Genomic DNA, 72,089 nt, shown 5'->3' with positions numbered 1-72,089 from the left:
TTTGTATCAATCCCGACCCTATTCCTCTCTCCGGATTACAGAAAAGCTTTCAAATACAGAGCTGGATAAAGCATAACATCCTCTGTAACCCTGGCAACCCAGAGGTGGAGGGCATTGTATCCCTGGGAAGGTAACTGCTGGCTGGGTGCTTAGAATTCAGATCGGCCCTGTCTGGATCCTAACCCTGAAGTCGAAACTAGTTAGAGTAGAGGTGCTCCTCCAAGCTTCTTTTAGGTCTCCCTGAGTGGGTCCAGGGGTGGGAGGAATGTGCCTGGGGTTGGTGTGGGACGTGGGGTGTTGTGCCTGCTACTAAAACGAGAATCATGGAGGAAATGTGGCAAAGAGTGACCAAGTCAAGTACTGGCAGTGGGAGGCTGTAGGGGTTTTGCACTTACTGAGTTAGCTCAGTAACACTGAAGCAGGCACTTTCACTGCAAACTCTGACCTGGGCAAAACTTGTTGGTAAAATTCCTCTTTCCTGCTTATTCTCAATGATAGTCCTGTCCTCAACGTGATTTCTGGTTCTCTCGTTGTTTGGGGTTGCCTTGGTCTGGATGTACCATAGGCTGGCAATGGTCTTTCTAAAATGTATAACCCAGAATTGGACATAATACTCTAGACGTCTGATATATGTGTGTTTGCTTATACATACACAAACATACATAATGCATTACATACTTATGTAAAGATGTGCACACACACTGAGAAAGGTATAATATATGATCTTTGACTAAGTGCTATAAAATACTTATTCCCTTCCCCTACATAAATACTATTATACTAATAATTACATAATTAGTGGTCCTCACTTTGGAGATCACTACTCTATACAGACTGGATCTAAGAGCAGAATGAAAAAATGGACAAATAAGGGGAAAATCTTCAAATAAGTTGCTATATTACTACATATAAAGTGCCCTATATAGAATAGGCCTTGCACTAGCCTACTAAGTGTCTGGGAAATTTGTTTGTTTGTTTGTTTTTCCTCTAGGCAATGGTGTTAAGTGACTTGCCCAGGGTCACACAGTTAGTAAGTGTTATGTGTCCGAGGCCGGATTTGAACTCAGGTCCTCCTGATTCCAGGGCTGTTGCTCTATCCACTGCGCCACCTGGCCCCACCTGGGAAATTTTACTCAAATAACTTAAAGACAATTTTATCTACATAAGACTGAAAAGTTTTATATAAACAAAACCCAATGTGGCTAAAATTTGAAGGGAAGCAGGTAACCAAGAAAAAAATATTCTTGAAGAAACTTTTCTTTTTGATAAAGATTTCATTTCTGATTGACTTCTGAGAGACAAGATGTTAGAGTAAGAAGTAAGTTGCTCCTACTGTTCCTTACTAACCTCTAAAAACCCAGAAAATATTGCCTCAGGAAGAACACTGGAATAGATGAGCTGGCAGAAAGACAGGGTGCACAGTCTTGTAGGCCAGGAAGCTTGGGGGACTAGTGGGAAAGGTCCTTCTTGCTCTGGTGGAAGGAAAGTAGTACAGGATGGGAAACATCCCACAAGCCAGCAGCAAGGCCCACCTTAGCAAATCAGGGGAAGAACCTGACCCCAGGGTGGTGGAGCAGTCAAGCACCAATACCAGGACTACACTCCCACTACCACAAGTGCCTTGCCAGTGCTTCAAAGTAGCCTGAGTGAGCTGGTATCCTCCAGGGGCCAGACTCCCTCAACCCCTCCCTGAAAGCTTCAGTGTTACTGAGCTAACTCAGTAAGTTCAAAACCCCTACAGCCTCCCACTGCCAGTACTTGAGGCCCCAGCACACAAAGCCAGTGACCGGGTCCCTGGCCCCCAGCATGAGAAGCTTGTGTCAGTGCCCCTTGTGCTCCAGCAGGAGAGCTCAACTTAAAAAGCCAGGAAATAGGCAAACACCATGAGCAAAAAGCAGAAACAGACAATGACCCTGGTTTCTTACTAAGGGGACAGGGAAGATCAAAATACAAATTCAGAAGATGGTAACATTGTCAATATACCCACATCTGAAACCTCAAAGAGGAATATGAACTGGTTTCAAGCCCAAAAAACCTTCTTGGAAAAGTTCAAGATGGATTTTAAAAGTCAAATAAGAGAGGTAGAACAAAATTTGGAAAAGAAATGAGAGGTATGCAAGAGAGTCAATAGCTTGGGAAAAGAAGGACAAAAATTGACTGTAGAAAACAAGTCCTTAAAAAATACAATTGGCCAAATGGGAAAAAAAAGTACAATGAAGAAAACAACTCCTTAAGACGTAAAATGGGCCAAATGAAAAAGGACAAAATCTAACTGAAGAAAACAATTTGTTAAAAATTAGAACTGGGCAAGTGGAAGTTACTGACTCTGAGACAGCAAGACTCAGTCAAACCAAACCAAAAGAATGGAAAAATAAAAAGAAACATAAAATAACTCACTGGAAACACAAGAGACCTGGAAAACATGTCTAGCAGAGATAATTTAAAAACCATTGGTCTACCTGAAAGCCATGATGAAAAAGAGCCTGGATAGCATCTTTCAAGAAGTCATCAAGAAAAACTGCCCTGAGGTCCTAGAACCAGAGGATAAAATAATCATTGAAAGAATCTACCAATCACCTCCTGAAAGAGATCCCAAATTGAAAACACCAAGGAATATTATAACCAAATTCCAAAATTATCAGGTCAAAGAGAAAATACTGTAAGCAGCTAGAAAGAAACAATTTAAACATGGAACCACAATCAGGATTATGCAGGACCTTGCAGCTCTACATTAAAGATCAGAGGGCCTGGAATGTGATATTCCATAATGCAAAGGAGCTTGAACTGCAAGAAAGGATCTATTACCCAGTGAAATTGAGAATAATCTTTCAGGGGAGGAGATGGACATTCAGTGAAATAGGGGACTTCCAAACCTTCCTGATGAAAAGAACAGAGCTCAACAGAAAATTTGATCATCAAATACAAGACCCAAGAGAGTCATAAAAAGGTAAATAGGAAAGAAAAAAAATGTTATTCAATAAGGTCAAACTGTTTACCTCCCTACATGGGAAGATGATACTTGTAACTCTTGAGAACTGTATCTTTATTATGACATTTAAAAGAGGTATACATAGATAGATGGCATGGGTATAAGTTGACTTTGATGTGATGATAAAAAATTTAATCAAGCAGTAGAAAGGGATTATATTGGGAGAAGAGGAAAGGAGGACACAGAAAAGGGTAAATTACATCACAAGAAGAGGTACAAAGACCTATTACAGTAGAGGGAAGGAAGAGGTGAAGATGAGCATTGTTTAAGCCTTACTCTCATCAGATTTGCCTCAAAGAGGAAATAACATAATCAGTTAGGTATAGAAATCTAACATGCCTTATAGGAAGTAGGAGAGGAAAGAAAAGGGAGGGAAGAATTAGTAAGGGTAAAGGGGAAGAAAAGGCAGGGGGCTGATAGAAGGGACAGCAGACAGAGGGAGGCGGAGGTTGAAAGCAAAACATTAGTCAGGTGGGAAGGGGAGAAAGGAGAGAGAAAAGCATAAACAGAGGGGGAAATGGGATGGAGAGAAAGACAAATAGTAATCATAACTGTGAATGTGAATGGGATGAACTCTCCCATAAAATGTAAGCAAATAGTAGAATGGATTAGAAACCATAAATCTTACAATATGTTGTTTACAAGAAACACATTTGAAGGAGAGGAACACACACAGAGCAAATGTAAAAGACCGGAGCAGAATATATTATTAATATATTATATTAGCTGAAGTAAAAATAAAAAAGCAATACTAATCTCAGGCAAGGCAAAAGCAAAAATAGATCTAATTAAAAGAAATAAGGAAGGAAACTACATCCTGTTAAAAGATACCATAGACAATGAAGTAATATCATTACTAAACATATATGCACCAGGTAGTACAGCACCCAAATTCTTAGAGGAGAAATTAAGGGAGTTACTGGAAGAAACAGACAACAAAACTATACTAGTGGAGGATCTCAACTTCCCCCTCTCAGAACAAAATAAATCTAACCACAAAATAAGCAAGAAAGAAGTTAAGGAGGTGAATAAAATTTTAGAAAAGTTAGATATGGCAGACCTCTAGAGACAATTGAATGGGGATAGGGAAGAATATACTTTTTTTTCTTGGTGGTACGTGGTACCTACACAAAAACTGACCATGTAGGAGAGCATTAAAAACCTTACAATCCAATGCAGAAAGGCTGAAATATCAAAAGCATTCTTTTCAGATCATGATGCAATAAAAAATTATGTGTAATAAAGGGACATGGAAAGACAGTTTAAAAACTAATTGGAAACTAAATATTCTAATCCTAAAGAATGAGTGAGTCAGACAACAAATCAGAGAAATAATCAATAACTTCTTCCAAGAAAATGACAATAATGAAACAACATACCAAAACTTATGGGATTCAGTGAAAATATTTCTTAGGGGAAGTTTTATATCTCTCAGTGCTTACATGAATAAAATGCAGAAAAAGCTAGAAAAAGAACAAACTAAAAGTCCCCAATTAAATACCAAATTAGAAATTCTAAAAATCAAAGGATAGATTAATAACATTCAAAGTAAGATAACTATTGAACTAATGAATAAAACCAAGAGCTGGTTTTATGGAAAAAAAACAACAACAACAACAACCAATAAATCTTTGGTTAATTTGATTAAAAAAAAGAAAGAAGAAAGTGAAATTACCAGTATCAAAAAGGAAAAGGGTGAATTCACCACCAATGAAGAGGAAATTAAAACAATGATTAGGAGCTATTTTGCCCAACTGCATGCCAATAAACTTTACAATCTTAGTGAAACAGATGAATATTTACAAAAAATATAAATTGCCCAGATTAATGGAAGAGGAAATAAAATAACCTCATTTCAGAAAAAGAAATTGAACAAGCCATCATTGAACTCCCTAAGGAAAAAAAAATCTCCAGGGTCAGATGGAGTGAATTATACAAGTGAATTATACCAAACATTTAAAGAACAATTAATTCTAATACTATATATATTATCTGGGAAAATAGGCAAAGAAGGAGTCCTACCAAATTCTTTCTATGATACAAATATAGTGCTGATACCTAAAATGGAAAGAGCCAAAAGAGAGAAAGAAAATTATAGAACAATTTCCCTAATGAATATAGATGCAAAAATTTTAAATAAAATATTAGTAAAGAGATTGCAGCAAATTATCAAAGGGATAATACACTATGAACATGTAGGATTTATACCAGGAATGCAGGGCTGATTCAATATTAGGAAAACTATCAGCATAATTGACCATAACAACAAAACTCAATAGGTGCAGATAAAGCTTTTTGACAAAATACAACATCCATCCTTATTAAAAGCAGTAGAGAACATAGAAATAAATGAAGTCTTCCTTAAAATGATAAGTATTATCTATCTAAAACCATCAGCAAGCATTACATGTAATGGGGATAAACTAGAAGTATTTCCAGTAAGATCAGGGGTGAAATAAGGATGTCCACTAGTTATTCAAAATTGTACTAGAAATATTAGCTTTAGCAATGAGAAGAAAAAGAAATTGAAGGAATTAGAATAGGCAAAGAAGAAACAAAGCTATCATCCTTTGCAGATGATATGATGGTATACTTAGAGCATCCTAAAGAATCAAGTAAAAATTACTTGAAATAATAACTTTAGCAAAATTTCAAGTTATAAAAGAAACCCACAGAAATCATCAGCATTTCTATATATTACTAGCAAAGCCCAACAGCAAAAGACAGAATGAAAAATTGCATTTAAAGTTACTGTAGATGATTATAAAATATTTGGGAGTCTATCTGCCAAAAGAAACCCAGGAACTACATGAAGACAATTATAAAACACTTCTCACAATCTAAATACTTGGAAAAATATCAGTTGCTCATGGGTAGGATGAGTTAATATAATAAAAATGAGAACTCTACCTAAATTAATTTACTTCTTCAGTCATACCAATCAAATTGCCAAAAAATATTTTACAAAGCTAGAAAAATAATAATAAAATTCATCTAGAAGAACAGAAGGTCCAGAATATCAAGGGAATTAATAAAAAGAAATGCAAAGGAAGGTGCCCTAGCTGGACAAGATCTTAAATTGTATTATAAATCAGCAAACATCAAAACTACTTGGTATTGGCTAAGAAATAGATTGGTGGATCAGTGGAATAGGTTAGTTACACAAGACACAATAGTTAACGACTATAGTAATCTACTGTTTGATAAATCCAAAGACTCCAGCTTCCAGGACAAGAACTCACTATTTAACAAAAACTGCTGGGAAAACTGGAAAAGAGCATGGCAGAAACTAGGCATGGACCAACATCTTACACTGTACTCCAAGATAAAGTCAAAATGGGTTTTGCACAAACAAAGCTAATGCAACCAAGATTAGAAGGAAGGCAGAAAGTTTGGAAAAATTTTTTTTACAACCAGTGTGTCCCATAAAGGCCTCATTTCTAAAATATATAGAGAACTGAGTCAAATTTATAAGAAAACAAATCATTCTCCAATTGATAAATGGTCAAAGGATATGAATAGGCAGTTTTTAGATGAAGAAATTAAAATACTCTAAATCACTATGAATTAGAGAAACGCAAATCAAAATAACTCTGAGGTATCCTATCACAACTATCAGATTGGCTAACATGACAAAACAGGAAAATGATAAGTATTGGAGAAGATGTGGGAAAAATTGGAACATTAAGGCATTGTTGGTGGAGCTGTGAACTGATCCAACCATTCTGGAGAGCAATTCAGAACTATACCCAAAGTGCTATAAAACTGCATATCCTTTGACTCAGCATTATCATTTCTAGGTCTGCATTCCAAAGAGATCATAGAAATGGGGATAGGACCCACATGTACAAAAACATATAGAGTAGTTCTTTTGGGGGTAGCCAAGAATTGTAAATTGAGGGGATGCTCATCAATTGGGGAATGGCTGAACAAATTGTGGTATATGAATGTAATAGAATACTATTGTTCCTTAAGAAATGATAAACAGGCAGACTTCAGAAAAACCGGGAAAAACTGGCAGGCTGAAGGATGTGAGAAGAACCAGTACAACTTTTTACATAGCAACAATAACATTCTTTGATGACCAGCTTTTCTAGACTTACCTCTTCTCAGCAATGCAAGGATCTAAGAAAATTTCAAAGACTCATGATGGAAAATGCTCTCCATATCCAAAAAAGAACTATGGAGTCTGTATGCAGATCAAAGCATACTATTTACTCTCTTTTTTCCCTCTGTTTCTTTCTTCTGTTGCCTCCCATTGGCTCTAATTCTTCTTTACAACATGACTAATGTGGAAATATGTATATGAAAGTATATGTAGTACTTACATCAGATTGCAAGCTGTCATTTTTATTAATAAATTTATTTATTTTTAGTTTTCAACATTTACTTCCACAAGATTTTGAGTTCCAAATTTTCACCCCATCTCACCCCTCCCCCCACCCCAAGATGGCATGCATTTTGAATACCCCATCCCCTAGTCTGCCTTCCATTCTATCTCTCCCCCACTTCTCTTATCCCCTTCCCCTTCTATTTTCCTGTAGGGCAGGATAGATTTCTATACCCCATTTCCTGTATTTCTTATTTCCCAGTTGCATGTGGAAATATTTTTTTAAACATGTGTTTTTAAAACTTTGGGTTCCAAATTTTCTCCCTTACTGCCTCCCCACCCATCCTCATTGAAAAGGCAAGCAACTCAATATAGGTTATACATGTGCAGTTATGCAAAATACTTCCATAGTAGACATGCTGTGAAAAACTAACTCTATTTCCCCTAATCCTATCCCCCCCCCATTTATTCTATTCTTTCTTTTGGCCCTGTCCCTCCTCAGAAGTATTTGCTTCTGATTACCCCCTTTCCCAATCTGCCCTCCTCTCTATCATCTGCCTATTCTCTTGTCCTCTTCCCCCCTATCTTCCTGTAGGGTAAGACAGATTTCCATACCCAACTGAGTGTATATGTTATTCCTGCCTTAAGTCAAATCCAATGAGAATAAGATTCACTTATTCTCTCTCACCTTCCCCTGTTTCCCCTCCACTGTAAGAGCCTTTTCATCTGTTGTTTCTTTTGGGGGGGATAATTTACCCCATTCTACCTCTCCCTTTCTCCTTCTCCTAGTATAATCCTCTCTCACCCCTTAATTTTATTCTCCATATATGACCCCTTCATATTCAACTCACCCTGTGCCCTCTATCTATCTATCTATCTATCTATCTATCTATCTATCTATCTATCTATCTATCTATCTATCTATCTATCTATCTGTCTGTCTGTCTATCTATCTACTCATATATAATTTTTTCCCTCTAACTACCCTAATACTGACAAAGGTCTCATGAGTTACAAATATCATCTTTCCATGCAGGAATGTAAACAGTTCAACCTCAATAAGTCTCTTATGATTTCTCTTTCCTGTTTACCTCTTCATGTTCCACTTGAATCTTGTATTTGAAAGTCGATTTTCTACTCAGCTCTGGTCTTTTCATCAAGAATGCTTGAAAGTCCTCTATTTCACTGAATGACCATTTTTTCCCCTGAAGGATTATAGTCAGCTTTGCTGGGTAGGTGATTCTTGGTTGTAATCCTATCTCCTTTTTCTTCTGGAATATTATATTCCATGCCCTGCCATCTCTTAATGTAGAAGTTGCTAAATCTTGTGTTATCCTAATTGTGTTTCTACAATACTTGAATTGTTTCTTTCTGGCTGCTTATAATATTTTCTCCTTGACCTGGGAATGCTGGAATTTAGCTACAATATTTCTAGGAGTTTTTCTTTGGGGATCTCTTTCAGGAGGTGATTGGTGGATTCTTTCCATTTCTATTTTGCCCTCTGGTTCTAAAATATCAGGGCAGTTTTCCTTGATCATTTCTTGAAAGATGATGTCTAGGCTCTTTTTCTGATCATGGCTTTCAGATAGTCCAGTAATTTTTGAATTCTCTCTCCTGGATCTATTTTCCAGGTCAGTTGTTTTTCCAGTCAGATATTTCACATTGTTTTCTAATTTCCCATTCTTTTGGATTTGTTTTACAGTGTCTTGACTTCTCATAAAGTCGCTAGCTTCCAATTGCTCTATTCTAATTTTTAAGGAAGTATTTTCTTCAGTAATCTTCTGGACTTCCTTTTCCATTTGGCCAATTTTGCTTTTTAGGGCATTCTTCTCCTCATTGGCTTTTTGAACCTCTTTTGCCATTTGGGTTAGGCTATTTTTTAAGGGGTTATTTTCTTCACTATTTTTGGGGTCTCCTTTAGCAAGCTGTTGACTTGTTTTTCATGATTTTCTTGCATCACTCTCATTTCTCTTCCCAGTTTTTCCTCTACTTCTATTACTTGCTTCTCAAAATCCCTTTTGAGCTCTTCCAAGGCCTGGGACTGATTCATATTTCTCTTGGAGGCTTTAGATGTGGGAGCTTTGACCTTGTTGTCTTCTTCTGGTTGTATGTTTTGATCTTCTTTGTCACCAAAGTAAGACAATACAGTCTGACTCTTTTTGCACTGCTTACTCATGATCCCAGCCAATTACTTGAATTTTAAACTCCTTGTTAAGGTAAGAGTCTGCTTCTAATGTAGAGAATGTATTGTCCCAAGCTTCAGGGATTTGTACAGCTGTTTCCAGAGATACTTCTAGGGACCTGTAAATTTTCAGTTCTTCCAAGGTGGTATGATAAGGGGCAAGGTGTTTCCTCTCCACCACCACAATAAGCTCTACCATGCCAGCACTCCTCCTCGACCCAGAACTGCCCCTCAGAACTGTGACCCAGATCCAAGAACAGGCAAAGCAAGAGATTCCTGCCTTAGCACTGGCAAAGAGGTCCCTGCAATCCCTTTCTGATCAGCCACTTGATTCCCACTCAGTCTGTGGACCTGAAGCTAAAGAGGCAGCCGCTGCTCCGGGGGGCATGCTCCAAACTTGCGGCTGAGACCTAACCCCTCTCTCTCACTGCAGAAACAGATTTTTCTCATTGACCTTCTAAGTTGTCTTTGGCGTTCATGGATTGAGGAGTCTGGAAACCACCACAGCTGCCTGTGATTCAGTCCTCTGAGGCCTGCTCCAGGTTTGCTCCAGCCTGCACACCCATGGTGAACTGTGCTCCTCTCCCAACCTAGTGTGATATACCTGTCTGATTAACCATCCAGGTTATCTTGGGCCGTAAATTTGTTTCACTCTGTCTTTTTTGTGGGTTCTGCTGCTTTAGAATTTGTTTAGAGTCATTTTTTTACAGGTATTTGGAGGGGTTTGGGGGAGAGCTCAAGCAAGTCACTACTTTCACTCCACCATCTTGGCTCTACCCCTCTGCATGCTGTCTTGAGGTGGGAAGAAGAGAGGGAAGAGGAAGACATCTGAAACTCCAAATCTCGTGAAAGTGAAAGTTGAAAACTAAAAATAAAGAAATTTTTAAAAAATATAATAATAAAATAAAAATTTTAATAAAAAATATTTTTTTAAAAAGTAGGTAAAAAATGGGGTAGGAGCTTTACAACACCAAGGCAAGGACCTTGTGTTCTTAAACATCCCCAGAACTACAAAACCTGCTCCATCTCTCTCTCTGTCTCTCTGTTTCTGTCTGTCTGTCTCTGTTTCTGTCTCTCTTCTCCCCATCAAAATGATTTCCCTTGGCCCCAGTTCACTTCTTCTGCTGTAATTATAATCACTGTAGCATAAGCTCTTGCTTCTATTACCTCTAGGATCTTACAATATTCTCAAGGCCAGTGCTAAAGGAAAGAAATACACAAAAGAGTCAAAGGAAATCTAGAGGCCCCAGCAGAAATCTAGCTAGTTCAATCCATGCTAGACTCTTCATATGGGAAGCCCCCCACCAACTTTCAAGAGTCCTCTTGGGAGAATCCTTCTAATAATTATAATGATTAAAATAAGAATAACAAATAATAAAATTATAAAATAACATTTCTATAGTGCTTACTATATGCCAGGCACTGTACTAAGCACTTTACAAATATTATCTCATTTGATCCTCACAACAACCCCGGGAAGTGGGTACTATTATTATCCCCATTTTACAGATGAGGAAACTGAGGCAAACAAAAGTTAAGTGATTTGTCCAGGGTAACACAGCTAGTAAGTATCTGAGGCTGACTTGAATTAAGGTCTTCCTGACTCCTGGTCCTGCACTCAATCCACTGTGCCCCTTAGTTACCCTGCAAATACAAAGGGTCCCAAAATTATACCAAAGTCCCCATATCAAATACAATGGCTAGCTAGATCACTCTTGGCTGAAGACACAAATACTATAAACATGCACAAATTTTTGTTCTTTACCTGCCATCACCCTTTTCCCAGGGTTCAATTCTGGTAGAAGCCTGACTTTTAAATAGCAGAAGAAAGCTATGGAATTGGAAGCTATCAGAACATCCATTGGCTCCTCACCCCACCTCCGCTTCACAGGGAAAGTTGCTATTTACAGTAATGTTGCTTTTGGCTTTAATCTAGGGTTTCCCAAAACAAGGAGAGAACATAAAAATGCTCTCCCATGCATCAAATGATACGACAGGTTGCTATCTTCCCATACAGAAAGCAATGATGAGCATAAGGCAATTACAGTGTGCATTAAAAGAATAACTTCAATAGGATTTGGAAACCCAACTTCTGTCCAACTTGTAACTTGCACTTATCTTCCAGAGGCAGAGAGCAAGTCTGGACACATAATCCAGTTTGACAATTCTTCTATTTCACATTTTTCATGAACAGGTTCAATCAAGCACTGTGTGTGAGTGTGTGTGTGTGTGTGTGTGTGTGTGTGTGCTTACATACATATACACATACATACATACATACATACATACATAAATACACATAAATATACATACAGATCTCCAAGACAGATTTTTTTTCTAGTAGCCTCTCTTTCTCAAATGCCAACTCTTCCTTTTGTTCCAGCCCACTCTCGCTGCTGCCGCCACCACAACTGACCACTTCAGTAGATATTACAGCCACAGCTTTAATGGCCTCCCAGGAACTCATGATCTTCTGGAACTTACAAGGTTGCCTGGGTTCATCCATCTTGAGGTTGCTGCTCAGTCACCTAATGACTCTGGAAGATATACAACTTCCACTCTTCCCTTACTCTATTCTCCCTTTAAACTCAGAAGTGATTATGATTTGGAGCCATAAAAGGAAAAGGTACATTTTGGGGGTGGGGTGAGGTCATGGTTTGAGCCTCTCCATTGGTTTATTTTTGTTTGCTTATTTTGGCTAGGCAACGGGGTTAAGTGACTTGCCCAAGGTCACACAGCTAGTAAATGTCAAGTGTCCAAGGCCAGATTTGAAATCAGGTCCTAATGACTCCAGGGCCACTGCTACCTGGTTACCCCCAGAACTGTGGTTATACAGATAAGTCTTGATTAGTACAAATGATGAATTCCCTGAGGTTGTCCCATGTATTCTCACTATTTGAAGTTATAACTATATACAATATGGCAGTTGGTTCCACCCTGATTCAAACATGTAGTGCATATCCAGATAATGTGACTAATTCATAAGATTCATTATTTGCATTAATTGGAACCTAGAACCTAGCTAAGTTCTGGCTTGAGAACTAACAGGAAGACTTCACATATGTAGACTCAATTCTATAAAGACAGGCTCTATATAATCTCAAAAATAGATGGGGAAAAGGGCACATATTACACACATGTGCCCTATAAAAGTGAAAACCAATGAGAAACTTCCTAACACATGGCTTTATTAGATTGGGCATCCAAAGAACTGGGTTCAAAACTATCCTCTCTCATTTATTAGCTGTGTCCAATGCCATGAAATGGAGATAACTGTACTTCAACTGCCTATGTCATAGGATCGTTGCAAAAATGGAGATAAAATATGTAAAATGCTAGATGAATCACAAGATACTAGGTACATGGGAACTATTAGTATCACCAATAATAATTGTAATAAAAATTATTTGTCCATTTTCATCTAGTTTTCATCTACTCTATTTTCATCTGTCTTCATTAAAAACTCATGACAATATTTTTCAACTTCCACACATTTCATATTAGGTTTCAGTCCAACATTTGTCGTTAAGTTATGAGGTTTTAATTACTGATTTGCCTCTACATTTGAAGTGTTAATGAACATAATTTGCTAATTTATTCTTCCCTATTGATATCATGCAGGGTTTTTGTAACATACACATTGGCCCTCTCCCCAATAAGAATTATAAATATTAGCAAATAATTATACCATGCACTACTAATTTTCTGTCCACAAATTATACGCAGTATAATGTGTATATAATGATGCAGTCTGGTACTTGCTAAATAGGACTTCTAACTAGCCAAGCCATGACCCAAATGTAATCAGAGTACTAGATCATGGTGCTAGATGACAGAAAATGTTATTGAACATCATATGCCATTTAGAGAAAGCATTGAAGTTCTGCAGGACATCAGGTATGGCAGACAGAATGGGGAGAGTCCATCCCTTGAAGAAATCTTGACAGGTCAAGGCACAAGTACAACCAACAACATATGGATTTACACAATGGGCCACAAACAGCTCACCACTGAGACCAAAGGACCAACAGGATGAGCTTACATTTTGGTTATTTGGAAAGAAAATAAAAGCAGCAGCACTGGGTCATCAGGGTGGGTATGCATCATTTCTGAATTTCCAAGTCCAGTGATTCTGGAGCTGAATGACCAGTATGAATGCTAGCAGTGGAGAGAATACATTTCACATCATGAATGGAGGAAAAGAAGAGGAGAAAAAGGCAGGGGGAAGGAGGCAAGGCCAGTTGGATAATAACCTGATCTATTCTCCTTTGCAGAAATTTCCTTATGCTGTGAAGGTTGAAATAACGACAATAAACACAATTCTTCTAGCTTCTGTTCTACATTATGTGTACCTTAAAAACAAGGCCAACTTTGATGATTCTATTGCTATAGCCTTAGGGTATATTTAACTCTTTCAGCAAGTTATGATCAAATTTTTTCTAATGAAACTTACAAATCTTTTTTGAATGAACAACTGTAACTGCCTCCTCCCCACCATCAGCATCAATAGGGCAACCTAAATTCTACAGAGACTGGTCTTGAACCCAGGGCTTCTTGGCTAAGGCCAGCTCCACCCTACCTGTGCCAGCCTCCCTGTCTCATACAAATCATTCCCCTCCTCCCCTGAAGGCAACAAAGGGGAAGGGCGATTCAGGAGAAAGAGGAACCTAGACTGTTTTTGTCCCAGGGGACAAATGGCACTCATTTTCAGTCTGGGCTTCAAGGAGTCATTAAGAGCTAGAAGAGACTTGGGAAGTCATCTAGGACAACGTCTTCATTTTACAGAAGAAGAAACTGAGGCTTGGAGACGAAGGGTTTTGCCCATCTTCACAAAGGGAAACAATAGAGCGAGTTCGAGATTCGAACCTGAACCCTCTGAATCCAGATCCAGCACGCTTCCCATTAGGTCACACCTCGTCCCCATTTCCGCTACTTTTCTGCGTATCCTCTTTCAGCGCGAGAGTGGAAAGAAGATCTAGCACGGAAAGCGGCCTGGAGCTCAGGCCCCCTCGGGAGCCTGAACTTTGGACCTTCTCAGGGATAGCTAACGGACCCAGCACAAGCGCACTCACTCTTGCGTGACTACTGTTGGGCTCATGCACAGGACCCGCGGTACTGATAAACGCATGCGCAGTACAGTCCTTCTCGCCCCGTTGCCAAGGCTACAACGGTCTCCAGGGTTGAATCTTCTGTAACTGTTGAGCACTCTGGAGTCTCTTAACCTCCAGTCTCCGGCCATTGCGGTTTTCTGCAGCGGAGGCGAGGGCCCGGAGAAGGCTGAGAGGCCAAGGGAGAACCCCTCGCGAGGATGAAGAAGATACTCGGTTTCGGCAGCAGGAGAGAGATGTGTCCCTCTCGAGCCTCCTCCACCCCGCGGGGGGACAGCGGGGTCCGAGCTTTCGGCCCTAACTCAGGATACCTCGTCAGGGCCAAGGAGCTGGGGAAGATCCACAAAGCTGCCTCCATCGGGGATGTAGCGAAGGTGCAGCAGCTGCTGCTGCTGGGGAAGTCCGGCGTGAACGATCGGGATAAAGTGAACCGGTAAGACGGGGCGGGGAGGGGAGGGAGAAGGGAAGCCTCCCCCCCCGGAGCCGCCTGAGACCCCCCACCCTCCCTCCTCGTGGGTCCGTGTCTTCACTGACCCTTGGAAAAGCTGCTCCCCTCAGCACCGGGGACAGGGCAGCGCCTCTCGTCAGGGTCAGGGGCAGGCTTCTCCTCCTGGACATTGGACAGCAAGTCCCGAAAGCTGGCGTCCCCTCACCCTCCTGCCCGTCCAACTCTAATGAACGGGAAACTCCTTCATTTTACTTTGAGCCAGGGTCCAGCCAACTTAAACTTTCTCAATGGTGACGTGGGAGCAAATACTGCTCTCTTCTAGTGAAATGTTTTGAGTCGTTTCCGTTGTGTCCGACTATCGGTGACGGCATCTGGGGCATTTTCTTGGCAAAGATACTGGAATGGTTTGCCGTTTCCTTCTCCTTTTACAAATAAAGAAACTGAGTTAAACAAGATTAAGTAACTGGCTAGGGTCACAAGAGTATCTGAGGCCAGATTTGAACTCAGGAATATGAGTCTTCCTGACTCCAGGCCCAGCACTCTTATCCATCGTGCCTCCTAGTTGTCCCATCTCGTCTCCTTTAGCAAGCTGTTGACTTGTTTTTCATGATTGTCTTGCATCACTCTCATTTCTCTTCCCAGTTTTTCCTCTACTTCTCTTACTTGCTTCTCAAAATCCTTTTGGAGCTCTTCCATGGCCTGGGACTGATTTATATTTTTCTGGGAGGCTTTGGATGTGGGAGCTTTGACTTTGTTGTTGGAGAGGAGAGAAAGATTGTATGATAACATGGATGAAAACAGCTTTGTACAAACTAGATACATAAAAAATAAATTGAGAGTAATCCCAGAGGAAAGGAACAATTTTTTAAATTTAATTTAATTTAATTTTTATTTTTTTTAGTGTTTTTAAAGATTCATTTAGTTTTCAACATTCACTGCCACAAGATTTTGAGTTCCAAATTTTCTTCCCATGTTGTCCCTCCCCCAACTCCAAGACAGTATGCACTCTGAATAACCTTTCCCCTAATCTGCCCTCCCTTCTATCTCTCCCCCCTTCTCTTATTCCCTTCCTCTTCTATTTTCCTGTAGGGCAAGATAGATTTCTATATCCCATTGCCCATATATCTTATTTCCCAGCTGCATGTGAAAACATTTTTTTTAACATTTGTTTTTAAAACTTTGAGTTCCAAAGTTTCGCCCTTCCTCCCTTTCCACCCACCCTCATTGAGAAGGCAAGCAACTTGATGCAGGTTACACTTGTATAGTCATATAAAACACTTCCATAGTAGTCATGCTGTGGAAAACTAAGTATATTTCCCTTCATCCTATCCCACTCCCATTTATTCTGTTCTCTCTTTTGACTCTGTCTCTCCTTGGAAGTGTTTCCTTCTGATTACCCCTCCCCCTTATCATCCCCCAGCTGTCTTATCTTCTTCCCCCCTATTTTCCTGTAGAGTAAGATACCTTTCCATGCCTAATTGAGTGTGTATGTCATTCCCTCCTTAAGCCAAATCCTATGAGAATAAGATTCACTCATTCCCTCTCACCTTCCCCCGTTTCTCCTGCACTGTAAAAGCCTTTTCTTGTCTGTTTTATGTGAGATAATTTACCCCATTCTACCTCTTCCTTTCTCCTTCTCCCAGTAGAATCCTCTCTCACCCCTTAATTTTATTCTCCAGTTACCACCCATTCATCTTCAACTCACCCTGTGCCCTCTATCTATCAATCTATCTATACATATAATTTTTCCCCCTCCAACTACCCTAATACTGACAAAGGTCTCATGAGTTACAAATATCATCTTTCCATGTAGGAATGTAAACAGTTCAAACTTAGTAAGTTCCTTATGATTTCTCTTTCCTGTTTACTTCTTCATGCTTCTCTTGAGTCTTGTATTTGAAAGTCGATTTTCTATTCAGCTCTTGTCTTTTCATCAAGAATGCTTGAAAGTCCTCTATTTCACTGAATATCCATTTTCCCCCCTAAAAGGATTATACTCAGTTTTGCTGGGAAGGTGATTCTTGGCTGTAAGCCTATCTCCTCTGCCCTCCAGAATATCATATTCCAAGCCCTCCAGTTCCTTAATGTGGAAGCTGCTAAATCCTGTGTTATCCTGATTGTGTTTCCACAATACTTGAATTGTTTCTTTCTTGCAGCTTTGTCCTTGACCTGGAAACTCTGGAATTTGGCTACAATATTCCTAGGAGTAGTTTTCCTTTGGGGATCTCTTTAAGGAGGTAATTGGTGGATTCTTTCCATTTCTATTTTACCCTCTGGTTCTAGAAATATCAGGGCAGTTTTCCTTGATTGTTGATGTATAAGCTCTTTTTTTTAATCATGGCTCTCAGATAGTCCAATAATTTTTAAATTCTTTCTCCTGGATCTATTTTCCAGGTCAGTTGTTTTTCCAGTGAGATATTTCACATTGTCTTCTATTTTTTCATTCTTTTGGTTTTGTTTTACAATGTCTTGATTTCTCATAAAGTCTCTAGTTTCCAGTTGCTCCAATCTAATTTTTAAGGAAGTATTTTCTTTGGTGGGCTTTTGGACTTCCTTTTCCATTTGGCCAGTTTTGGTTTGGAAGGCATTCTCCTCCTCATTGGCTTTTTGGAACTCTTTAGCCACTTTAGGCTATTTTTTAAGGTGTTATTTTCTTCAATTTTTGGGGGGGGTCTCCTTTAGCAAGCTGTTGACTAGTTTTTCGTGATTTTCTTGCATCACTCTCATTTCTCTTCCCAGTTTTTCCTCTACTTCCCTTACTTGCTTCTCAAAATCCTTTTTGATCTCTTCCATGGCCTGGGACCAATTCAAATTTGTCTTGGAGGCTTTGGCTGTAGGAGCTTTGACTTTGTTGTCTTCTTCTGGTTATATGTTTTGATATTCTTTGTCACCAAAGTAAGATTCTATGGTCTGACTCTTTTTGTGCTGCTTGCTTATGATCTCAGCCAATTATCTGAGTTATAAACTCTTCGGTAAGGTAAGAGTCTGGTTCCAGTGTGAATAATATACTGTCCCAAGCTTCGGCAGTTTTGTGTATCTGTTTTCAGAGATACTTCTAGGGACCTGTAAATTTTCAGTTCTTCCAAGGTGGTATGATCAAGGGCAAAGTGTTTACTCCTTTCCTGACCTGTTCTCTGGTCTATGAGTAACCACAATCACTCTTTTCTGCCTTGGAACTGTGAGGAGGATTCTCTCTCCACTGCCACTACAAGCTGCACCATGCCAGCATTCCTCCTCACCCCAGGATCTCCACCCAGAACTGTGACCCAGATCCAAGCACAAGCAAAGCAAGAGAATCCTGCCTCAGCACACTCTGATCAGCCACTGGATTCCCCCTCAGTCTGTGGGACTGAAGCTCTGGAATCAGCCACAGCCCCTGGGGCATGCCAGGACTGGGGCTGGGACCTAGCTTCTCTCACGTGGTCACAGAGTTTCCCTACCAACCTTATAAGTTGTCTTTGGTGTTTGTGGGTTGAGAAGTCCAGAAATGCTACAGCTGCCCATGATTCAGTCCTCTGAGGCCTACTTCAGGTTCTCTGAGGCTTGATTTTTGCCTGCGTGCCTGCACTGAACTATGTTTCTCTCCCAGCCCAGAGTGATAGACCTTTCCAATCAACCATCCAGATTGTCTTGTGCTGGAAATTTATTTCACTCTGTCTTTTTTGTGGTTTCTGCTGCTCTAGAATTTGTTTAGAGAAATTTTTACAGGTATTTGGAGGGTTTGGTGGACAGCTCAAGCAAGTCACTACTTTTACTCTGCCATCTTTACTCCACCCCCAGAAGGCACTGGTTTTAAGGGAGATCGAGGAAGACTTCTGATGCAAGGCAAGACTTAGCTGAGACTTGAAGGAAGCCAGGAGGTGGAAGTAAGGAGGGACAGCATTCCAGTCATGGAGACAGCCAATGAAGACCCTTAGTGTCAGAAGATGGAATGTTATGTGTGAGGAACAGTCAGTCAACAGATATTTATTAATGTCTGCTATGAAACCGACACTGTGCTAAGAGCTGGGGATACAAATAATGGTGAAAGACAATCCCTGCTGTCAAGACACTCAACTTCTGTTAGAGGAGACAACATGAAAACAGCTATATATAAACAAGTAAACTGGATATAATCAACAGAGGAAGACATCAGCATTAAGGGGGATTGGGAATAGCTTTTTATAGAATGTAGGATTTTAGTTCGGATTGGAATAATCCTGATGGAAGAAGAGATGGAGAGAAGAGAGGAGAGAATTCCATACATGGAGGGACATCTAGTGAAAATGCCAAGAGTCAGGAGCTAGGAATGTCTTGTGCTAGGATCAGCAAAACATCTCCATGCTTACTCTCCCAAACCAAACTACTAGAAAAATAAACCAATATGTTGCACCCAGTATAGAGCAGAAGGAGACTAGTAATCATAGGAAATGCAACTCATCTCACAATTTGCTGAAAGTCTTTTACATTTACAGCCCTACCAAAAGACATATATTCAAAAGGGTATCATCTATTTTATTTTTGTCTTGAAATACTTCTAATAAGAATCCTCCTGCCCCAAACAAATCCTAAGTTCTTGAAAAGAGGTTATTTGTCAGTATTTTACATTTAAAATAAAGATTTAGAACACAATTTTACTGCATTATAAAGAGAGGTAAAACAGGTATGAAAACAGGTATAATGTAAGGAGATTGTTATTCATGTCTAGTTTATAGAATCAGGTTCATTACTCTCTCAGTATACTTAATATTGATATCCAATTAAATGAGTTTCATATGGGATATGAACTGAATATGTGGTTTGACTTGTATAAGGAACTCCTTTTACCACTGCAGGTCAGTATCTTCTCTGCAACTTAGAATCTTAGAAAATTGCTTAGATCAATTAGAGGTTAAGTGACTTTCCCTGGGTCACACAGCCAGTGTGTGTCAGAGGTAGGATTTGAACACGTCTAGTAGGTCTTGGCAAGCTTCAAGGATAGCTTTCCCTCCACCATACTGTGCTGTTTCACTTGAGTTTATTGAACAATGTATACAATAGAATTTTTAAAGATAAGTCACATAAATTATGCATAGGGAAGTTACGTTCCAACTGTATTTGTTTTTTTTGGTTTTTCTGTTCCATTTTATTTCTGACTTTGTCCCTCCCCATCCCCTGTTCAAACAGCATTCCTTTGGGAGCAAAGATTTTTTAAAAGTTCAGCAAAAACAAATGGCACATCAGCCACATTTGACAGCTTTTGCAACCTTCCGCATCCAAATTCTTCTTTCTTTTGACCCTGTCCCTTCTCAGAAGTGTTTGCTTCTGATTACCCCCTTTCCCAATCTGCCCTCCTCTCTATCATTCCCTTACTCTCTTGTCCCCTTGTCCCCCTATTTTCCTGTATGGTAAGACAGATTTCCACACCCAATTGAGTGTGTATGTTATTCTCTCCTTAAGTCAAATCTGATGAGAATAAGATTCACTCATTTCCTCTCACCTTCCCCCATTTCCCCTCCACTGTAAGAACCTTTTCTTTTCTGTTTTTTTGTTGTTTTTTTTTGTGTGGGATAATTTAGCCCATTTTACCTCCCCCTTTCTTCTTCTCCTAGTATATTCCTCTCTCACCCCTTAATTTTATTCTCCAGATATGACCCCTTCATTTTCAACTCACCCTGTGCCCTCTATCTATCTATATATATCTATCAAATGTATTTTTAAGGGACATGTATGTTCTATTTTGTTTGTTAAACATTGAAAATCTGTGGAATCCTGGATGGAAATTTGATGGTTCAAAGTGCATTATTCACTTCTCCAAATTGAATTTTGCATATTTTCACCATAATTGGTGAAATATTGAAATATACAAATAATTATATATGTTCTTAGAAACAATGAAGCACTGTCCTGCTGTAAATTTGCCCCATATTTTTTCATGTCATTTCCAATATCAGTCACTCATTAGCTTTCAGAATTAAAAGTGAAAGGCTGTATTTTGAGTTTTTCTTAGTATTTTTACTTGTCCTAAAAGCCAAGAAATATAGGCATTTGCATGTTCCTTGTGCATGTTCTTAGGCAGATGTCAGTGTACCCAACTTCATATTTACAGAGTCAAAGTAGGAATGTATAAGTGAGAACAGCTCCATAGGTTAAAGCAGCTGAGTACTGGCTTAATGAAACTGCTGAAGTCAAAGGCTTTTATGGTTGGCTGACTATCCTCACTGACCTTCTTCTGATGGATATACTGTGATTTGTAGACTAATAGCTTTTGCCCTTGACATTTATATTTTTTTAGACCCTGAGTCTAATTTGCATAGCAAGAATACAGGATCTGGCACATAACAAGATTTTATTGGAGACTATTAATCATGTTTTGTTGATATGATTATTAAAAATAATTTAAATAGAATAATGATAATGGAAATGAGTGTAGGCAATCATTTGTTAAACATAAAAATGTTACCTAAAACTAAAGAAAAAACAACAATCCTACAACCACTCACTATACAGTTAAAAAAATGCTAGTCCCTTGTCAAGGTTGAGGTACTTTTAAATGTGTTCAGTAGTGACCAAAGAAGAGAACCTTTGCCAGTTGAGCCTGAATGGTAGGTCAACTAGACATTTATCCATTAGTTTTTAGATTGACTGTACTTCATATAGAAAGAGACACTCCCAGAATGATGAACATTGTATTTGCAAACATAAGCTACTTGTGAACTCAGATTGAAAACTGTCACAGACTATTCTCTCTCCTCTACCTTCATGGCCATGAATAGCAACCACGTTGCCCTGCCTCCCCCCATAGTACCACCCAATCAGTGTGAAGGCTGACTCAGCATCTTCATCTTTCCTCTTATTTTCCCCTAATATAAGCATTTGATGCTGCTTTGCTTCCTTCCTCTCTGATTTCTTTCAGTACTCATAACTCCAATTTCCTGTTCAAGAAATTTCCCAAATGTACACAAACAAAATTTTCATTCCTTCTCCTCTCTCTGTCAATTACTTCCCAGGAATATATCTCTCCACCCTGAGTCTTCTACCCTGTCTCCCTTTTCTTTTTTTTTTCTTTTCTTTCTTGTCCCTTTTCTCAGTAAAAAAAATCCTACCTTAATTATAGCTGATAAACATGGGATATACCTGGCTTAAGAAAGAGAAAATTAGTGTAAGCTGAATGAACAAATCTCAATTTTTTTGAAGTTCCCTTCACTATTTCCATAATCAAAGGCTTCATTTCATGTCTTCTGTTCTAATTAAACTTTTTTTCTTTAAGCATTAGCATCGAATATTTTAAGAGATACAAAAATATTAATCACTGTTGTTTTCTCTTTTGTTTAATTACTAATTTAAGATAATATTGTCTTATCAAAAATAGTTTTCAACTGTGGATAGAGTGCTGGATCTGGAAGGTCAGGAAGGCCTGAATTCAAATTCAACCTCAGACACTTTCTGGTTCTGTGACCCTGCACAACTTACTTAACCACTGTTTGTCTCAGTTTCTTCAACTATGAAATGAGGCTAATAATAGCACTTACTTCCCAGAGTAATTACAAGGATCAAATGAGATAATATTTGAAAAGTGCTTAGCACAGTGTCTGGGACATAAAAGATACTTGCTGGATCCTAGTTTCCTTCCTTCTCAGGATACATCTAACGACATCACCATTGTAGCTGGGAAGATGGAGAAGGAAGAAATCTCTCCTTTTCTACCTGCCTGAAGCACTCTGAAAGAAGGCATGAAGGAAAAGCCAAAAGGGGAGTCCTGAAGAACAAGAAAAAATGAAAAATGTACATAAATGAATATTTAGATCCACATTCATTACATCATGAATACATGATTTTGTTGGTGTGGATATTCCCTCCACCTATACATATCATAACCTCTTTACAACTTGGTAGATGGTTAGCCAGGGACAACTAGGTGGTTCAATGGATAGAATGCACTGCCTGGATCCAGGAAGACTCATCTTTGTGAATTAAAATCTGGCCTCAAACTCTTACTATCTATGTGACCCTGGGCAAGGCACTCAATCCTGTTTGCCTCAGTTTCCTCATCAGTAAAATGAGCTGAAGAAGGAAATGGCAAACCACTCCCATGTCTTTGCCAAGAAACCCCAAATAGGGTCACAAAGAGTCGAACACAACTCAAGTGACTGAACAACAGAGATTGTCTTTGAGATTTGCTATTGATAAACTATTCATCCTCTTGTGACCAACCTGGTGATGTCTTTATGACCTTAGTTAGTTTGGTTCATGGACAGCAGAAGTACCAGGCTCTTACTTCAAATCTTGCCAGCATGGTAGGGCTACCAAAACTTGCACCCTGCTGGGATAGCCTTTAGCAACATAGAGCCACTTCAACTGTCCAATGCTGCATTGCAGTAAGACTTTAGTAGAAAATGCATTCACATGTGCATATATGCTTGTACAAATACACAATATGCAAATATGTAAATGTTTTTCTGAGGCAGCTGCTTTGCTAAATATTTCATAATTATGGATACTTTTAGTGGAAAAAAGTTGTTATTAGGCTTAACAGCCAGGCAGGGTGATAGATGCCTGTAATCCCAGCTACCAGAGAGGCTGAAGCTGGCAGATCTCTTGAACTCATGAGTTCTGAGCTGCAGTGGGCTATAATAGTACGGTGTCTGCACTGAGGCTGACATCAGTATGATGAGTCCCAAAGTACAAGGGACTGTCAAGTTACCTATGGAGAGGTGAACAAGCCAATGTCAGAATGAGCAGAGTTCCCATGCCAGTCTGTAGTGAAATCTTAATATACCTGCTATTTTTTTTCCCCTGACAATTTTGTCCACCATGTCTAACAATAAGAACTAATGTACATTTTATATTTCTTAGGGTGAGAGTAATGGCCACTTATATTTATTTTGGCAGTGATTTACACTTCAAGCATGAGAATAATAATGCATTTTATGTTAGAAATAACACTAATAATTGTACAGTTTTGATTGTTTTGTTGTAGTACCTTTTCAAGCAAACACATAGCTCTCTCATTTCCATAGAACGCCTTTACACCTGGCCTGTGCTAGTGGATAATGAGATGTTGTGTCTCTCTTAGTAGAGAGAAAATGCAATCTAAACCTGCATGACGATGACAGTCTAATGCCTTTAATTAAGGTATGTACTAGTTAACCATGCTGGTCAATGAAATGCATTTTGATTTCTCTCTGATTAAGAAAATATGATTTACTTACTTGTTTAAATATCACTAATGATGCTTTAGTATACTAAATTTTATCTTAGAGTACTTATTGTCTCTTTCTCTATATTATATTGACAGGCAGTAGAGTGTCAGCAGGAGGAGTGTGCAACTATCCTGCTTGAACATGGAGCAGATCCTAATCTTGTGGACGCCAACAACAACACTGTGCTTCACTATGCTGCCTCTGGATGAAACACAGCTATAGCAGCAAAGCTGCTGAGACATAAAGCAGCTATTGAAGCAAAAAACAAGGTAGAAGCCCACCTCTTGTACATTAAAGTATTTTATGAGCTAAAATGTGTAATCAGGTAGTGTCTAGTTCACGTATTTTATAATTTGTATATTCATTGAAGCATTTCTTTAATGAAAATAACTTAAAATAATTCTGTAATCCAAGTTCATTGGCCTTTGGAATTTTTTTTTTCTTTTTCTTTTTTTGGTGAGGCAATTGGGGTTAAATGACTTGCTCTGGAATTTTCTAATGGGAGTGGGGAAGGAACAAGAGAGGAGATTTCAATCACATGGGAACTCCTCTATGTTTTAATCTTATAGTAGGGATCCTTAACCTGGGATCCATTACCTTAAAAAACCAACAATAACTTTATAATTATTTCAATGTAATTGGCATCCTGTGCATTCTATATATTTTAGACATTTAGAAACATTATTCTGGAAAAGGGTCCATGACACAAAAAAATTTAAGAAACCCTGTCTTAGGGAGTGTCCTGCAGTACTGAAATGTTAAGTGATTTCCCAGGGTCACCCTGCCAGTATAGATGTGTCACCATCAGGCCTTGAATCTAGGTCTTACTGACTTTGAGACTAGCTCTTTATCAATTTCATTACAGCTGTCTCTCCAGAATTTTCTTTGTATGATATATTAGGTCTGCTCCCCAGAATTCAATGGTTCTACCAAATATTTGCCTGCAATGCTTTTCTACATATAGAACTTTACTTATGATAACACAATGTTAATTTGTTATGTAGAAATGCCATAATTTTTTTAAAAAATCTTTTAAACATTCATTCCTACAAAGTATAAAACTACACACAGAATTTTCACAGGAACAAATTCTTAAGTGTATATGGGTTTTTTTCTATTTCCTAAAGACTGTACCATTTCCTTTCTAGAGCTATTCAACAACTCCTGATTTTTAAGAAAAAGGTTTAACTCTTAGTCACTGCTATTAGAGAGAAAAAACATAAAGTACACATTAGGAGGGATGGAAAGAGAGGGAAAATGCCAGGAGAATGACTTTCTTCCAGGTTTAACCACCTTGAGACAAGATTTTCTTGAGTTTTGATGTTGGTTTTACACACTCAAGGGCAATGAGTAAAAAGAACTAGTCAACTTCAAAGTTGACCAGGGTATAGCTTTAGCTTAGCAGAGTTTCGAGGAAATAAGGTTGGCTGCATGCAGACAGCAGTAGATCGTGACATGAAGATAGTAAGGAAGGAAGAGACTCCTGAAATAATATGAAACAGTCTCTTTCAAATCCTGGGTTTCTATATCCTGATCACAAATTAATAGCTGGAAAGAATCCCAGAGGCTATCTAGTTTAATTCTGTCATTTTACATATGAGGAAACTAAATTACAGAGAAGCAAAATAATTTGCTTATGATCACACAGGAACTAACTATCAGAAGCAAGATTTATGCCCTGGTCTTCTTGCTCCAAAATTCCATTGTACCATATTTCCTTAACATGTCATTAGCAAGTTCACAGGATGTTCACAAAATGCCTTAAGCTGAATTGATGTATATATAGAATTCTTGCATACTGTAACAATATCTTTAATATGATTTTGCAGGAAGGCTATATACCACTTTTGCTTGCAATTACAGAAAAGAACCACGATATGGTAGATTTTTTTCTTAAAGAATGGAGCAAATGTAAATGCCTCAGATAACTCTAAAAGGTACAGTAATTAAAGCTTGAAATAAAAAAGGGAAAGTTTCTAAAGGAATAAAAACAACTTAAACCATGGAACACATGGCACAACAATAATTGAAACTGATTATCATTGTGAAAGGGTAAAAAATGTCCACAAATATCCAGTATGAAAAGAAAAACTATTATTTATGACTGTAACAGAAAGCAGTTCATGTGGGCCTGCCAACCACTGTTAATTAGTGATTACTATTTGCAGTTTTCTTTAACTGATGTAAAGTTAGTTAAGATTTTCCCATAGAAGTTTTGTACTCTAGTGATTCAGGTGATTCTCTTTATGAAATCTTCATGTCACCCATGAGAATTATAGTATGTGTTTTCTGCTCCTTCTTCCTTTCATTATCCTTATGAATATGCACAATGACAAATACAATTCAATACAAGAATAATATGATGAAATGTTTTGATGAACCCCTGATGTTATCATTGTGGATACTTATGCCACTGGTTCACAATTTAATCCTTCCTTGCTTTCTTAACCTACATGATTTTTGTCCTTGTCATTCCATAAATTCTTCATAGAGGATCCAGGAAAGACACTGAAGCCTTCTCCTGGTTCTTTTAATATTTGAGGACCACCTTTGACTCAGCAATACCACTTCTAGGTCTATATCCCAAAGGGATCATAAAAACGGGAAAAGGACGTACATATACAAAAATATTTATAGCAGCCCTTATTGTGGTGGCAAAGAATTGGAAATTGAGGGGAAGCCTATCAATTGGAGAATGACTGAACTAGTTGTGGTATATGAAAGTAATGGAATACTATTGTGCTATAAAAAATGATGAGTAGGCAGACTTTAGAAAAACTTGGAAAGACTTATATGAACTGATGCTGAGTGAAATGATCAGAACCAGGAGAACATTGTACACAGTAACAGCCACACTGTGTGATGACTGACTTTAATAGACTTAGCTCTTCTCAGCAATGCAAGGATCTAAGACAACCCCAAAAGACTCACAGTGGAAAATGCTATGCACATGCAGAGAAAGAACTGTGGAGTCTGAATGCAGATGGAAGCATACTATTTGCTCTCCTTTTTCTTTGTTCTTTTGTTTTATTGTTTCTTTCTCATGATTCCTCCCATTAGTTCTAATTGTTCTTTACATCATGACTAATGGGAAAAGATGCTTAATATGAAATGTACAAGTAGAGCCTGTATCAGATTGCATGCTGTCTTGGGCAGGGTAGGAGAGGGAGGGGGAGAAAATTTAAAGCTCAAAATCTTATGGAAGTGTATGTTGAAAACTAAAAATAAATAAATTATTAAAAATATTTGAGGATCAATGGAACCAAAATGTTCTCTGCCTTTTAGTTTCAATGCAAGATTAGGCCACCTCTTTTTCTGTTCATACATGTCTTTGCTAATGTCTCTCATACAATTTACTACGTCAAAGTCACTATTACCTGAACCTCCTTATACTCATCATGTATATTTCCCTGGCTTTTGGGATTACCTACAATTTTGATCCTTCCGAGATCATGTTTTTAGTTTTTGGATTTTTAAAAAATCACTGTGGGCACGTAGCATTCCTGAGAGAATACTGGCATTTATAAAATGATCTTTTGTGGCAGTGTGATCATTGGAAGTGTTGTGTAGTGTCTCAAATTAGATGCAGTTGGATCTCCTTTTCTCAATGATTGTATCCCAGTGCCCTACTGTTCTTTGATTCCCATCCAGGCAGTGTGCACACGTGTGTATACATGTAAACACCTCTACAAAGATGTAGCTAGACCAACTAGATGGCGCTACCTATTGAACTATGTGGAATCTAGGAAATATTCACTTTTCATCCTTATTTTTGGCATGGATTCTTAGACCAATCTGTTTTGATTATGTTTGGATTTCATCAAGGAACCTTTTTCATGTTCCAGGGCTTGATATAAGTAACACAGTGTCATCTAAAAATTAGAGATGAAGACCAATATTGCTTTACAAAACAATGAAAAGAAGTTGAAAAGAAAATAAATGTGTAGGTTGTTTGACATGAAGCCTGAGCCAGATCATCCTGAGAGCATTTGTCTATGGAATTGGAAGAGTGACAATGAATATATATGGAATAGAACAGAACTACCAATATTTCTATTTTCATTAACACTAATAGTAGAACATGTGGATTCATGCAGCTCAGTATCTACAATGGTACTTTACAAGTCTAATTCAGGAAGAGTAGCTAGACCTGATCAGATATATATATAGAAAAAATTTGTTATGGATGAAGCACAATTATAAAGTTACTTCAAAATCATTCTTAAAGGTATTTGAAAGAAGGGAAGATTCCAGTAAAATGGTAAAGGTCCCTTCCTACTGAAATAAAAATATATAAATATTGAAAAGTAATAGATTTGATTTTTCATTGAGCTGAGATCTCAAAAAATGTGTGTGGTATCTTTTTGAGCCTTTCTGAACTTTAACTTTATTTTTTAAAACAGTATTTTTTCCCTGTTTACATGTCGAGACAATTTTTGGCATTCATTTTTACAAGATTTTGAGTTCCAATTTTTTCCCTCCATCCCTCTCCTTTTTTGAAAATGGTAGGCAGTTTGACATAGATTATACATATGGTATCATGTAAAACAAAAGGAAAAAAAAACAGGAAAAAGAATAAAGTAAATGAAAAAAGCTTCAATCTGCTTTAGGAGTTCTTTATCTGGATGTGGATAGCATTAATATTTCTTTCTTTCTCCATTTGATTTTGAGGTTTTTATGCTCTAATACATGGTTGATTTTTGTGTAAGTGCCATGTACTGCTGAAAAAAAGTTATTTTCCTTTCTGTTCCCATTCCATTTTCTCCAAAGACCTGTTATTCTATGTATTCTAATTATCTATTTACCTCCTTAGTTTCCTTTGTGTTTATTTTTGTGGTTGGATTTGGGTTCTGAGAGGAGACAGTGTAGGTCCCCCACTAGTATAGTTTTCCTGTCTGTTTCTTCCTCTAACCCACTTCTCCTTTAATAATTTGGATGCTATACCATTTGGTGCATATATGTTTAGTATTGATATTGTTTTATTGCCTATGACACCTTTTAGCAAGATGTAATTTCCTTTCTTATCTCTTTTAATTAGGACTGTTTTTGCTTTTACTTTGTCTGAGATCAGGATTATTTCTCGTAAAGGTATATTCCTTCATATTCCCACTCAGTTTTCTACAGAAATCTATCATATCTAACTTTTCCAGAATTTTATTCACCTCCTTAACTTCTTTCTTGTTTATTCTGTGGTTAGATTTGTCTAGTTATGAGAGGGGGATGTTGAGATCCCCTATTAGTATAATTTTGCTGTCTATTTCTTCCTATAACTCACTTAACTTCTCCTCTAAGAATCTGGATGCTATTTCACTTGGTGCTTATATGTTTAGTATTTATGTTGCTTTGTTGTCTATGATATCTTTTAGCAAGATGTAGTTTCCTTCCTTATCCCTTGTAAGTAGCTCTACTTTTGCTTTTAATTTTTCTGAGATCAGGATTGCTAGCCCTGCTTTTTTTTTTACTTCAGCTGAAGCATAATACATTGTTCTCCAGCCTTTTACTTTACTCTGCTTTAAGTGTGTTTCTTGTAAACAATATATTGTATGATTCTGGTTTTTAATCCATTCTGTTATCTGCTTCTGTTTTATGATAGAGTTCATCCCACTCACATTCACAGTTATGATTATTAATTGTGTATTTCCCTCCATCCTATTTTTCCTCCTGTTTGTCCTCTCTCTCCTTTCACTCTTTCCCTCCACACCAGTGTTTTGCTTCTGTCTATTACCTCCCCTGGTCTGTGCTCCCTTCTGTCAGTCCCACCCCCCTCTCCTGGTTTTAATCTCCTCCCCTCCTACCTCACTGTCAGGTAAGATAGATTTCTATATTCAACTGATTGTGCATATTATTCCCTCTTTGAGCCAGTGTTGATGAGAGTAAGATGTAAGCAGTGCACATCACCCACCCTTCCATCATCTTTTCCAAATTTACCCCATTCTACCTCTCCCTTCCTTCAGCATTCAATGTACTCCTCTTTGTCACCCCTTAATTATTTTTATGCCATTCCCTCAAATTCACCATATATATATATATATATATATATATACTTTGTCTACGTATGCTCCTTCTAGCTGTACTATTAGTGATACAATTTTTAAGAATCATAAGTATCATCTTCCCATGTAGGTATGTAAACAGTTTAGCTCTATTGAATTTCCTATGTTTTCTTTTCCCTTTTTACCTGTTTATACTTCTCATGGTTCTTGATATTGGAGATCGAATTTTTAGTTTAATTCTGGTCTTCTCATGAAAGCTTAGACTCCTATTTCACTGAATGACCATTTTTTTTATCTTGATATATTATGCTTAATTTCACCTGGTAAGTGATTCTTGGTTGTAGTCCTAGCTTCTTTGCTTTGCAGAATATTGTGTTCCATGACCTCTGATCTTTTAATGTTACAGCTGCTAAGTCCTGTGTAATCCTGATTGTTGCTCTCCAATATTTGTATTGTTTTGTTTTGTTTTGTTTTTTTCTGGCTGCATGCCGTACTTTTTCCTTGACCTGATAGTTCTGAATTTTGGCTATAATGTTCTTTGTGGTTTTTATTATGAGATCTCTTTCCTGAAGCAATAGATGGATTCTTTCAGCCTATTTTGCCCTCTGATTCCAGGATATGTAGGCAGTTTTCCTTGTTAATTTCTTGAAAGATACTGTCCATGTCCTCCTTTTGATTATGACTTTCAGGTAGTCCAGTGATTCTGATGTTGTCTCTGCTGGATCTGTTTTCCAGGTCAGTTGTTTCTCCCATGAGGTATTTTTTATTTTCTTCTATTCTTTCTTTCTTTTGAATTTGTTTGATTGATTTTTGATGTTTCCTAGAGTCATAAGTTTCCATTTGCACAATTTTAATTTTTAGGAGTTGTTTTTCTCTATTAGCTTTTGTAGTTCCTTTTCCATTTGGCCAAATGTACTTTTTAAGGAGTTATTTTCCTCAGTGGATTTTTGAATCACCTTTTCTATTTGTCCATTTTGGCTTTTTAAACAGTTGTTTTCTTTTTCTAAGCTGTTGACTCTTTTTTCATAATTGTCTTGCACCACTGTCATTTCTATTGCCAATTTTCCTTCTAACTCTCTTAAATGATTTTTAAGCTCCTTTTTGAGCTTTTACAGGAGTTCTTGCTGGGCTTGAGACTGCTTCCCATTTTTGTTTGGGGTTTTGCTCATAGGTGTTTTGACATTGTTGTCCTCTTCTGAGTTTGTGTCTTGATCTTCCCTGTCACCATAATAACTTTCTATGATTAGATTCTTTTTTGTCGGGTTTTTTTTTTGCTCATATTTTTTGACTTTTTTTCCTTTCTTTTGAATTTGAGCTCTCTCCCCAGGAAGTGGTAGGGGCACTGTCTCAGGCTTTTTGTGCCAGGGGCTGCAGGCCCTGGCTGTTTACCTGGTGTTGCACCAATGTTGTGCTGAGGCCCTGGGGAGGCCCTCTGTGTCTGGTGCTATGCTCAGGGAGTGAGTAGGGGGATGGCTGGCACTCTCATAGGTCGTAGAGGTCTAGTAGCTGACCTGATGCTGAGCCGGAGTCCTAGTGCTAGTGTCTGGCAAGTGCTGAGGTTGGTGGAGTGTTTCTGCATTTCCCTGGGGATGCACTAAACCACTTGGCAGTCTGGCCACTGGTGACTGCTTAATTGATTAAGCACCTGTAGGGTTGGTGTCTACTTGTTTGCCTGGGGCTACACTGGTGAAGCATTTAGAGTGTGGCAGCTGGATGTTGCCTGTTTGCCCAGGGGAAGCATGTGGTGGTTCTCAGAGCTGGAGACTACCTATTACCTTAGCTATGCTGAGGCACATGGGGGGGTCCTAGTGTGTACGTTGGCCTGTTCCACCACACTGGGGCTCAGGATCTACCACTGGTTTGCTGAGGTTGGGCTTGCTGCTGGCTTGCTGGAATACTTCTTGTCCTAGAACATGCTTCCCTTCTACCTGAGTGAGACAGACCTTTCCTGATGATATTCCAGGTTTCCTGGGCTCAAAGATTGTTTCATCCTGTCTTTTTGCTGGTTCTGCAATTCCAGGGTTTGTTTTGGGGTGCTATTTTATGGTTGTTTGGAGGTGAATATGGGAAAGTTATGGTGAATTACTGCTTACTCCACCATCTTGGTTCCCAGAACTAAATATTAACTTTAAAAAAAAAACTAACATTTAAAATATATGACAATAGTAACTACTAATACTAGAATTTATGACTCCATCAGTTTTGATGTGTCTCATAATCCCCTATTTCCCACCCAAATATGCTTCAGTGTTTCCTTTTGGGCCTTTCTTGTGTTTGGTATTGGAAAGTTAGGATTAGAGAAAAAAGTTTAAACAAAGTAAACATTTCTACCTGCTAAAAGGAGTTTATTAATACTTCAAAATACCTTAAATATAATCATGATTTCATCAGTGAGGATCCTCTTTATTCTAATTCAACCTTTAACCTAGTCATTCTGTTGTATCAGTTATCATTAAGTAGTCAAGGGAGAGCAAACCTTCACAAGTTATTACTGATACTGCTACAGTGCTACCTTAGGCAAAAAGCCCACAAATCATTCATCATACGACAAACTCAGTACTTCAGAGCATTTATGCTTTCATCATTGTGGATATTCCCTCTACTGGTGCAGCTTATAATCATGCTAAATCTTAATAAATGAGTCATGAGTTAATGGGCCTTCTCCAAATCAAGTGCTGCTAGCTTTCTGATGATGAACCTTTGTTTACTTACTTTGGTGTGTCCTTTGTTATGACTTAAAATAGCTTTTTTCTGGATTAGCCTTTGACAACCATGGGTCACCTCCACATTTTGAAGTGGCTTTGGAGTAGGACTTTAGTGGAGTGAGTTGCCAAGATTATTTCTAATCTAATCATTTTCAAAGAACCTCCACTTTAATTTGAAGGCCAGTAAATAAGTGGAAACTCTATGTAGGGTACCTAGCAGAAAGTCCTTAACTATTGCACACAAGTGGCTTTGACATATGCCCTTCTTATCTAGCCTTAAATGTGGCAATTCCTGCTAAAACTCTAAGGGGAAGAAAAAATAATACCTCTCTTATCTTTCATTCTGGTTTTAATTGCCAATTTTCATGCTGCACATGAGCAATAAAAGTACTCATATCCATCACTAAGTGTTCATGCTCCACATACATATTAACTCTAAAGAATTTGAGATATCTTCTTCTGGAAACATATCAAGAAAAGCTGATTAAATGTGACTTCTTTAAATTACAAAATGTGAATTGTTTTCTTTGTTATTCTAGAACAGCCATTATGCTTGCTGTCAGTGGTGAACCAACAGACATAGTCAGTCTTCTTCTTCAATATGACATTGATCTCTCTTGCCAAGATGAATGTGGATGGACAGCTGAGGAATATGCTAGTGTCAGCTGTCATTCTATGTAAGTACTAACATTATAATTCTAATTATCTCTATATAACTGCATTTAAAAGATTTTTCCTCCATACAGTTGAGACTACCTGGGACTTTTATAGTTGCCTAATATAGTAAGCATCTGGCAAGCATACTTCAAGGCACTAAGAAGAAATTGGGCAAATGGCAAAGTTAGGTTCTCTAAGTTCAGGAAGACATAAGCAAGAGACACAGTACAAGGTCGAGTTAGGTAACCTGAGATCAGAATTTTAAGAAGTAATAATAATAATGATAATAGCTGCCATTTTTATAGTTCTTTAAGGTTTTCCAATGTTTTCCATACATTTTATTATTTGACCTTCACAAAAGTTCTATAATTTACTTATACTGTCTGACTTAGAGAGGTAGTATTTTTTGTTTTTTGTTTTTAACTTTTGCTGACACCTCTCATATTATAGTAGACCTAAAGTTAGTTTTAGGGAAAATAACATTATGTCTTAGACGCCTTCAAATGAGTGATAACTAAAAAGAATAAATCATAAATATTAATAGTCAACATTAGAATTTACAGAGTGGCAGTGGATCTGGGGAGAAATCATGCCTCTCATTATATGTGTGACCTTGGACAACTGTTACCTTTTCTGGGACTCAGTTACTTAATCTATAAAATAAAGAGATTGAAGTAGATGACAAATATAGACCCTTTCAGCTTTAAACCTACAGTTCTGTAATACTGTGACTCTGAAGACAAGTATCTCACATCTAGATCTAATGATTAATTATGCTCTGCAGATTTATCAAAACAATAAAATTTTTGGTGATAATCTAATTATTTAAGGTTTGAGATACACAAAGACTTGGCACATATAATTTTTATCTTGGTTGATGTAGACTTATTAAGTTTTCTATTTTATTTTATACATAGTCATCACCAACTAATTAATCAGTATGGAACACAGAAGGAACTTAATCAGCCTCTTTCACCCCAAATCAGCAGTTCAGAGGGGGCTTCTGATCCAGAATTTACTTTGGGTGGACCTGCCATGGACCAGGAAGGTAGGATTGACAAACTCAAAGAAATAGTTAATTTAGAAAATAATGAAAGAGCAATCTTAAAATTTATATATACTTTTTTATTTCCATTTTATACTTTAAAGAGATAGGAATTGGTTTATTTTTGGTTAGTTACTTAATTATCCTCGTAGGTTCACTACCCTGAAACTGTTTGCTAAAAACAACCTCAACATCTTTTCTATTGTTATAATCTACTTTATCCAAAAAGTTCTTTATGTAGGCTACAATAACAATTTTCAGATTTTTGTATTATTCTAAATATATTTAATCAAATCATATGAAAATTCTTGAACACTTTAAAATGTATTATATTTAGCAATATTATTTATTTCTGATTCTTAAATATGGGAAAAATTATTGATACATATAAGGGCCTCCTATAACTGTAGCATGTGCACACACACATATACTCAACACACGAACAGATGGACTGATCTAACATATGAATATATAAAGATAGAAGAGTAAAAGAGCAGGAGAGCACAACGCTTGTTTTTTGGAACTCTGTGTAAATCACTTATCCAAGCTTTGGAAATATATACATTTTAAATGTTTCCAAAATTTTAAAATGTTCATAAAGCTTTTGCTTCACAGATACTAAAGAGAATACAAAAGCTACAGGAGTTAGGGGGAAGTTTTGAAAGGTAATGCATATATGTTCCTAGATTTTGGGTAGATATTTGCATATATGCCCACCTCCAACTTGACCCTAGGAAGATTTTCCAACCTCCTGATGCAAGCAGTTAAACTTCAGAAGAGAGAAGATTTTCTGACTTAGCTCCTAACATTTAATCCTACCGTCTGGGCCATTTGGAATCTTAATGACCTGAGCTTGTAATAATAAATTTATCTCACATTTATAAGATTTTTTTTCAAATCTATTTACCCATTACCTTGTGAAAAAGGGTAGTGTGGGTATTCTGGTTACTCCCATTTGAATGGTGATGAAACTGAGGAGCAGAAAGCTTAGATGATTTCTCATGCTAACACAGCTAAAAAGAAAACATTATATATCAGAAAGAGATGAGCTATGTAAACGTTTCCTTAGAAGAAATGAGAAATCACAATGGCAGAAAAAAACAGTATTTAATTTTAAATATATCTTACTATTACCTAAAAATGTCATATTCCATTAAAATATTTTAACTCCCTATAGTTAGTCATGTGACAACTGAACCTCACTTTCCCTCATTTTATTCATTTGTAAAATAGTATATCTCTAACTACAGATATGAAATTGTTATGACAAGCATTTAAAGCTAAAAAATTGAAGTTCTATTCCTCAATAAGTAGTATTTTGTAAATAATTAAAATAGTTATAAATAATAATTAAAATACTTTAGTTGCTGCTCTAGTTCAAATTTTATTTTGGTGTTGTTTTACTATTTTTGTTTAACCTAAGTATTACATAGAGCAAAAGAGGATAGAATCCACTATACTGATGTTTTCTTTGTGGCATGCCATTATAAAGTAATATACAGTTTTTTTAAACATAATAAGCTCTGAATATTTTGTTAAGAATAATTAACAGTTGATTTCAGGGAAAAATGTAGTAGAATCTATTTAGCATTTTTACAATTTTTGAATATCTTGAATTTGAACTTTTATTTAAAATATAAAGATATTCATTTGAAATTTCTATTTTAAAAACTACTTTGGGGGCAGCTATGTGGAACAGTGGATACAGCACCCGCTCTGGAGTCAGGAGGACCTGAGTTCAAATTTGGCCTCAGACACATAACACTCACTAGCTGTGTGACTCTGGGCAAGTCACTCAACCCCAATTGCCTCACCAAAAAAAAACCCCTACTTTATAATGACAATTTCTTTGGTAGTGTTCATTATTGGACTGAGTTAATTCTGCTTGTGTTGATAATATATTGATTATATATCATATTACTATAATTCTACTCATATATATGTATATGTATACACACTAATCAAATAGTTTTGCAAACTACCTTATTTTGTCTATGTGTCTAGTTTATGTTAATTGTTTATGTGCCATAAAAAGGAAAGGAATATCAACATGCTACTATTCTAATGTTTATTCTATTTTCAGTGTGACCATGTAATTGCCAACTATACTGAGGTTTTGCTGCAATCATTATATAGTGTAGTTTGGATGCTTTCTAATTTTTCAAAAAATGGATGAGAGTCTAAACCTTGGGATTTAATTTGCTTGAGATTCTGTCCCACGAGAGTCTTTGTCCAAGCCCACAGAGCATAATTCTTATCTTTTGATTTATCATGTAAATTTCACCTTGCCACATAACTTAAATGCCTCTTCAGATCATGTCTGTGATGTGAAATGAGCCTAGAGACAATGTGCCAGATATCCAGCTTTGAGGGGATTAGAGCTTTTATACTTCTTAAAACCACCATAGTGAAACTTTTCCTGGTTATCTAATTACACAAGATGACTAGAGACTTTGTTCTGTATGAGTTTAGTTTACTTCTTCTGACACTCCACCCTTTGGGAAAGTCTAGGAATACCATTTTATCCTGAACAATATGGAATAAAATTTTTCACTTAGTTTCATTTTAATGGGGAGAAATAATGGAAGAGTCATATTGTCACTCATAAAATAGTTACTAGGTACATAGTATGTATTATGCTCTATACTGAAGTCTTATTCTAAAATTCTTCAAGGTGTAGAGGTAACCCTAAATTCTCAAAGTTTGTATAGACAAAATGGGCACTCTTAAAGGTCTTAGCCAGTTTGAAAGACTGGATAGAGAGCTGGCCTTTACAGTAAGAAGTTAAGGGTTTAAAACCTACTTCTGATACCTACTGGCTGGTCGACTCTACACAGGTTGCTTAACCTTTCACTGCCTCAAGTCACTAACTCTCTAAGCCTATAATTTGCAGAGAAACTGCTTGTCTATATCGGTGGAGGTAATTTTTCTCACTAGGAGTACCATACAGATGAAATCTCATATCTAGTTGAGCGTGTCTAGTTCAAAAGAAATCTGGCAGCATCTTGTTGGATGAATTGGAGAAAGTCAAGTGTAGAGAATGGTTTTGAATCATATAATAAAAAATACACGCAGTGAAATGGGCAAATGGTCACCTCTTAATTGCTTCCTTTAGACCAGAGTGATTGCTGATAGAAAAAAGAAGTGCTTATTTCACTGCCCATCTGACTATCTTGAGACTATATTTTGGGGGACAAGGCCTGAAGAAATAACAGATGTACATCGTACATCATAAGTTTTTTGTTTTTGTTTTTAGCAGCTCTCCCCAGGAAGGCTTGGAAAGAGAAAATATATTGGTTTGCAACTCATCAGCCCCTTCCTTCTAGGGACTGTAGAGGTCTATGCAAGATATATTATTTCTGGATCTCTTGCCCATGGAGAAGAGCTTGAAATATGTTATGTCATACTAAATAGAGTAGTCTCTGGATCTGCACTGACTTAGAGAATGGGACCAAACAGGTCATGCCATGTGGTGCTCATTGTGGCAGTACTATATGTCCAAACATTCCATCTGTGAAGTGTGTGGTGAGAAAGGTGAAACAAATATGGTCATTAAGGCCACCAACTAGAGTGACTAAGGACTAAATAGCTCACTTCCAGTCAGGTAATATTCACACAGCACAGGTTATTTTGCAGTGACCTACAGATTTTATGCTTTGTTTGTGTTGCTGCCAGTGACAAAAGTTAGTCTTAATATAGACGAAGGTGAAAAGGCTGGTGAAAAAGCCTTTCCACTCCTCGGATGATCAAGTAGAAGGAAGTATAAAGGGGAGGAGTAGGAGTGTGTCAGGAGGTTGGTGGGAAGATTCATGTGACACAGAGAAGCTGAATATTTGAAGCCTTTCTTCCTTTTTTTGTCCAAAGGAGATTGTGTGGAAAAGGGAGCAGGAGCAGGACGTGAACTCAGGAAGGAGAAGGAATTGAGAGGATGATTTGGAATCCTTTAGGATTTTGAAAAAGGTCAGAGATTAAAAGTTAATAATATAAAGAAATTCAGGAGGCCTTGAGGAACTGAAGTGAGTTGAGCTGAAAGAAAAAGACTCCTTCTAAAAGAGGAAAGAAAATTGGGAAAAGGAGGGGGATTTGAAGAGATGGAGGGGGATATAAGGATGAAGACTATGTTAAGGTTATGAGAAGGAGAAGATGAAATCAAACTGAAGGAGACGTAGAAGGAGAAGAAGGATGTAAAGAGACATGACCAAATAAGTGAAATGAATTGGCAAGTTGAAGGAGAAGGAAAAGGAAATTGAACATGTCTATCAGAAAATCAAGAAGAGCTTAAAACAAAAAGCTGTCTTGGTGTTAGCAAATAGTAAGGAGCTGAGAAAAGAAGCACCTTATCGACAGCAGATAGGGAGTAGGACTGGAAGTAAGGACAAACTGGGGTCAAGTTCCCTTTTGTCACATACGTGTTTCGTGACCCTAAGCAAGTCATTAAATCTTTCAGAGTTCCCAGGCAACACTCTGACACACACAGAACAGTTGCTAATCCACATTATTTCCTCTCTGGAAGCTCCCTACACCAAGGAAATCACAAGACATGTACCCTACCCTCTTTGAATTCCCTCTCCCTCAAAGAGGTGAATAGAATGATAACTAATAGAGTTGAAACTCCCTGAAAGCAGATTACCACAGCAGTTGTACAGAAGTGATACTAACTAGAAAGATAAAGACTAAAAATTTTACTTCTTGTGCGTATGGGGAACCAGGTAAATTTTTTAGTGATCTGCATTGATTTTTCTGATTCTGTGATTCATGGAAGTCTTCTGTAAGGAAATAGGTCTCAAATTACATCCTGAAGGAAATGGTGCACTTTGATTGGTAGTAGATAGGTAGATGGATATTCTAAACCAAATAGGCATCATGAATATTCTAATTTACTATGCAAATGATTTCTATTCTATTCTATAATATTATCTGACCAGGTTCATCAGTGATTATATTACATCCTGGAATGGTTGCACTTGTAATAAATACTTTTCTGAGATTGGAATATATGACCTACTCACATATCTAGAGGTCAGCTAGGCAAAACAGTGGATAGAACACTGGACTTGGAATCAGGAAGACTCATCTTTATGAGGTCAAATCTGACCTCAGACACTTAGTAGCTGGGTGACCCTGGGCAAGTCAGTTAGCCTCATTTTCCTCATCTATAAAATGAGTTGGGGAAGGAAATGGCAAACCACTCCAGTACCTTTGCCCAAAAAAACAAAACAAAACAAAAAAAAAAAACTCCAAGTGGGATCATGAAGAGTCAGACATGACTGAAACGACCGAACAACAAGAAGTCATATCTAGAGTTGAAATCTATGGAAAATAAGAAAAATGAGAGACTCACCATGAAAGTCTTTGTCAGAAACTGATTAAGGAAGGCACAGAGAATAATGACATGTTACGAATACATTGCAGGTTTTTGGTGATTGTGTAATTTATAATGTTGCATTGTGTTTATTTGTCACCCTTAGAGAAATACAAATACAGGAAGTGAGATTATTCTGGAGGATAAATCCACTGAGGGCTTCTACAACAATATTTTCTTCTGTGCCAAATTGAATCTTAGAGTAGGAATAGTTTACATACCCTGCCCTATTAAGTCATCCTTTGTAATATAGCAATGACAGCAATTAAGAAGCCTTTTCGATGATTTTCTTCTGGAAATAAAACTACTTATTTTTGTTTTCTTTTGAAAAGACTCTCTGACAAACCTGAGGTTGATGATTCCTGGCCAACCACAGATGAAGAAGAATTAGATTTTAGTGCTAAGGTAAAGTTTCTTTGTGGAATTTTTTTCTGGTCTTAAATTTCAGTTTGGTGAGTGCTTTGTTTTGTAAAACTTTTTACTGTAAACATAAAAACTATCGACAAAAACAAATGAAAAGTAAAATATTAAACATTTTCCTTAGTATTTAATTAATTCAATGCATTTGGGTCCAAATGAATTCAAAGCAAAAAAGCTTTTGTTCTGTGTCAGGCAAGTTTCTTTCAAATTTCCCCACTTCTAGCTTTTTTAGGTAAAATCAATGTGTGTTCAATTTCCTTTCTGCTGATAACTGTGTCACTTTCCATATTTCCTTGTAACCTTTGTATTTTTCTGTGCATTGGAAAGAGTATTAGATTTGGAGTCATATTCCATGAATAACACTCTAAAATATATGACCTTGGAAAAGTCTTTGTTTCCTGAATGATATTTAAGGTCCCTTCTAGCTTTAAATCTGTGATCCATTACATGATTTCCTGTTCTCCAAATGTTAGGTATAGAGATTACTTTCAATTTCTTGCTATCACAAATAGAACAGCTCTGAATATTTTCGTACAGAAAGGTCCTTCCTCTGCTCTTTTTAGCATGAATTCATAGCAGTGGAATCATAGCAATGAAATTAAAAGTTATGATCAGTTTTATGAGTCTTGTATGTTGTCCTCCAAAATGTTTGCACAAATGTACAGTCCCACCAGTGGGGTATTAGAATTTCCCAAAACTCCATCCATTTATAATATTTACAATTTTTGACATTCTAGTTGATATAATAAACTTGTGTTGATTTAAATTTCTCTGATTATTGGGAAATTGGAACATTCTTCATGAAGTTATTAGTATTTTTTAGTCAGTCATTGCTTCATTTGGAGGTATTTTACTAGATTTAGAAATATGTATCAGATATAGTCGATCTTCAATTTTGGGGAGGTCACATTCCTAGAAAATGGCACAAAAGTCAAAAGCTTGAATGTATATGCATTGAGTATGTGGGAAATAGGGAGTTAGATTCCCATGAGTACCCAAAACTGTAATCTTTCACTAGAGATTGCTGAATATACCATTTCTAACAGCTCAGCCCCCTACACTTTAGACTAATTTTCTGCCATCCCTTCCTCCCTCCCTCCCCCACCCCACCCAGGTGGATACCTTCCCTTTGCTCCTTTTTCAGCTTCCTTTTATGTACTGTTTTCTCATTAGAATTTAAGCTCCTGGACAAAGGGGCTGCCTTTTCTTTTGCTTGTATTTGTGCTTCCCCCACTTAACACTGTGTCTGACACATACTAAATGTTTAATTAGTATCTTTTCTGAGCTACATTATCTTATGATCCCAGTATTGATTACAATTTTATTGTGGTTTGATTTGTAAAGGTTGTGTTTAGAATTTCTGCCTTTGAAAAATGACTTCTGTGTCCTTATCTACTTTCTGAAAGGTTCTATGTGATAATGAGATAAATTAAATATATATATATGCATATATATATATGTATATACATAATGTTCTTGTTCAGAGGACCTCATGGGACTTGGGGAGCATAATTGTAACACAAAAACTTAAGTTTTAAAGGCAACAATAAAACCGTGCTAAGGAATGTTTGGGAAGATATTTAATCTACAGAGGTAGGATGAACAAGACCAGTGAAGTGCCTAGCAGATACTAGCCGCTAGACAAACTTGCAGCATTGTGCCTCTTGTTTTTTTCCTCTACTGTGCATAGAGGTTGTCATCGTGAAAGTGGAAATGAGGCTACTCATTATATTATGCCAATGCTTGAAGTTGCAAAAGTTAAACCACCTGAATGTTGAGGATTGACTGTATATGTTACATATTGTCATTATCCAACTTAATTTATGTACTTGTTTAAATATTTTTTCAACCTATTCTGTTCTTTTAATTTTAGAAACATTACTTTTTGTTGAACAGATCTCTTTATAATTGAACCTATTGATTTTGTCTCTAATAATTCTTCTGTTTGATAAAAAGTATCCTCTATATTTTATAAAATATTTATTTCATTTATTACAGCTCTTAATTTTGAATATTTAAATTAATAATATTAGAGTTTATTGTAGTGTGCAGTATGAAGTATAAATTTAAAGCCTTACCTTCTACTGCCTGCCTAAAGAAATCCTAAGCACCATAGAAATTTTACTACTCAGTCTACTTTGACTATGCCTTGTACTTTCCAACCTGTAAGACTTTACTCATATAGTTAGTGCCTTCTTCCTGAAATGTCTTTCTCCACTATTTACTTTTTCACACTATAAATCACAAATTAATATATAAATTAAGGCCTAGGTCAAATACTCCTTATTTCATGAAATCTTCTTTGATCCCATTTCTTTCTCCCTTCCAATATGGAAGTAAGCTCTCCCTCTTTTGATGCCCATTGGTACCTTAAGTTGCATGACATTTCTCATATTTATTACACTGTTTTATATTTTAGTTATTGGTGTAAATATCTCATAGCTCCATGGGGATGGAACATTTCTTTTTATTTCCCATTGAATCTAGTAGAATAACTTACACATAAAAATACGAGTTGAATGAATTGACATTTTTTTACTTTTTTTCAAAGTGAATAGGCAGTAATAATAATGGGCTACATGTGATTAATAATAGTAATAGCTAACATATAACACTTCTCATGTGTCAGACACTGTGTCAAGCACTTTCCAATTGTCATTTCATTTGATTCTCACAACAACTCTGAGAGGTCAGTACTGTTATTTTCCCCATTTTGCAGATGAGGAAACTGAGGCAAACAATGGTTAAGTGACTTGCCCCCAGGGTCACACAGTTATTATTTTATTAAATATTATATTATTATATTAAATTATTATATTAATTGTTTATTATATTAAGTTATATTAAATTAAATTAAATTATATTATATTAAATTAGTTATTATATTAAATATCTGAGACAGAAGTTGAACTCTGATCTTCCTGAGTGAAGGCGTAGTGCTCTACCCATTATTTTTGTTTAAATATCCATCTTCTACCTTTGTAGAATATACTGAGTTTTGTTTGGTAGATAATTTTGGTTTTGTGACCTACATTTCTTTATTTTGTAAATATTGTGTTCTAATTTCATACTTCCTTGTCTTTTTTTTTTTTTGGCGAGGCTATTAGGGTTAAGTGACTTGCCCAGGGTCACATAGCTAGTACAAGTCAAGTTTCTGATGCCCAGTTTTGAACTTAGGTCCTCTTGAGTCCAGGGCTAGTGCTCTATCCACTGCACCACCCAGCTACCCCCAGTGTCCCTTGTCATAAGAAGTTGTTGAAATGTCTTCTTTGATTATGTCTGTTACTTGGTACGTGATGCATACACTTCTGGCATCTTGTAATAAGGAGGCAGTATGATGTGGTGGCAATCACTTAGGATACTACAGAGGACAGAAGAGAGATGATAGCAGGGATGGAAGGATCTAGTGAGGAGTTTTTCAGGATGCAGGAGACATGGATATGTTTGTAGGCAATAAGGAATGACTTAGTAGATGGCAGAGATTAAAATAAATGATCGAGTGCAGACTGGGCCTAAGCAAGCCCAGAGCAGGCTTCTGGGGACTGAATCATTGGCAGCAGTGGCGGGTTCCAGATTTCTCAGCCCACAGACACCAACAACAATTTAGAAGGTCAGCAAGAAAGGCCTATCGGACCTGGCTGAGAGGAGCACAGTCCAACATGAGCTGCACCTGCATATCCCCAACCCCAGTGAACCAGGAGCAGGCCATGGGAGTGATTAAATCAGCAGTGGCAGTGGTTGCTTCTGGAGCTCTCCACCCACAGACAGCGAGGGGATAGAGCAACTGGTCAGAGGGAGATTGTAGGAGTCTCTTTGATGGTGCTGAAATGGACTCTGTTGTTTTGCTCATGCATGGATCTGGGTCACGGTCCTGGGTGGCAGTTGGAGCACTCTTCACAGTTCCAGGGCAGAAAAGAGTGCTTGTGGTAGCTCACAGAACAGAGCACTGGCCAGGAGAGGAGTAAACACCTCTCCTTAGATCATGCCACCTTAGAAGAACTGAAGACTTACAGGTCCCTAGAAGTATCTCTGAAAACAGCTGCAAAAAACCCCTGAGGCTTGGTACAGTTTGTCCTCTGCATTGGAAGCCAAGCCCTACCTTAACCAAGAGTTAAAAAGTCAAGTAATAGACCAGGAAAATGAGCAAACAATGGAAAAAATTCTAAACTATAGAAACTTTGATAACAAGGAAGATTGAAACACACACTCAGAAGACAACAAAGTCAAAGCTCCTACATCCAAAGCATCCAAGAGAAATATGGATTAGTCTCAGGTCATGTAAGAGCTCAAAAAATTTTGAAAATCAAGTGAGAGAAGTAGAGGAAAAATTGGGAAGGAAAATGAGAGTCATGCAAGAAAATCATGGAAAAATTCAGAAAAACCTGGACTTACATGAATTGATACTGAGTGAAGTGAACAGAACCAGGAGAACATTGTACACAGTAATAGCCACATTGTGTGATGATTAACTGTGATAGATTTAGCTCTTTTCAGCAATGCAAACATCTAAGACAATTCCAAAAATCTCATGATGGAAAATACTATCCACTTCCAAAGAAAGAATTTTAGAGTCTGAATGCAGATGGAAGCATACTATTTTCTCTCTCTCTCTTTTTGTTGTTGTTTTGTTTTGTTTCTTCTTTCTCATCATTCCTCCCATTGGTTCTAATTCTTCTTTACAACTTAACTAATGTGAAAATATGCTTAATATGAGTGTATATTTAGAGCCTATATCAGATTGCATGCCCTCTTGGGAAGGGGGGAGGGAAAGGAGAGAAAATTTAAAACTCAATCTTAAGGAAGTGAATGTTGAAAACTAAAAATACATTAATTTTTAAAAATCATGAAAAATGAGTCAATATCTTGGTAAATGAGACCAAAAAATACTGAAGAAAATAACACCTTAAAAATAGACTAGGCCAAATGGCAAAAGAGAATGCCTTAAAAAGCAGAATTGGCCAAATGGGAAAGAAGGTCCAAAAGCTCACTGAAGAAAATAATTTCTTGAAAATTAGAATGGTGCAAATGAAAGCTAATGACTTTACGAGAAATCAAGAAATTATGAAGCAAAACTAAAAGAATGAAAAAATACAACAATGTGAAATATCTTATTGGAAAAACAACTGACCTGGAAAATAGATCCAGGAGAGATAATTTAAAAATTATTGGACTATCTGAAAACCATGGTCAAAAAAAGAACCTAGACATCATCTTTCAAGAAATCATCAAGGAAAACTACCCTGATATAGGTGAAACAGAGGGTGAAATAGAAATGGAAAGAATCTATGGATCACCTCATGAAGGAGATCCCAAAATGAAAACTCCTAGAAATATTGTAGCCAAATTCCAGAGTTCCCAGGTCAAGGAGAAAATATTACAACCATGATACTTGAATGGAGCCACAATCAGAATAACACAAAATTTAGCAGCTTCTATGTTAAAGGATGAGAGGGCTTGGAATGTTATATTCCAGAGGGCCAAAGGAGTTAGGATTAAAACCAAGAATCACCTACCTAGCAAAACTGAGAGGAAAAAATGAGGGGAAAAATGGGCATTCAGTGAGATGGATGAATTTCATGCATTCTTGCGAAAAGACTAAATAGAAAATTTTACTTTCAAATAAAAGACTAAAGAGAAGCATGAGAAGGTAAACAGGAAAGAGAAATCGCAAGGAACTTATTAAATTTAAACTGTTTACATTCCTATATGGAAAGATGGTCTTTGTAACTCATGAGACCTTTCTCATTATTAGGATAGTTACAAGGAGTATATATAGACAGAGGGCGTAGGTGTGAGTTGAATATGTGAGATGATATCTAAAAATAAAAAAAATTAAGGGGTGAGAGAGTAATATACTGAGAGAAAGAAAAAGGGAGAGGTTGAATGAGGTAAATTATCTCAAATAAAAGAGGCAAGAAAAAGCTTTTACAGTGGAGGGGAAGAAGGGAAAGGTGGGAAAGAGTGAGTGAGCCTTACTCTCCTCAGAACTGCCCCAAAGAGATAATAACATACACACTCAATTGAGTAGAGCAATCTATCTTACCCTACAGGAAAGTAGGGGGAAAGAGGATAAGGCGAGGGGCTGATAGAAGGGAGGGCAGATTGGGGAAGGGGATAGTCAGAAGCAAAACACTTTTGAGGAAGGACAGGGTGAAAGGAGAGAGAGAACAGAATAAATGGAGGGTGAGATAGGATGGAGGGAAATATAGTTAGTCTTTCAGCATGACTACTATGGAAGTGTTTTGCATGAGTACACATGTATAACCTATATTGAATTGCTTGCTTTCTCAATGAAGGTGGGTGAGGAGGGAGGAAAGAAGAGAATTTAGAACTCAAAGTTTAAAAAAAGAATGTTAAAATTGTTTTTACATGTAAGTTTGGAAAAATAAAATACTAAATAAAAATGTAAATAAATAAATAAATGATAGAGTTGTCATGAGAGAAGGGGCAAATCTGTTGGAGGAGTTGAGATGGGATGGGATCACCTGAAAAAGAAGAGGGCTTAGCCTTGGTAAAGAGTAAGGCCACTTCATCATGTGACATTAGGATGAAGGAGAGAATGGCAGAAGACATCTGAGTGATAGGAGATGAAGAAGAGTGGAGAAGAGGGAGCTCATATCAAATGGCCTCCATTCTTTCTGTAAAATGTGAAGCAATTTTTCTCAGCTGAAAGTATGAACTATGGAAGGTTTGAGAGGGGATGAAAAGGCATGGAAGAGATGCTTTGGAGAGTGGGCTAGTGAATTGATACAGGAGGTGTAGTAGAATTGCCTAGAAGCAGTAAAAGTCCAATTGTGGTTATATAACATAAATTTGTAGTGGTCTCAGAATAGTTGCATGATTTTCTGATTTTTAATTGTTTTCCTATTTAAACTTATGTATTTTATTTCATGCACTTAAGCACATTTCTTTGAATAGTGGTCCATAGGTTTTACTAGACTGTCAAAGAGGCCTACAACACACACAAAATGTAAAGAACCTCTGTTTTAGGTGTTTTTGTTTTTTGTTTTTTGTTTTTTTTTTCTTTTGGTCAGGTGTATATAATATTTGGTTCTTGGCATTGACTCAAAAGCAAGAAACAGTACATAATAAAATATCTACCATTAGATTGCATCTTCATAGTTTTTCCTAGACCCAGATAGTTTCTAGAGAGTAAAGCCCAGTCCTTCCAAATGCAAACATACAACACAAAAAAGTTCAAACAATCAAACACAGTTTTCACTTGATGTTGAGTACATATTCAGGAGTTTTGATCCTTAGATGAAGATGTGAGAACTGAATGCAAGATCTCAGCTTCTTCTCAGCAGTACAATGAAGGTACTCAAGATCTTGTGTGAACTGAGCTTCTTATAGCCTGTATTTCTTTTCAGTTTAGTGGCCTCTTGCTAACAGGAACCTCTGATTTCTTCCTGCTGACGGTGTCAAGTGTAATGAGTGAACCCAACAACCAGGCCTAGAAAAAGTGAGCCTGACATTAACATTTCCTATTTTCCCCAATCTTGAGACTTTCAGTCAGATATCTCTTCTTCCTTTTCGTTTTAACAAAAGAAGTAACTCAGACTAATTTTTACTATTCCAAAACTTGAGACTTTAACTTTCTTTGTTGTAAGTAATGATTTGGGTGATACATCGAAATGCTAATTTCTAGAACCTAGTATTTTTCAATGTTATGACAAAGTATTGAAGAATAAAATTACACTACTTAGTGTATCGGTTTTTAGTGAACAAAATGGTCCAGGAGATTTTATTTCCTATATAATGATCAGATTAAATACATTGCAATAGTAAACCTCAGAGAATGTGGACTATTAAATGTTAACATTTTATAAGAATTGATACTCATTATTCTTATTGCTTTTTTTTTGGCAGAAACTCCCCAAGTCGAACTTAACCAAAATAGTAAATGCTTCTCAGCAAATAAGGAAAAACTGTAAGCTATCTGAGGAATTTTGACTTTTATATTATTATATATTGCTTTGAAATGATAGATTTATTCATGTACTATTTATTTGTTTTTAATATAGTAGATTAAAAGAGTAGCAGTGTCAGTACAGAACATAGAACTTTTCTTGGGCATAATCAATCAGGTAGTGAAAAAGAAGATATGACAGATTCCCTTCCTAAGCCTTCATCCCAAGCCCAGTGCTCCCCTCATCCTGTCCATCCTTCACTTGGCTCATTTTCATGGTCTTCCCAGATAATGTCTTCTCTTCTGGGTATTGATAAGGTAATTATATTGGCTATGGTTCTTATCCTTCTTCCCATATTTGTTCACCTTCTGTCCTTTTCTCCCATGCTCATCACCACTTCATGAAGATGGGAAGGATTGTAGAAATGGAATTCCTCAACAGTCACATCAAAAGAAAACTCAGGGAAATTTACGTATTGAAGATAAAACATTGATGGGTCCAGACAATTCACGTGGGAACTATCAGGAAGAAGCAGAAGGATTAGAAAGCAGTGAAGAGGGAGGACAATTAGAAGATTATGAAGATGAAGTGGCAGGGGAGGAAGAGAATGAGGAAGAGGAGGAGGAAGAAGAGGAGGAGGAATTCAGTCAAGATGGCCAGAATGATATAGATGGAGAGGAAGATTTAGAATATGTAGATACCGAGGATGAAGAAGAAAGTCAAGCTGAGGAAGATTTTGAAAATATGAAGGAAAAAGACACTTTGAGTAATCAACAGAATGTCTCTCTTCATACTATTAAATATGACAGAAATGAAGCTAAATGTAAAATGAGTGAAGAAATGCAAGTAACGAACATTCCTACTGAATTTCCCTTGTCGAGTATAATGGATATTTATGGAAACCTAAGTGCTAACTTATATGCCACTTCTCTTCAGGTAAAAAAAATAACAGAACATTTTGTTTGGTTAACAAGTGATTTTTCTTAGAAGTACAAAATTTTCATCTAGAATGGAACCTTACAGCTTACCTAGTCCATTCAACCCCTTAAATTAAAAGTTATAAAAATTAGTTGTTATGTTATCATAAGTAAATTAGAACAAGAAGACTATATGAAAAATATTTTAGGCCGTAATAACTTTATTTACATTTATTTAAAAACTGTCTGCCACATGTTATTAAATTGTGTAAAATGAATGAAAATAGAATTTTTGGTTGATCATAAGCTAAAAAAATTCCATTAATAGTAGAATTATAAAAAGAGAAGACACTTTGAAAGGGTCAAGTACTATATATATCTGCTATTATTTAAAATGCATAAGTACTACCATCCCTAACATTCTATTTTTAAAGCACTCAGAAAAAGATGATTCCTGAATATTTTCATCAGACCTTTATAATTTTAACCTTGAGTTGTAAAACCCAAAATTGGAATTTCCATTTTATTTGTGACCAGTTTTAAGCTTACCTCTTTTTGTTCTTCAAATGGACACTGATTCTTTAAGGTAATAATTAACATATAACAGGGGAATATGAATCAGAACTTGAATAATAATCTTATCATAATCCTACATCTTCTAAATTAAAAAAAATAGATCTAATTTCCAAAACTTTCATTCCTGTTCCATGTAGTATACATCATTAGCTCATGTTGTAGTGTGACCTCATATAGAAGTGGAACAATAAAAATCGTAATCTCAAATTCCAACATTTCATTTCCAATTTCTCCTTTATATTTTAATAGCAGTCATAATAATTCCAAATTTTAATAATTAAGTTCAAGAATGTATTGCACATTTATAAAATATTTATTATATGCAAGGCATTTTGTTATATGGAATTCAGAAACCAGGAAGACCCAGTCCCAGCAATCATGCACTGTATAATTTAATTATGGATCTAAGGCATCCAAAAATACCTTTAGTTTCTCTTAGCTATTGAAAAAGTCAATTTAAAAAAAACTGACAATTTTATTAATCTCCATGAAGCATTTGGAATATCTGTATTTTAAATGAAACTAAAGTTAAATCCATTTCTTCTTCATGTATCTCTGTTATAGTTAAGCTAGATTACCCATCATTTCCTGAACGAATCTTTATCTTTTTCTCTTTTGGCACCTTTCCTTACACTGTTCACTGTGTTTGGAATATCTTCTTTGCCCTCTTTTTTTGCCATCTGAAATTCTAGCTATCTTTCAAGGCCCAAATCAAACAGTACCACTTATATAAAGCTTTCACTGGTCTTGCCAAAGCTCTTTGTAATTCTTGAATACATTTCACAGATTCTTCTTTCTCTCATATTTATGTCTTAGTAAACATTGATTAAGTACCTGTTATGTGCCAGGCAGTGTGCTAAGTGCCAGGGATATAAATATAAATGTAAAAAAGAAAGACAGTCCCTGCCCTCCAGGAACTTATGGTCTGATGGAGGAAGATAATGCAAATCAAAGGAAACCAATAATTTAGGGGTTGTGGGAAGCTACCTGGTGCTGGGACATGAGGGAGAAGTTAGAGAAGTCCACAATAGTGCAGCAAAGTGAGAAATGAGATGTCTATGCTGAGCGCCCTTCTTCAATGGAGGCTTTGGAGTTCCTGGTCATTCTTCCAGTCATGGGGGAAGTGAAGAAGTGGATGGAATCTTGCAGGATGATGAGGTTTTACCAGTTATGACATTCCTAGGGACTAGTGGAGACATCCTAAAGCTGTGGTGAGAAATGAGGAGATGTCTATGCTGGGCTTCCTCCTTCAGTGGAAGTTTTGGAGTTCATAGTTCTTCCCTCCAATTAGAGGATAGCTTATCTTTCCTACTAGATTAGTTCTTGAGCATAAGAACTGTTTATTCTATTATTTTTATCATTCCCAGGGCTTGAATTTGTTGAAGTAAGAATTAAAACATTCATTAGCATATATATTGCTGTAAATTAATATTTCTACTTGGGGAGAAGAGTTTTTCTATAAATCAAATATGTAAAATAAGTGATTGGAAAAATATTATTCTTTGCATGATTTGGTTGTTAGGTCCATCAACATCTGGCAGTTATAGTGTGTTAGATAGGTTTGTAGTATTCATGCTAACAATAGATTAAAGAAAAGTTGTGTAGGACATTGTACATTTCATTCTCATTAATTATAGGAAGAATCGACAGAATCAGAGGAGGAAGAAAAGTAAGATGCTGTATCAGTTGACAGTGGTACTGGAGAACGAACACCTCCTGAAACTCCAAATCTTCCCAATAAAGTTCAGGCTCACCATACATCAGGGAATTGTGCTGTTAGAAAAGGCAAGTTGTTGTTTGATAGGACCCGGTATTTCATCATTGTGGGAAATTTCTATTGGGGAAATTTCTGCCAGTGCAGGTTGACAACTGTTCTACAACTTATATATAGTCTTACTGAGTGGCCTGCGGCACTAGAAAATTCAGTGTCTTGGCCATGGTCACACAGCCAATATATCAGAAATGGGACTCGACCCAGGTCTTCCTAATTCCAAAACTGGCCTCATATCCACTGTGCTGTGCTACCCCTCAAGTTGTAGAATATGCTTACAAAGTTTTCTTTTTATAAAGTGCCATTAATAAATCTATAAATTTAAATTGTCATTAACCTAATGTGTATGTTAAATATAAACAATCTCTTTCTCATTTTTACTCAGAATATTAAGTTTATTTTAAAAATAATTTTGTTACATGATCTTGTATAAAATTAACCTCCTAGCCTCAAACTTCTTTCTTTGAAGGACCCTCCTTTGCCCATAATGCCTAAATCCAAATGTTGCTCTATTATTCTGTTTTTGTCTCATGAAATTTTTTACTGTTATCATTTTCATGTAATTTTTGCCAAATCAATTATGTATAGACATATTTGAATAGTTTTCATGTTCTTGGTAGCACATATTCCAATTGTTAATGTGGTTTTTTGCCTGTGTTTTATAGATATGATGTCAGCATTAGGATTGGAGGAGGAAGAAGATGCAGAATTACATTGGAATTTGGAGGTATCTTCTCAAGTTATTTTAAAACTTCAATATTGATTGTTACCTTCAAAATTACAGTTCAGAATTACTTATTTACAAATCATTGCAATTGCCTAGGTGGAATTAGAATCAGAATTTTAGAGCTGGAAGGGACCTTAGAGATAATCTAGTCCACCTACTCATTTAACACATGAGGAAACCAAACCCCAGAGAAATCAGGTAACTTGCCTATGGTCTCACAACTGGCTAGTGACAGAGCCAAGAATAGAATCCAGTGGTCCTAACTTTCAGGCAATGTACTTTCTACTCTACCCCTTAATAGCTTACCAATTTCAAAATGTCATTCATTCATTTACTCAATCAATCGTACAGTGAACAAATGCCATCATACCTTATGCTGCATATTCCAGGAAAGTAAGGGACTTTAGACAAAGACTTAGTATACAAGCCTGCTTCCCTACTACATGAGTAGCTTAATTTTAAGTGATGGAATAGAACATAAGCATGTATAAGATGATTTTTATGGCCCACTGTTAGCAAATTTCTGTGCAACTTGCATGCACACCTGCTGAGAGCAATACAAAGGGAAATGGGAGAGTAAGTTGTGGTTAGTCAGGAAAACCATTATGAAAGAAATAATAATTAGAGCTTAATGATAGGGTCAAATTTTGATTGGCAGAGAGGAGGGAAGAAAACATTCCAAGAGAGAGAGGATAGGCAGGAGGAAGTAAGGAGAGTTGCAAGGAATATAAAGAGTGAGGTTCAGCTGTAACAGGTGACCTATAATAGGGAATAGAAATAATTCTCTATAAATAAGATAGTGTGTGAAGAGGCCTTGAGTAATAGCTTTAGAAGTTAGGGTTTGATTTGTATCATGAGGACATTGTCATTTCTTATGCAGTATAATAATAATATTCTGAAATTTGGCATTTTTTGGAAAGCTTTTTTGTGATCCGTATAGATTGACTGGAGCAGAGGTACATTATAGGCAAAAGATGTTTCAATAGGTGTAAGATGATAAAATAAACTAGAATGATGGTGAAAGTCAGAAAGGCTAAATAATAACTTGCTTATTTTAGAGAAAGATTCAGCAGTATGTGGTAATTACTTGGCTACAGAGAGCAAAGGAGATAATTCAAAGAGATGGGCTGAGGACCTGGAAAAATGTAGATATCACTAAAAGAGACAAAGAAATTAGAAAGAGTTGAAGGGCTTACATGATGACAGGCAAAGGTAACTTTTTAATATCTTAGTTCTCAGGAAACATTTAAATGGAGCTCCCTCATAGATTGCTGGAATTTCAGGAAAATGAGAGTAATGTCAGATGGTTTTCCATGTCTCCTAGCAAAATGGGGTCAGAAATCTGGGTCACACAAGAATCTTTCTTGTAATTGAAATAGGCAGAGTTGAAGGACTAAGTCACAACTTTATGTTGGAAATAATCCAAGGCAGAAGCATGAAGTGTGAAGACAAGAATAGGGCAGTGAGTATGCTTATGCTTTTTTAGTTATGTAAAATGTTGAGTGAAAACTGTGGAATTAAATGTAGAATGGAAACCAGCTACCAGAAAGACAAAAAGTTATGATTAACAAAAGGTTTGGAGGCCATCATATGTATTAGACATCAAGCATGAGGCCAGGAAATTAAATGAGGAGAAAAAAACATAATCCAAGTGTGGGAGAATTCTAGAGAAGATGGGAATTGTATTGAATATTCCACTATCAACAATAAATTGCTGAATACAATAGATAGGATTGGTGTGATTAAGCTAACATTTTCTGTCATTCTATCATAAGTGTCATATATATATATATACATATATGTGTGTGTATGTATACATGATAAACCTACCTAGCTCAGTTTGAGCTGTGCAAGGCTTTGTTGTTGTTCATTAATTTCAGTCATGTCTGACTTTTCATGACCCCATTTGGGGTTTGCTTGGCAAAGGTACTACAGTGGTTTGCCATTTCCTTCTCCAGCTCATTTGACAGATAAGGAAACTGAGGCAAACAGGATCACACAGTTAGTAAGTGTCTGACTCTATAGATTTGAACTAATAAAGATGAATCGTCCTGACTTCAAGACCAGGACTCTATTGACTGCACCACCTTTTCTTTTCTTTTTCTTTTTTTGTGAGGCAGTTGGGGTTAAGTGACTTGCCCAGGGTCACACAGCTAGTAAGTATCAGGTGTCTGAGGCTGGATTTGAACTCAGGTCCTCCTGACCCCAGGGCCAGTGCTCCATCCACTGTGACACCTGGCTGTCCCTGCACCACCTTTTCTAAGGGCATTATATATTGCATATTTGTCTCCAAACATTATTTTCTTCTCCCATATTGTTAGCATGTAGAAAATAATATTTTAAATGTACTATAAAATATTATTATAACTGTCATAGCAAAAATATCTCGACTTAAAATTTTATCATTACTTACAAGTAAGCTATTTCTGTATGAAAAAATGTATTCCGGCCTACAGCACACATTTACCAGTGTTATCTCATGTAAAGACAAAAGACAGAAGAGTAAACTTGAAAAGTATAAGCATCAGGTTGTCCTTTTGAAGAAAATGTTTTATAAAAACATTTTATTTTCTATAGAACTCTCATGTCTAAGTGGGAAGCTCACAATTTACCAGCAGAAAGCATTCAGGACTGCTTTCTATAGTGAGCTTGCTAACTATGTTGTTGATCTTTTCATTTGATTAGTGTGCCATTGAAAGTCTCCTCAAAGGATCTGCCAGGCATACACCTGCAGGCAAAAAGAAAAAAATAAAAGACAGGATTTCAATGGGACACTGTGAAGGTAAGAGTATATAGTTAGATTTGTTATATAGTTAGGCTTGTTTAAAAAAAAAGCAATGCACTTGTTGTTGTTTTGGAAGTACCTATTTTAAAACTTCTTTCAATTTCTTAATACTTTTGGTGACTGATATATAGTAAACCTAATTTTATAATTTAGTATCATAAACAATTTCTTAAGACTTTTTTGAACTGATGAATGGTAAACTAATTTAATACTATAAAATATATGATGCTTTCAGAGCTTCAAATTTTATTTTCTGAGATTTATTTTCAATATGTAAATAGCTTTGTTTTCCATTAATGTTAAATTATTTATGTCAAAAGGCATTTTATATATTAATAATATTGAATAATTGAGGTAATTAAAACAATTTTGCCTTTTTAAGATAACTCAAAATAAAAAAGGTTTTGTGTGTCATTTCTTAGATGTATTTTATATACCTTCTTTCATGAATGGATCAAGACACTTTAAGATGGATAAACTAATGGATACAAGAAGTATACGCGTGCCAGTAGGCAATGTGGGTGTGGAAAGTAATGAAAATTTATTACTATTATTCTACAAGTGTACATCTATGTGGATGTATCAGAACATTTGTTTGTAGCCCTTCAATTCCGTGATAAAAAATATAGTTTATAGATGGTTTTAAATTCTATTTTATCTTTATAGTTTACATATTGCTTGATTTTGCAAATTATATAACTAATTAAGTAATGATCCACAGTATGAGCACTTGTAGTATAATTGCAGGAATCACTCTCATTGCTTGGAAGATATGCTGCTACATTAGAGCATCAGCTTTGTAATTAACCCCTCTGTGGAGCCTGATTATCCATCTCTTAAAAAGGATGATCTTTATGTGTGTCATTGATGAGCATGCTTATGTATTGGTCTATGTACATATATATATTTGAATCCTTTGAAATCAGATCTATTTGAAATATGAATTGCATGTTGTGCCAACACTATAGTCTTGTTTTATTTCAGGTACTAATAATTGATTCTAATTACTGTCATGCAAATGCCATAATAAGGATTACACCTAATTGAAACATTCATTCTTTAAATCTTATAATGGGATCCAACAAGCCTTTTCATTTTGCATGAAGTTGTGATTGAATTACACTGTTTAGACACATCTAATGATAAAACTTTTATTCTTCCTTTAGATTATCTTGATAGACATCCTAATTTGAAGGTAATAACATTGATGCTTTTAATTTATTGTCCTATATTTACTGAAAACTTTCAATATGACCCTCTTGTTATTATCTTGTTTCATAGCCCATTCAACCGACTGTTGAAATGAAACAGTCTTTCAGAAACCAAGAGGTAGAAAAAGGAGTTAAGGAAAAACAAAAGTCATGTAAGTTTCGTAATTCTGTAATTTAGGAAGAAAAGAAGTATATTTTAAAGAATTTTCAATATTCATATTTCTTTTTTTCTTCCCTTCCCACTTATATTACAGATTTAATGGAAGAATTTGGTTTAGATGATGCAGATGACATTGATGGTATTTTCTTTTTTTCCCTTTCTTTACAAGTATGATAATAAGTGATTTTTTCAAAATCACGCCTAATAGAAGATGTACCTTTAGTATTCAGGTTTCACATCCTGTGAAAGAATTAAATAATGTGTCAGGTGAATGAAAATGATATACTATTTAGCTCATTATTTCCTTTTCAGATGATTCTGATTGGGATTCTCCCAGTACTTCTCAGAAAGATGAGAGTTACAGAAGTTTCAAGGATTTGAATTTTAATGAGGATTATCCTTGCCCGTCACTGCCACTGACTAAAAATCAGTCAGGATCCACAGAATTTGGAAAGATTCCTTTAAAAGGAGATGAAGCAGCTGGAGCTGGAAGTGGCCCTGAGACTGAGTTTAGGGTTGTGATTCTAGTAGAAAAACCAGCCCCTCAAAAGCAGTGTGAACCCCAGCTCCCTCTGAAAGGAGAGGAAAGTAAAGAAGGTAATGAAGAAGCATTTAGAGTTCAAATTCTGAATTTTCCATAGGTAGATTATTTGCTCAGTTTGTTACATTCGAATTTTTATTAGTATAGACAAGCAAAATAAATGATAAAAGTCATGTGATGACAAAATTCACTACCTGTTTTTACTCCTGTCATGCAGCCTAAAACTTAGCTGATGTCTTTTTAAGAGGCATTTTGATTTTTTCCTCTGATCAGTGGAACATATTCCACGAACCCTGAAAGGGGGTAGTTTAGGCCTGCATGCTTAGATGATCTTCTTCTATCTAAGTAACTTATTTCCTACTTCATTTTCTTCAATGTTTCAAATCCTAAAACCATTATGCTTACATAGGGTTATATTGACATATAAAATCCATATATGAATGATTTTTCCTTTATTTTTATCATTTTTGATTATTTATTGCTATGTTCCCCAAAGCTAAATATAATCAATTTAATTTTCCCCAGGTATTAAATTACCTAGTTAGTTGATGCTTCTTAGTAATTTTTTTCCATGACATTAGTTAGAATTTAATGCAGTTACCATATCAGGTAATACTATTATTAGAATTATTAAATTATTTTATATTACTATTATATTTATATTATGTATTATATTATATATTATTATATTTATATTATAGTATAGTGTAGTATAGTATTACGAATACTATAATTAGAAGCTCCATAAATTAAGACAATTGTGTCCTATTCAGGTTTAACTGTTTATATTGGTTTTGTTTCAATAGATTTGTTTGACCTGTGAATATACAGTTATCTCTTCCTAATCATTAGACTTTCTGTTAATCTTTTTCTCTGTGAACTTCTCTCTATGTAATCATACTCTATCTAGCTCTGAGGTAACTAACAGTTTTGCAGTGAATTTCAAATTAACTACTGGATTAATTTCAAATTAATTTGCATATCTTGTTTTCTTGGCTTAATCAGAATAGCTTATAGAGTTATTTAATGATTTACTTTTATTTTTCTTTCAACATGGCACCGAGGAAGAGGACTTTTTTCCCTACTTCTTTTGAGACAGTCTTGGCCAGTGGTTTCACATATTAAGATTTAGGTTTTGTTCTCTCTATGTTTTGAAATAATCAGATTGATTCTGCCTTTTGTAAATTGATTTTGTCCTCTCACTGCCTCAGTCATGATTCTTTGTCTCTGAACTTAGTTCAGAAATTCATCTGTCCTGTGATGGGTTAAATTTAGAAATCCAGGTCTCTTTTTAGTCCCTCGTCTATTCTTGTGTCAGGGAAATGTGTTACCCTTGAAGGAGGCATGTGGACACCAGGGAGTCTGTTCTAATATCTTTATAACACCAAGCTATCCTTCAGGGATGTCTGGCTTGTCATCCAAAGTCTGGTCCACTCGCTATAACCTTGCAGGACTCAAGCAATGAACATTTCTTAGTCATAAGAGAGAAGGAAGAAGTTGTTGCTAAACGCTTGTTCCCAATTTCCAGTCAGTCATGTTGTCCTCATTCCCATGATACTGTCTGCTCTATAAGCTATCTCATTCTCTTCCCCTCCTACCCAACTCTGTTCTTTGTTCTCTTGTCCTTCCCCAAACTCCATGAAGGCTATTAATCCCTATCCCATGGTCTTTGGTCATTGAGAAAGCCCATTGACCTAAATGATTGCTTACTGCTAGCCTAACAAATTGATCATGCCCAGACCATTGTCTCTGAGTTTACCTTTAATTTTCAAATGTAACAGTTTCAGCTAGAATAAATATATAAAACAATCTTCACAGCTTCCTGTGATTTGGTATTAAGTTACCATCTCACAAGAAACTTGAAATGTGGCAGTAAATTGAGATTGCAAAATAATTAGCTAACTGCATAATTAGTAAAATAGAAATTTCTTACATTTTATACCTTATTTTAAAACAGATTACAATAGATAAATTATAACTGTCATAACTATTAATGGGGGGATTTCATTTATATTAAGAAAATTAATTCTAAATAAAATACATTTTACTTAAATATTAATATCAATTTAACATGAGAATTGGAATTTAAAGGGTCATCAGAGGAAAGCCAAGAAAGTTTTGACCCAGAACAGGTATGTAAAAATGATTTTCAAATTTCTGACATTTTGCTGTAGTAAAAGTGCATTTCGTTCTAGTTTTATTGGAGATTTTTCTGAACTTAGTTTACTTTTAAATATATTTTAAGTTGGTTTAGAAAATAATGTATGTTTCAGTGAACAGATAGGACCCCTTTTGTTACATTATAAAGTATAGGAGTCTTTAATCTGAAAATGGGAACTTAGAAATAGTCTGCTAGAGAAATGTGTCCATTGTGAATGCTAGAAAACTAATCATATTGCTGGATTTTCCCTCATTTCCCCCTATAAATAAAATGAAGACTATGTATCATCTATAAGAGATATTGTGTTTATTTGTAATAATTTTCATAAGGTTCCTAAATACTTCAGTTTCTAGGTAGTTAGGTGGCACAGTGTATAGAATCAATAAGACCTGAATTTGAAACTGTCCTAACATCTCTTAGCCTGTTTCCTCATTTGTAAAATAAGTATGAGTAGTGCTTATCTCACAAAATGGTTGTGAGCATGCCATGAGATAATGTATATAATGTGTTGTCAAAATCTCAAAGTGCTACACAAATGTTAGCCATTGTTTTTATTTTTAAGTTTTTATTATTTTACAGTGCTATGATGTATTTTATAGGACAAAGTACAGAGGGATGGTCGTGATGTCCTCACTCAGTCATCTGACACAGCTACAGAGGATTATGATTTACCACCCTTAAACTCTAAGAATGTTTTGTTATTGATTGAACAACTTAGTGTTGATTGTAAAGGTAAGAATATTTTTAAATTTTCTAACAGAATATGTTAAACAGAAACCAAAGATGTGGGTATATACAAGAACATATAACTGAAGTTCTATTCCATTGACTTAACAGTAAAGTAGATTTGAATTTGGACTCTTGGAGGCTCTGACATTGGAACCTAATCTCTGGCAGACATTGCCAATGTGACAGGGATTATGTTGGCTACAGGGTGAGGAATTTTTCAGCCACAGAAGATGACCTACTATTTGTTTCAATTCAAAAAGAATTATTAAGTACCTACTATGTGCCATATACACAAAGTTTAGATAAGACACAGTTGTTATCCTCTTTGAATGTGCAATCTAGAAGGAGGATATAGACTACAGAAATAATTCTAATATTCAAAAATATATAAGCACTTGAATAGTACCGTCATATTGTTATGTGAGGTTCAATGTGGGAAAGAACCACAACCATCAAGAATCAAAATAACCTCTTTGTGAAGGTACCATTTGAGTTGAGTTTTAAAGGATGGGTGTGAATTCAGTAGATGTAGATCATGGGAGTATAGGGGGAAGAACTAAGCATTCCAAACATAGGAACTATAAGAAAAGAGGCAGGAAAATGACAGTGAAAAATCCAGTTTTACTGGACAGTATATAGGAGTAAGAAGTAAATATGGAAAGGTAGGGCATTACAAACTTGTAGAGGGCCTAGCTTTGTGTCTATAGACAAATCCCTTAAAGTTGGAGCTTCAATTTCTTAATCTATAAAATACCTTTTACTTCACAGGTTTGTTGTGAGCCTATATGTGCTGTATTACTACATGTGAGTTATTAATATTGGATTAACAATAACAAGGTCTATGAATTTTATTTGCTTGGTTAACAATAGAGAATCTTTGAAGAGACTGACATGACTAGATGCATGAAGATATCAGGCAGTGATCTCTTTCATGAAAAAAACAGCCAAAATATTAAAATCTTTCACTAAATGACCAAAAATGTCAACAATCTCACAAACGTTCTGCCTAGCTTTTATAACTCTTCTGTCAAACGGGCATATAGGATAATGTACTGGACATGATGCCATGAATACCTAGATTTAGATTCTGCCTTATACACCTGCTACCTGTGTGAATCTCAACAAGTCCTTTAACTTTTGAATCTTTGAGCTTATGATTTTTTCCTTACTGTCAGCTTCTCTGCCCACTATGATAAGTGTGTCTACCTCTAGCAACCCTGTTCTCTCCTTGCTACTTCAATTCTGCTAAACACTGAATTGCATGAAGAATTGAAAGTTGCCAAGGGAAACCTGACAACAAGTCTTTTGAATCTGTAACGTGATATAACACACATTCCTGACTCTGGATTAGGTCTGAATTTGGCTATGTATCTCTCTGCAGAATAAAGTGCCTGCATTTTGTGGAGGCTATTTTCCTTAATGCTCAGATGATTTTTTCACTTTCTTCTGCTATCTTAGCTATATTTTAGTTAAAGTTACCAAAAGTCTGGCCAGTGAAAAACTGAGGACGGATGTTATTGTATGAATGTTACATACAGATTTATATTATAAGTCCCTAAGGAAGAAGCAGTGTTTACATATAACTATTTAGGATAAAATGTATTTATGATATATATAAAATAATTCATTATATCTGCAATATAGAGATATTAAATGGATCAATTTTATTAACCTTATTTATTAATCTTATTTGTCCCACCCAGAGTACACATCAGAATGTTTACTTTTCACATATATTTTTTTATATTGTGAAGAATTCTGAGGTTTTAAATGTTTTTTTATAGAGTAATGAGTAACTTAGAGATTCTTTTTTCATTGTTCCCATTGCTGAAAGGGAAATAGGTTATTTTAAAATTCAATGTAAATCATTTGACAAAATAATATCTCGGTATACCCTTAGGATTTATATGTGGATACTATTTTTGTCATTTCCAGAGCATCTGAATTCTAAGTATACTGCTACTGTTCTGCAGTTTTTAAAATACTCATATTTTTATTCTGTGTTTTTCTTTGTGTAGATTCTATTAGCCTTTTGAAAATTCGGGATGCAGTTCTTAGATTTGAACTATCAGTAGAATTAAAAAAAGGACATTGTACACTACTCACTGGAAAAGTTAAGAGTTTAGAAAACAAGATTACTGGACTACAGGAAGAATTATTGGAAACAAGAGAAATGAAATCCCAGTTAGAGCATCAAAAAGCAGAATGGGATAAAGAACTCTGTAGCCTCAGGTATGGAACTCATGAATTTAAATCAAAACTTTAAAGCATTTCTCTTACGTTGAAGCATTGTGACAGAGAACTTGAGGTTAGGAAGGCAAAAATGACACATCTTTAAAATAATAATAAAATGAGCCCTTCTTCATGCTTTTTACTTTGTGGCCACCTATGAGAGATGTATTTTTAGTGAATTTTCAAAACTATAGTACAATTACTTGAGTTTTTTTTCAAAATGAGGTAAAAAGTAAACTCTGAATAATCAATAGTAGTGGTAAAATGGAAGAGGGAAATGTAGAAATCATTTCCACACCTAATTTGTCAGGAATTTTATCTACATCATCCTCTAAGCTCTTTACCAGAGTCATTCAGATGTATCAAAACTCAGGAATTTTGAAAAATCATTTCCTCTAGCTCCTCTGTAGTGTGGATCAGTAAAAGCTTAAAGCCAAGAAGGCAGGCAGGGAAGGAGGGAAGTAGGTGGGAATGGCATTTCTGTCCATTGAATATAAAAAGCCAAAGCACCCAAAGAAATATATGATACATTTTGGATAGAAGTTTAATGCCCTGGTTTAGCCTGAAGAGAGAGATGGGTTCCATGTCTCATTTCTGACACATCCTGACTATGTGAGCCAGAGCAATTACATAAATCCTTAGTGCCCCAGGCAACAATGTAAGGTTCAAAATTGCAGAGCAGGGACCCATCTACATCAGTATTGGCAGTTTCCTGATGGTGAGTTCCCCACAGGGATCCAGTTGCCCCCAAATTAATGTTCTTTTCCTTTAGTGGTCCAGATGAATATACTTAAATGTCATTATGTTCCTTATATCTATTTAACTGTGATTTTAAAACAAGCAATTTTAATCTAGGTTTACACTGAAGCAAGAGGAAGTAAAGCGAGTGACTGCAGAAATGCTATTTGAAAGAATTAGAGAACAGTTAAGAAGAAAAGAAGAACAACATAGTAAAGAAGTGGAGCTAAAACAGCAACTTGAATTCACTCTTAGAACTCTGGAGCTAGAACTGAAAAGAGTAAGAAATACTTTGAAACAGGTAAATTGGAAATTAAAAGTCAATATTTCCATCTTTTCTTTGTTAGGAATATTTATGGGTTCCCTGGAAATGGGGAGGTGAATATTGTGAAGTCTTCTTAATCCAAAAAAGGACTGTGGTATTTATATTTAGTATAAGTAAGTTGCGTTCACTCATTTGTAAATATGTATTCATAAAGATATAAAGAAAAAATAAAGAAAATAATTTCCCTTTTTTCAAATTTGAATGTACAATTACAGGCTAAATAACCATGGAAAAGTAAGATGGAGCTAGTACTTTTTCAAGTAGGTCTCACAGTAGAGAATCAGTATTCAGTATATGGATAGAACTGGCCACAATTCCAAGAAGACCTGGTTCAATTGTTGCTACAGACACATCTTAACTGTGTGACCCTGGGCAAGTCACCTGACCCCAGGCCAGAGGTGTTCAACTCCCCAAAAGCTTCCCATAAAACACAGTACTGGGGGGATCTATTTGATACCACTGCTCAAGGCAAATCTATAAGACTGTAAGTTCCAGAAAACTCCACTACATTGGTAGAGGGAGTTTCCTTACCTGAAAATTCTCTAGGCCAATGAAATTGAACATTCAATCCCTTTCTCTGCTCCTTATATTCCACTTTACCACACATCCTTCAGTCTTTCAAAAAAGTTTATTTTTCTCTGGCACCTTTAGCTCCTACTTAAAACAATTAAAATTACCAAAGCCTTTCTAAATGGAAGAAAGGCAAAGTCTTAATAGGTCAGAGCATTGGACTAAACCCACTACTAAGATGAAATTCAGTAGTAAAGAATGTAAAGTTTTATCATTACGTACAAAAATTAATTTCACAAGTATAAGTTGGGGGAAATATGATTAGATAGCATTTTGTCAGAAAATGTATAGGAATCATAGTGAGCTCTAAGTATAATTTGAGTCACTGCTGTAAAAAAAAAAAGTTAATATAATTTTGGATCACATTAAAGGAAGCATAGTTTCCAAAACTGAGGTGGTAAAAATATGTCTGTACTCTGACCTTACGAGACCCTGCCTGTACTATTTTACTCATTTGTGGCTAGCACAGAATTCTGGTGGCTAGTAAGCAGGACAGCAAACAGGATGAGGAAGGGCCTTGAGTCCATGACATGTGAGGATCGGTTAAAGGAACTGGAGATGTTCCTTCAGAAAAGAAAACTGGAGGGCCATGATAACTGTCTTCATTGAAGGACAGTCATGTGGAAGAAGGATTAAGCTTGCTCAGCTTCACCCTAAGGGACAGAACTAAGAGCAATGGCTAGAAGTTGCAAAAATGTACATTTTAGGGTTAATGTTAGGAAAAAATTGCTACCAAATAGAAACATCCATAAATGAATGAGTTGCCTTGAGAAATGGTGGCTTATCCCTCCTGTCAAGACTTCAAGCTGAGGTTGAGTAAAGTCTAGTAAGATTCAGGTATGGATTGGCCTGAATAGTTGGTAAGGTTCCTTTACAACTCTGAAATGCTAGCCTTGTTGCTTTTCATTTTCAATACTCTATTTTTTCTTAGATTTTTTCAGCTTTTTTCCATTCTTTTTCAGATTCTATATACCAGTTAAAGATGAAATATTTGTGTTGATGTTTGAAGAAAAAATGTAATTAAAAATTTAATGAATTGTTGTCTCCAGGTTGAAGAAGAACAAAATGACACTCAAAGACAACTTTCTCAGGAGCAGAGTGCCAGAGCTTTGCAAGACAGAATTCTGAATAATCCTCTTTGGAAGCAAAAGGAAATAGAAGCAGCTACTTCCAAAATGATTCAGAATTCTGAGGTATTCATTTTGGTCATTTTCAAGTCTAATTGCATATTTAAAAAGTCAGGATTTTTGTTCTTCATTTTTGGACATATTTGTCAACCTCAGTCATGTCCATCTGTCTGCAGCAGACAAGCAGCAACACACATGGTGACCAAAACAGGCACAGGTTGTTTGTTTTACTTTGTTGCTTCTTTTCTTTGAATTGAATGATCCCCCCAGAGACAAGTGTACTTCTACTGGGGCAAATCCCTGCCTCTCAGTAGAGCCTCTGCCCTTTCTGGACATGGGAAGGGGGCAGCTCATCAGTTTCACTAACCCCCTAAAGGGAGAAAGGAATGCAACCAGGTAGAAGGTGACACCTCAAACACAAACCACTTTTCTTCCTTAATTAAGTGATTTCATCTATTGACCCTTTCCAGGGCAGGGACCAAGGGTTTCAAAACGTATGAGAATACTTTGATCTTTTTCACATTGTTGTCTCAATCATGTTTCATGAAAAAGAAGGAAAAAAGTATTTGCAAATGTTGATTTCTAAAATAAGGCTTTACATTACAAGGATTCATTCATTCACATTCACTATTGCTCAACATGATAGAAACTCGAGTTCATCAACTGCCAAATTTAGGATTATTTTTTTCATCAGTGGTTGGTACTAAATAATTCTGATTGTTGGCCCTTTGCTGGTTGGGCCCTGGCGTGCTTTATTTAACTCAGTTGCTGCCTATTCATACCTTTCTCCTGGCTTTGTGAAAGGGATCTCACAAAATGGGGCTTCTAAGCTTTTTGATACAGCTGTTTCCATCACTCTGAATGAGGCCAAATGCTCCTGGACCAGTTTTACTCTGATGGGAGTGCAAAATCAACTTTTTATGCTTTGGCCTCAGTAATGCTTTCATTATTCCTTTAAAATTTGATGGCTAGGGTTAGGTTACCAGCTACTGACCATACTCTGGGCTTCACTTTTCTCATCCCTAAAGATGAGGTTTGGATTATATAACCTCTAAAACTTCTAAATCAGTAGTGCTATGAAAATGCTACAGACCAGATTGTTCTCAAGATGTATACTGAGGAATTCTAAGATTTTATTATGTCATTGATCTGCAGGTAAGATAATTGCATCAGGACAATGACTCTAACTGTAGGACAAGTACTTTAACACCTAAGAGGAAATTAGCTATTGGAAAAGAGTGCTAGATTTGGAGTCTAAAGAGACCTGGATTCAGATACTGCTTCTAACACTTACTAGGTGTGACAATGAGCAGGTTATTTAATAACTTCTCCTAACCTAAGTCCTAATCTGTAAAATGGGGACAATAATATGAGTATTTCCCTAATAAGTGTGTTGCAAGGCTTATGTGAGATAATGTATCGAAATTACTTACTTGGTAAACTTTAAAAGGCCTCCATAAATATTAATATTGTTATTTTTATTATAACACTATAAATAGCTAGTGTGGAATAGAATGAATGCAACAAAGGAAATAAAATATGCTGAAAGACAGACAGATTTTGGGGCCTAAATGTACACTGTTTGTAAAATGTACTCTATAACATATAGTGAAATGCCCATGTGTTTTGAAGACTGAATATCTCAAGTATATATCTTCTGATTGATGTAGCACTTTTTTTTTTTTTAGTGAGGCAATTGGGGTTAAGTGACTCGCACAGAGTCACACACCTAGGAAGTGTTATGTGTCTGAGGTCACATTTGAACTCAGGTCTTCCTGACTCCTGGGCTGGTGCTCTATCCACTGTGCCACCTAGCTGCCCCGATGTAGCACTTTTAAGACCTGTTCTTAGGTAAAATTGAGTCTGACAGAAATGTGAAATAGGTGAAACTCCCTCAATTTATTTTTTCTTTGAGTACACTATCTTCTTGGCACCTTGGCATTTAGTTTCATTTACTAAGGAAACATCAGAATGTATAATTTTATTTTGAGTAGCAATTTTTTTTCTATTTATTGTGTTTAGGTTCCTGATAGTGATGAAAAAGAAAAATATCTCCTGCATAAAAATCAAACCCTACAGCATGAAGTTGCCATGTTCAAACTAGAACTAGACACAGTAAAAATTAAGAATCAGGAGAAAGTCAATATACAGAAGAAAATGAAGTTTTAAAAGAAAAGAATGATGAGTTTCAAAAGGAATTAAAACTGATTGAAGAAGCATTAACAAAAACAATATCCCAGTACAGTGGACAAATAAATGTTCTGACAACTGAGAATGCAATCCTGAACTCTAAATTGGAGAATGAAATACAGAACAGAGACAGACTAGAGACAGAAATTGAATCATACCATTCCCATCTGACTTCTGCTATTTGTGATCATGAATGCAGTCAGACATCAAAACTAGACCTTGAACAAAGCTTTCAGCGAGAAAGAGATGAGTGGCTTCGTTTACAGGACAAACTAAATTATGATTTGTCTAGTCTAAGGGAGAACAATGGTACCCTTTCTCAAGAACTCTCTAAAGCTGAAAGTAAAGCCAGTAGTTTAGAAAATGAGCTACACCATGTACGTGATTCCCTCAGACAAAAGACACTCATTTTAGAAAGCACACAGCGAGAATTAAACCAGGCCCAACATAAAGCAAAGGAACTTGAACACACAAATCAAGTGGAAAAGGAAAAACTGAACAAATGTATCATCAAATATGAATCTATCCAAGAAAGATTAGCCCAAATCCAGAGTGAAAATATGTAGCTTCGGAAACAGTTTGAAGATGTCCAAAACAAAAGCATCCTTAAAGAAAATGTATTGAGTGATGCCCCGTTACAGTTTACTGATCTTTTCAATAAATTTCGTGCTGATATGGAAAAACAAGTTCTTATGGTAGAAGAGAGAAATAAAGAATTAATCAGTGAATGTAACCACTTAAGAGAGCAAATGTGTAAATATGAAAATGAGAAAGCAGAAAGAGAGGTAGGTCTTCAAACAATAAGCATTCAAGTGTTTGAAATGAAATTCAAAGTAATTTTGATCAAAAAAATTAAGAATTTGATTTGTCAGCTGACAGATGATGTTATTGGCTTTCGTTGTAAAAATTCTGACATGTAAGAAAGGAGAATGAGAAAACAATAACATGATAAAAATCAACCTGATATCCATCTTTTAGATGAGCTGACTCATTTTGCTTAAAAATGTTATGTAGCCCATGAAATTTTAAAGGCAGAATGTTGGTGTAATAAAGTTAGATAGAGTTAATTGCTTGTAAATAAATACTGATAAATTTGTAATTCTCACAATATGCCTAATATTCCATTTTAATACTGCAATGGAATAAATAATTTGAAATGCTAAAACTCAAATCCTGCAAAATTATGCTAGGAATAATTAACATTTCAAATTAGACTTCTGAATTGAGATGCTGTGGAATATTATAATTATCCTTTTCATAACCATTTAAACATGTTTATCATTCTGACTAGTTTCAATTCAAACTACTTTGAACTAATTTTAGAAACACTAAACAGTGTGTCATATTTTGAATGAAATTCCAAAGACTAGAGACAAGTTTCCTTTAAAATTTAGTACAGTAATTGTGTTCAAAGAGATTATGATTATGCATTAAGCACTAATATTTTTGTGTGGTAATAGTGCCATTTAAAAAAATGTGTTTTTGCTTTCCCTCTACGTATCTTTTTTTACTTATATCAGTATTTTTTCACTATTTTACTAACAATTCTTGCTCAGTGTCCAAAATTGCAGTTTCTGGGATCACTGCCTTTTATTTGTTGAAGATAGCTAGCTTTTTACAATCTAATAGCAGTTCTCATTTTCTGTGTTTTTTTGATGTATGCAGTGGGTGTCAGACTACCAAGCATTGTACTGGGTAACAATTTCATATAAAATTTTTATATTTTATTTTTAGCTTAGAAATCATGTGTTTAAATCATTTGAGTCATTTCATACTAGAATTTAGTTTATATGTAGGAATTCAATTAATTATGCCAATTTTCCCTTTCACAACTTTATATTGGCTTCTTTTAGCTTTATGTTTTCTTTAAAAAGTTAACTAGACTTTAATTTATTTTGACAAGATACTTAATTTTATCTAAAAAGAGAAAATCTTTCATTTCTTTTGCTTTTTAGCTTCATTTGCTATTACTAATATGTGCAACAATTTACTTTGCTGTCTAGTGAAAATGAATAGAATTTTTTATAGCATAAATGTATATACATATACAAGTGTGTATTTGAATGTGTACATGTACATGTACATATACACGTGTGTGTATGTATGTGTGTGTGTGTGTGTGTGTGTGTGTGTGTGTATATATATATATATATGAATGTATGTATATATGTCAGTATTCCTGCTAGGTTAGAGAATAAAATGAAATGACTTCCCTTTAGTTCTGACCTAGCAACAAACTATGTATATGCAAGTGGGAGAACTACCATATTTTCTATAGTGTCCCCCTTTTCTGTCCATTGACTGCAAAGAGGAGTGTAATTCCTATCCTAACAGAAGAAGGAACTGCTTTGAAGGTTTGGCAAGGGCAGTTGAAGATATGTATAGCAGTTAGCAATACCCCCCCACCTCCTTCTTCTTCCTCCTCTTCCTCCTCCTCCTCTTCCTCCTCCTCCTCCTCCTCCTCTTCTTCTTCTTCTTCTTCTTCTTCTTCTTCTTCTTCTTCTTCTTCTCCTGCTTCTTTTTCTTTGCTTTCAACAATTCAAATCAGTCACTCTAAGTGCTTTTGCCAAGTCTGACAAACATTTCAGTGCATATGTTCATTCTTCAGGGGAATCTATGAGAGGAAGGAAAATAGATATCCTCATTCTTATAAGGGCTGGTGCAAAGAAATAAGGTAGTTAACTTTTCTGAAAAACAGAAGGCAAAAACCCATAATGTTTCTGTCAGGTATAGGAAGCTATATATTCTTCACTCCCTATTTCCCCACCTTCCATGTGAATTGCACATAAAACATTTTATCTCCTATGTGACTTTGGAGGTGTTATAATTCTCAAAAAGATGGAATGGGGAAAGTAGGTTGAATACATTGCTTTGTGAGAAGAATACTGCTCAAGTAGAAAGATAGAATTTGATCCATGCTGAATGGAGGGCAAGTGGTATAGTTAAAAGAGCATTGAAGTCTCAGGAGCTAAGTTCCAATCTTTTTCTCTATTAATTACTACCTTTATGACCTTAAGTGACTCATTTAACCTGTTTGAATCTTAGTTTCCTCTTCTGCTAAATTATTGGATTAAATAGTGCCTAAGACTTTTTCTAGTTCTAAATCTATGATAACTATGAATACATTCATGAAATTAAGTTGCATGTGAAAATATTTATATGAATTAATTTATATGAATTAATTTTGAAGGTATATTTATTTTATATAAGCTAATATTGATTTATGAATTCAGTAAGAGAAATAATTTGGACATATTTCTATCAGGACACACTAAGAAAACATCAAGAAGAACGTGCTGATTCCAAAAAAAACCAAACCATGACAGAAGCTTTACTAGAGGTTACATCTCTTTTTCGAAAGGATTTAGAAGATATGAAAAAACTACACAATGAAGTAAATCAGACCAAAAGTAAATTATGTATACAAAAAAATCAGTAATTTGTCATTGACTGAAGGAAGGAGTTTTTAATTTAATACTTTTTTACCAATATTATATATTTCCTGACCACTGTGCCTGTCATTTAAACTTAGAACAAGACCTATAACCTCCACCATTTGTACTCTTAAATTGGGATAATTATATTCACTTTTTAGGTGGTTGACAATTTTGTTTATCTATCCTCACACAAGGAATGAGGTGTTTTTCTAAGTAACAATAGTAACTAAAGCATTTCTATCATACTTTATGGTTAGAAAACCCTTTGCATACATTATCTCATTTAATCCCCAAAACAGCTCTGTGAGGTAGAAATTATTTGTTTGCTTCTATTTATACTGCTCTTTAAATAAAAGGAAAATGATATTAATTCACAATTTGAAAGTATACAAATTATGAATGCAAAGTCAAATTGAGAAATAAAGTAATTAGAAGGATAATCTCATTATTATCTTTTATTTCAACTGACCTCAACATGTTGATTTCCATCTCCCTACCATCAGTCATCTCTTCTTGCTTAGTTATATTTCTATATCTTTGCTACCTATCTAGAACCTATCCCTTCTTCAGTACCCTACTTCTCAAATATCATCTTCACCTCTAAGATCCTTTTGAATTCCAAAAAAGTATGTTTCTTTTACCATAAGCCTTTTTTTCACTTTTCAACCCTAGTAATTTCACAATCTTCTAAATTCCTCTTTCATCTGATACCATATATTAGTATTTAACTGTATATCGATTGCCTTATGGTGTTCACATCTGTTATCAAACTGTCATTTCCTGTATCTAATTCTTGTTTCCTCAAATACATTGTAATTCCTTGAGGACGTCTTCTTCTTCCTCTTCTTCCTCGTCTTCCTCGTCTTCCTCATCTTCTTCTTCTTCTTCTTTTTCCTCTTCTTCCTCTTCTTCCTCGTCTTCCTCGTCTTCTTCTTCTTCTTCGTCTTCATCTTCGTCTTTGTCTTTGTCTTCGTCTTCCAATTGGGGTTAAGTGACTTGGCCAGGGTCACATACCTATTGTCAAGTGTTTGATCTGAGGTCGGATTTGAACTCAGGTCTTCCTGACTTCAGGGCCCGTACTCTATCCACTACGTCACCTAGTTGCCCCCTACTGCGCCCCTACCTGCCTCCCACTGCACCACCTAGCTGCCCCAATACTTCTTTATCTTCCATAGAACTTCTTTTTCACAGCATGTTGGTAGTAGAAGTAACAGTTTTTCTTTTAGTAGTAGGAGGAGGAGGATTACTAGTAGAAGGAAAAGGAGTTTATGTATAATACAAGGTAGCATATAAACAAGTACCAAGTGAATGGTATATAAGTAAATAATATAAACATTTATAAAAGAGAGAGATCACTATGTTTGGAGATTAGAGCAGATGGTACTTAATCTAGTCCTCTTCTTACCAACATGAAAAATTACTCCATGCAAATTTCCTTAGTTAGCACCTTTATTGGAAAAACAATTACCAAATAGCTAAATTTAATAACATGTATTTTTATAACTGCATAAATGTAAATTATTAAAAACCTACATCTGAAGGCAACTTTTCCAAGATTTTGAGTCCCTTGCTGTCCATATGA

At 36.0% G+C, this 72,089-nt stretch overlaps 1 pseudogene; it reads left to right on the top strand.

The window, feature by feature from the left end:
* Positions 1 to 14,809: 14,809 nt before the first annotated feature.
* Positions 14,810 to 33,597, top strand: LOC114022921 (annotated as a pseudogene).
* The last annotated feature ends 38,492 nt before the right edge of the window (positions 33,598 to 72,089 follow it).

Source organism: Vombatus ursinus, unplaced genomic scaffold, assembly GCF_900497805.2.
Source record: "Vombatus ursinus unplaced genomic scaffold, bare-nosed wombat genome assembly UNPS02004327.1, whole genome shotgun sequence".
In the NCBI taxonomy this organism is placed as follows: domain Eukaryota; kingdom Metazoa; phylum Chordata; class Mammalia; order Diprotodontia; family Vombatidae; genus Vombatus; species Vombatus ursinus.
Note: the sequence above shows the minus strand (reverse complement) of the source record. Positions and strands in the feature narration are given on the sequence as shown.